Source organism: Cinclus cinclus, chromosome 5, assembly GCF_963662255.1.
Source record: "Cinclus cinclus chromosome 5, bCinCin1.1, whole genome shotgun sequence".
NCBI lineage: Eukaryota > Metazoa > Chordata > Aves > Passeriformes > Cinclidae > Cinclus > Cinclus cinclus.
The window spans coordinates 850,570-919,659 of NC_085050.1; the positions used below are offsets into that span (position 1 = coordinate 850,570).

Genomic DNA, 69,090 nt, shown 5'->3' on the forward strand with positions numbered 1-69,090 from the left:
TGGCACACCTAGGTATGTACAAACCTGTGCAGGGACATACCTGTGCTCACACTCACGTGCACACCACGCCCGTGGCGGGTCTGGGGCACAGACAGGCAGAGTCACACGGGGGATACGGGGCCAGGGGTGCCGTGGGAATGTGCGTGTTGCAGGTGTGACCGCACGGGTGTGACCGCACCGGGGTGACCGCACTGGGGTGACCATACGGGGGTGACCGCATGGGTGTGGCCGCACCGGGGCTGGGCGTTACCCTGGCCCCGCCCCCAACCCCGCCCCAACCCCGCCCCCTGCGCTCCCAGAGCCCCGCCCCCTCCACCCGCCTGTCGGGACTGGGGGCGGAGTCAAGAGTGTGGGCGGGGCTCGAGTGGTTCGTGGGGAGTGACAAAGAGTAAGGGGCGTGGCTAACGCGCGGCTAGGGCCGGTTGGGGCGGGGCTAAAGCGGGGCAGGGGCGGAGCCAGAGCGCGTTGTGGGCGTGTCCTTGCGGGTGGGGCCGGTCCGGCCGCTGTCGCTCGCGCTGCGGCAGCGGCGGCTCCGGAGCGGGGCCTGGCCCTGCCCAGCCCAGCCCAGCCCGGCCCGGCCCAGCCCAGCCCGGCCCGGCCCTGCTCTGCTCTGCTCTGCTCTGCTCTGCCCAGCCCAGCCCGGCCGCTTCTCCCCGGCCCTGACCTCCCGGCCCGGCCATGGCGCTGCTGCGGGCGGCCGCGCTGCCCACCGAGGGCTGTCCGGCCTGGCTGCCCACACACGTCCAGGTGACGGTGGTGCGGGCCCGGGGGCTGCGCTGCAAGGGCGGCGGCAAAGGCAAAGCGGGCGGCAGCGACGCGTACACCGTGATCCAGCTGGGCCGCGAGAAGTACAGCACCTCGGTGGCCGAGAAGAGCGGCGGCAGCCCCGAGTGGAGGGAGGATTGTGCCTTCGAGCTGCCCCCCGAGCCCGGGGCCTGCGCCGGGCTGGTGCTCACCGTGATGCACCGGGCTCTCGTGGGCATGGACCGGTTCCTGGGCCAGGCCCTGGTGCCGCTGGAGCCCGGCCGGCAGCGCGGCCGCGAGCCCGACGAGCGGTGAGTGCGGGGCACGGCCGGGGCTGCGGGGCACCGGGGACCCGGGTGGGGCTTCGGGGGGAACCGGGGTGGGCACACGGACCGCCCGTGTGTCCCGCGGTCGGTGTCCTGGGATCCTGGTGTGTCCCGGGCTGCTGTCACGGTATCCCTGGTTACCCCTGGAAGGGCAGCGGGGTCACTGTGTGCCCCGGGGTGGGCGCATGGAACTCCCCAGTGCCCTGGCACGGCTGTCACTGGGTCACTGAGTGTCACCGCAGGGTCCCTGGGTACCCAGGGTGGGCGCATGGAACTCCCCAGTGCCCTGGCACGGCTGTCACTGGGTCACTGTGTGTCACCGCAGGGTCCATGGGTACCCAGGGTGGGCACATGGAACTCCCCAGTGCCCTGGCACGGCTGTCACTGGGTCACTGTGTGTCACCGCAGGGTCCATGGGTACCCAGGGTGGGCACATGGAACTCCCCAGTGCCCTGGCACGGCTGTCACTGGGTCACTGTGTGTCACCGCAGGGTCCATGGGTACCCAGGGTGGGCACATGGAACTCCCCAGTGCCCTGGCATGGCTGTCACTGGGTCACTGAGTGTCCCTGCAGGGTCCCTGGGTACCCAGGAGGGGTGCTCGAGGAGGAAGGGCATCACGGCTTCCGTGGACGCCCTTAGGGACGTGCCACAGGGATTAGGGTGTGGCGTGTCCTGGGAAAAAAGCTCATCCACCATCCCTGGGCTGTGCCTGCAGCAGAAGGGTGGCACGGGGCCCGTGGTGCCCCGGGCGGGTGTCCCGAGGCTGGGCTGGCGTGTGTGACCCCCGAAGGACGTCATGGGACTCGGGGGATTGCAGGGCCTGGGGATGCTCCAGGAAAGAGATGCTGGAAGGGGTGGGACATCACGGGTGCACCAGGAAGGTGTCGTGGAACAGGGGCTGGCTCGGGAACCTCCATCCCCCTGGAAGGGAATCGTGCTGGACTGGACACCAGAGCATCCATCCATCCATCCCCCCCGGACAGGATGGCCCCGGGTCCCTGTCCATCCTGGCAGGGCTCTCCCTGGCTCTGGCTCTCCTGGGAAGCCGTGGCACAGCTGTGCTTTGTGGTTTATCCCCCTCGCAGCCCCTCTTGTCACCTGGCTTGTAACAGGGGGTCCCCAATTTGGGGGTGCAGACCCAACCCCGTGCTGCCTCCAGCACAAATCCCTGTGTGTGGGGGGAATTGCTGATTCTCGCCCTTCCCCAGAAGGGTTTAAAACAATCAGAATGTTTTCGAGCCTTTTGCCAAGCACAAAAATGCAGGAATGTGGCTGGAATTCCTGTAGGGAAGGAGTTTTGGGGGCTTTGTTCCCCGAAGACCTGGCTGGCCTGGTGGAGCAGCCCCCCCTGCTCCCTGGCCCCCCAAATCCCGGGAATTCTGTTGGCTTGCTGCCCGAAGCTGCAGGCTTGGAGAGGAGCCTCGCTCGCCCTCCTACCCAGGGCAACGCAGGGATTAGCAGGAAAAGGGGTTGGAAAAACTTTTCCCGTGGAGAAACTGCAGCTCCACAGCCCCGGAGGCTCCTGGCTGCCCTAAAATGGGAGCGTGGGCAGGGAGCAGAAATGAGTAACCCCGGAGATTCTGGCTGGGAGTTTCCCCCCAGGGTTTATTTTGCTTTTCTTAGCCAAATGCCGGGAGGCTGGGTGGTGTTGGAGGAGCTGGGTCGGGATTTTTGGGGCCTAATTGAAACCAGAACTGACTGCAAGGATTTGGGAGGGACATGGGGGGATGTGGAACAACTCCATGGTTTGGGGGATGAGCTGGGGCAGGGGTTTGGGCAGAGCCCTGCCCCTGGGGGAGAGGTTTTTGTGGAGCTGTGCAAAGCAAGGCTTGGTCCTTGGTCTGGGCATCTCCAAGGGCTCGTCAGGGGCTGTTAATCCCATGGGAGCAATGTCCAGCCTGGCTGGATCCTGTGACCCCACTCCTGCAGCCAGGGGGGATCCGGGCTGCGAGGCTGGAGATGCCCAGGGGTTTGCAGAAGGCTCCAGGGAGACCTTCCAGCACCTTCCAGTCCCTTGCAGGGCTCCAGGAGAGCTGGAGAGGGACTGGGGACAAGGCAGGGAGGGACAGGACACAGGGAATGGCTTCCACTCGGAAAGGGGACATTGGGCTGGGATCTTGGGAAGGAATTCCTGCCTGGGCTGCAATTCCCAGATTTGCTGTGGCTGTCCCTGGATCCCTGGCAGTGTCCAAGGCCAGGTTGGATCCACCTGGGGCAGTGGGAGGTGTCCCTGCCATGGATGGGGTGGGAATGGGATGAGCTTTAAGGTCCCTTCCGATCCGCCCCATTCCACGATTCTCTCATTTGCTGTCTGTTTCCCTCCCTTCCTGTAGCTTTGCTTGCATAAGGAGAATTCACTTCCCCTTGTGGCATTCAGGATCACAAGAGCTTTTCAAACTGTGTTTTCACCCATGGCCCCCGAGGATGGAAGTGAGCACGGAAAACACGACGGAAGCTCTCACCCTGTGCCCTGAGCGCCTCCGCTCGCTCCAGCCCTGAGCTGGCAGTGTCCCGAGGGTGGCTGCCAGCTCTGCAGCTTGGAGGGACCACACTGTTTTTTGGAGGAGAATCCCAGGGGCTGGAGCTTGTCCAGCCAGGTGGGAGGAGGATCATGGGGAACTCAGGGGCTTCTGGCTCTTTGGGAGCTTCCAACCGGCTCCAACGTCTGGTCCAGCCCTGCTGGAAACAACTTTGTTCAGGAGGAAACTTTGATTCCCAGATTAAAAAGAGCAAAACAAACAGAGGCTCCCACCCTCGGGGCCAGCCCTGCTGAGCCCACCCAGGCCTGGGCTGGGGAGATAACGGGGCTGTGGGGCTGAGCCTCTGGGATCCCATCCTCACCCAGGCACAGCCTGCTGCCAGCTGCAGTGGAGCCTGCTCCAGCAAAGGATCCATTGTCAGTGTGGTGACCTTGCTCTCATTTCACTGCTGATTTTTATTGCACAGAAACTTCACCGGTGATAATTATTATCCTTGTTTTCAGCTGGGTGGAAAATGTTCCATCAAACTTGGACTCTTCTCCGGGAAGGAGCCGCCGGGGAGGCCGGGGGTGTTTACGAGCTGCCTTGTGCAGTTTAGTCTGGGTCATTTCAGTTCTTTGCCAGGAGAAAATCAACTCCTGGAGTTGCACAAGAGCAGCCTGAGAGCTCTCATGGCCTTTTTGGGCATCCCAGGGTTTGTCCCATGCTCCAGGGATTGGGCTTGGCAGGCAAGGCAAGCTCTGAGCATCATTTCCCCCTTTGCACTTGAGCCTCTGTGTGTCCAAGGAACCCTGGGCAGGATCTCCTGGTCCTCACCTCCCTCCCTGACCTGATCCTGCAGTTCCCTGTCCTGTGCTCAGTCCCTGCAAAACCAGGATCCAGCCCAGAAAAGGAAGGATTTATGGGAACTCACAAGGCAGCTGTAGCTTCTGCTTCCCAACATCCAGGAAATGCCCTTGGAGTCCCCCGTGGGGGCTCATCCTGTGGGGTGGCAGTGAGCCAGGGACTGTCCCCTCCACACCCAGCCCATCTGCAGGCACCTGGGAGAGCTGGGAATGCTCCAGTGGAAGAGGACATCCAACAGACATCAGGCTGGGTTTGCATGGAATCAGAGAATCCTGGAGTGGTTTGGGTTGGAAGGGGCTGTGAAAGTCATCCAAGCTACTCCTGCCAATGTCCCAGGGACACTTCCCACTGTCCCAGGTGGATCCAACCTGGCCTTGGACACTGCCAGGGATCCAGGGACAGCCACAGCAAATCTGGGAATTGCAGCCCAGGCAGGAATTCCTTCCCAAGATCCCAGCCCAATGTCCCCTTTCCCAGTGGAAGCCATTCCCTGTGTCCTGTCCCTCCCTGCCTTGTCCCCAGTCCCTCTCCAGTGGATCTGGAGACCTTTCCCTTGGCCAAGGTGTCTCATCCCTTGGGAGAGCAGCATGGGAGGGGACACTCCGGGGGGGGATGGGACAGGAGGTGCCTGGAAACCCAAAATATCCTTGATTTTGCTGTGTGAATGTGAGGCTGGTGGTGGGAGGAAGCAGCAGAAGTCCAAGATTTCCTGGGCTGGCTGAAGCAAGGCCTTAGTTGCCATTCCCTGGTCCCCCCCTCTCTGAAATTCCATTTTTCTTCTGTCCCAAAGATCTCCCTGGGACATGGGAGAGGTTCAAGGTGCAAACACCGACCTGCCAGGGCTCAAACCCCAGAGCCTTGCAGCACGGGGTCTGGGTGCGAGGGACAGTGAGTGCAGCAGGAATCAGGATTCCTGGCTCTGCTTTTCCTGCAGTGACTTGCAGTTGCTGTCTGGCTGCTGCCTGGGCCGGGAGCGACAGGGGACTCGTCTGGGGGAGTTGTTCCCTCTGCAGAATTAGCTCAGCTCCAACTTCCCCAAAGCCCTTCCGTGCTCACTTCCCTCTTCTTGTTCCTCTTCCTGCCCAGCTGTGGAGGCACCTGCTGCTCTCTGGGCTTCTGTGGGGCTGCAGCATCCCCAGCCTGGCCGAGGGTGGGACTCTCCTCCCTCTCCATCAGCAAAGAACATTTCCTTTGGCTACCAAAATCCTTGAGGCTACCAGGGCTTCTCTGCTCCATGTCACGATGCAGCTCCTCTGGGGTAAGGCTCCAGAAAAGGGACAGAGAATTCCTTGGGTTTGGGGGGAGATGTCATGGAGCCAGAGAGAGGAGGAGGTTGTGAGCCCAGCACTGGCACGGGCAGGGAGGTTGGGACAAGGAGAGGGCTGATCCAGAGGCTTTCCAAAGGGGCCCATCCTGCCCAGTGATGGGTGCTGCCCATCTGCTCAGTGTGTTGGGACCTTGCAGGGGTCCCTCAGAGCCAAGGATGGTCCCAAATCCCTGCCAGGGATCCCTCGCTGAGCCCCACACCAGGCACTTGTCCCTTCCCCTCACCCGTCCTGTCCCCTCCCTGCTGTGGCAAACGCTTTTCCTTGTGTTCCCTGTGGAATGGACCCGCTCTCATCTCCTCTTCCAGCCCCTCTAGACCTCTGTCCACCCACACTGTGCTTGTGGTATCTTCCTCCCTCATTTAATTAAGATCAGGAGATCGTTAGCAGTGGAATGAGGCTGTGGCATCTCCCTGGGACCTGGTGCTCGTTTCCATTCCCAGCATGGCCTTGGCTCCTCGTGCCTGTCCCAGGGGAGATTCTCACACCCAGGCTCAGAGCTCACTCTGCTCCCCCTGGGGCCTGAGCCGAGGCCAAGTCCCTGCAGCTCTGTCCTTGTCATGTCTGTCCCCAGGCCGAGGAGAGGGAGAGACCTTGCAGTGAGGTGGGGAGGAAATTGCTGCTCTGGGATAGATTTGGGATGGGAGGTTTGGATCCAAGGGCAAAGAGCCCTTTTCCCTGTGGTCAGAGTGCCCAGCAAGGCTGGTGAGGGGCTGTGAGGTGGCCAGGAGCACCAGGGAGCTCCTTGGATGGACTGGGATGGTTTGGGGCTGAAAATGGAGCTCTGAGGTGGTGTTGTGTCTGAGGCAGGAAACGCCCTGGCGTGGAAATGCTGCAGGGGAGGAGGGGCTGGTACTGCCAAAAACTGGGTCAGGATGCTCTGCTGCAGGGGGCATGGAGGGCAGCCAGGAATGGGGTGACATCCATGGTGACACCAGGGCTGGGATGACACCCATGGTGACACCAGGGCTGGGGTGACATCCACAGTGACACCAGGGCTGGGATGACACCCATGGTGGCACCAGGGCTGGGGTGACATCCACGGTGACAGCAGGGTGGGATAACATCCACGGTGACACCAGGATGGGATAACATCCATGGTGACACGAGGGCTGGGGTGACATCCACGGTGACACCAGGGCTGGGATAACATCCATGGTGACACCAGGGCTGGGATAACACCCATGGTGACACCAGGATGGGATAATACCCACGGTGACACCAGGGCTGGGATGACACCCATGGTGACACCAGGGCTGGGATAACATCCATGGTGGCACCAGGGCTGGGGTGACATCCACAGTGACACCAGGATGGGATAACACCCATGGTGGCTTGCTGACCCCAGGTGAGCATTTGCCCCGAGCTGGGAGCCCAGGGTAGAGGGCCCAGGTGCTCCGCAGGTGGAATTTTGCTCCTGCCTGCCCAGTTAACCCCATTTTCACCAACCATTGCTGGTTTAAGGAGTTTCAGGCCCTTGCTCTGCTGTCCTGCAGGAAATCTCTGCTTTTCTTGCTTTTTAAGATATGTGAGTGGTCTGTTCCCAGCTTTGTAAATCTGGCACACTGGGTCTGGTCTGTCAGTGGCTCAGAGTGCAGGCCCCTCACCCTCCATCATCTTACAACCCAAAAAGCTGCAGACTCACTTCTTGCTGTTCCACATGCATTTTCCAGGGCCCTGATTGCCTCCAGCTGCAGAAAAACCTGCAGCAGCTCAGAAAACTCCTCAGTCCTGTTGGTGCAGAGCTCCAGACGTGGGGGGAGCTGGTGCTGGTGCCTGGGCTGGGTTCAGCTGAGCTCAGTCCCTGCTCCAGGTGATTCCCTGCAGGGCCCCAGTCATCCCTGGCAGGTTTTGGTGAGCAGGAGGGAGGGTGGGCTCTGCTCTCCCTCCTTTTGGGGATGCTCCTTGTGGTCCCTGGAGGAATCTGCTCCATGGCAGAGGATTCCAAGGAAAACCTGGTATCCTCTCCACTGCCAGGTGGAAATGGCCTCTGAGCTGCTCTCTCTGTCCCAGGGGCTGTCAGAACCTGTGCCTGGCTCAGACATGCCATGGAATTCTCCTGCTCCATCAGAAGCCTGGCTGGGACATAAGATTTGGCTTCCCAGACCAGGGCGGGGCTTTAGGAACTCGATTCCGGGGGCTCCTCCCCAGCTCTGCATTTCCAGGGGGTCTCTTCCCTGCCAAATCCACCGAGGATAAAGGGGTGGGACCTGCTGCTGGGCTCAGGATTCACCCCCTTTACTCTTTCCCCTTTTTTTTTCATTTTTGACTCACTCCTGAGCATGGGTTGATGTGATGGATGAGCAATCCACGTGTGACCTGTTCCCAGAGCTGGTGTAGCTGCTGTTTTAGGCTGTGTGGAGCCAGGGGGTTGCTGTCCCTTCCCTGGGGTCGCTGTCCCTTCCCTGAGGTCACTGTCCCTTTGGAACAGGTATTCCCAAGCCTCTGGGTGCTGTTTCTGTGTGCAAGCCCTGCCATGGTGCTTCTCCCAGCTGGAAGTGGAAAGGATTTCCAGCAAATGGAGTTTGTGCCGTGGGGGGGATGCCAGGAGTGGCTGCTCCAGGGGAGCCTGTGCAGTAGCTCCTGGTGCTTTGCAGTCTCGCAGAGTCAGCTCAGGGCTCCTGTTGGTTTAACTTTGGGTTCCTGTGCTCAGGGCAGGGGATCAGCAGCACTGCCGGTGCCACACGGGGACCTTGTCCCCTGTCTTGTGGTGTCTGGGCAGCTCAGGTCACTGGGTGAGCACTGGGGTGGTTTATTGGCAGCTGGGAGAACACGAGCCGTGGGCGCTGTGGAGCGTGAGCAGATAAATCCAGCTGAGGTGATCACGTCCTGACTCTTGCTGTAAATGTTTTATGGTGTTTTACAGCTCCTTAAATCTTCCCTCCTTCCCTTTTCCCACCTGACCATCCTGTGCTAGAGAAAAGCCTCAGATTTTCTTAGCCCAGAGTGATTTGAGATGAAGCTGCTGCCCATGCTCTCTTGCCAGCACCGTCCTGGTGGCTCAGAGCTCCTTTCCATCCCTGGTGTCTATCATGGTCCTAAAGCCTTCCCATTCTCATTCCCATTCCCTTCCCATTCCCATTCCCTTCCCATTCCCATTCCCATTCCCATTCCTCTGCTTGCCTCTGTGCCTTGCCCATGAAGCATCATCCCAGTGCCATTCCCACACCGTTCCCAGTGCCGTTCCCAGTGCTGTTCCCAGTGCCATTCCCAGTGCCATTCCCACACCATTCCCAGTGCTCCCAGTATGCCATCACCAGCAGGAAGGGGTGGCTCTGGGCCCAGCCCAGCCCCAGGAGGAGCAGCTCCCTGACTGGGGCACAGCCTGGGGACACGAGCAAGGCTGGGTTTTCCCTGCTTTTCAGGGTGTTCCTGCCACTGAGTCCCACTGGAGTGACAATATCTCTGTTCTTAGCCTGGGATGAGCCCTTCAGCCGGTGCCTTCCATGCTGGGGTTTTGTCAGCTGGGTTCCTCCTGGTTGTCCCAGTTGAGCACCAGCACCATGCCCAGGGCTTCCTGTCCTTCCACAGAGCTGCTGCTCTGCCTTGCTGACGTGCTGGCCCTGGCAGAGCTGGAGCCCGTCAGGAGAGCAGGGCTGGGCTGTGGAAGGAGCTGGGGGTTGGTGCTTGGAGCTTTGTTTGTGAGCACTTCTCGGAGGAACGTTTGGAGAGATGAACTTCCCACCTCAGCTGCTCCATCCGCGGGGGAATCGGCCTGTGTTTATTTTCCATCCGTGCTTTCAGCAGCTCGCAGGGATCACCTGGCAGGATCAGCCATCCAAAACCAACACTGGAACCAGCGCTGTGCAAAACCAGCACAGCACTGGCAGGGAAAGCTGGGGCAGGAACACGGAGCCAAACTAAAAAGCACAAAATTCCCCGGGGCTGGGTTGTTTTCCACCCTGTGCTTCCCCTCCCGGCTAGGTGAGCTTCCTCCTGGCCCAGCTGCCTCAGCTGCAGGCTCAGGGAAATGTTTCTGTGCTGGGCTCTCAGGGGGGGTTGTGCCAAGAAGAGCTGGCCTCTGTTTTCCCTGGACTGGCTTCTCCGTGCCCTGCCCTGCTCTGTCACTGTGGCAGCCCAAGGGAGCCTTGATTTAAGGCTTGGGGCTCTCGTGACCTTGTTGCAGGGATGAATCAGCAGAACATGCCCGGCTGGAGCAGTGTGGGAAGAGCCTCTGGCTCTGGGTTGGATGTGTCTGTGTCCGACTGCAGCTCCGAGCTCTGCGGGGCAGGACAATTCCTGGTTTGGAAATCCCTGGTTTGAGGTAACCCTCACCTGCCCTGGCAGAGCTTGGTGCTTTTGGGAGGCTTTGGGGGAAGCTCCTGAAGTGGAAGGTGAAGCTCCAGCCCTGCCTCCTTCCCTGGGGCATCCCTGAACCCCAGGAGTCACCAAGGGGACTTAATTCCCTGAGGAAACTCCCTTGGACTCCCTGCTGGGAAGGCACTGGGACCAGTCTGAGAGGGGAACTGGAGGCCCTGGTGCCCAGGTTGTGGTGACCAGGGCTGGTGGGGCACAGGAGATCCAGCTGAGCTGGAGCTTGGAGGGGAATCCTTTGGGGACCCCAGCCAGAGCCATCAGAGGGAAAAGGTAATTGGTCATCCCTGGAATAACCCATAATATCCTTGGAATAACCCATGATGTCCCTGGAATACCCTGTTGCTCTCCTGATCTGATCCTGGTGTCGGTTGGTGATCCCAAACCAGTGGATGAGTTTGGATCCCCCCAGGGATGATTTGGGATGCTGTCCCAGGGCGCTGCTGACAGGGGGAGGCTTTGGCTCTGTGCTTGGTTTTGTGCTGCAGGAGTTGCTTGCTCCAGAGGGGATGTGGAAGGGACGAGGTGATGGAAAACCTTGGGCCAGGTTGGCGTTGCCTTCCTGTTGGGGCTGGCTCAGTGTCCTGCTCATCCCAGGGATCCTTCCCCGTCCTGGGGGTGCTGGGCCACCAGTGCTCCCAAACCCAGAGGGTGAACAGGTAAACAGTGCCCAAGCATTTCCACCTGGAGCTCTGAGACCCACAGGAAAGCTTCATGGGGCAGGGGAGTCCCCGTGCTCCCCTGGACTGTCCAGGGGAGGACAAAGCACAGAGGAAAAGGGGAGGTGTTTGCCCTGAGCAATCCCATCCTCACCCTCTGTGGGGTCTCTTTCCCTCCATAACCACATTCCCACGGAGAGCTGTGTTTTTGGGAGGGGAGAGGGGTCTGGGAGAGCTGGGCTGTGCTCATTAACCACCCTGACCTAAATGAGTGTGCCCACCCCCGCCACACGTGGCTGCTCCCAATCCCTGTGCCAGCTGAGGAATGGGAGCTGCAGACACCTCGGGAGCCTCCCTGGAGCTCACAGGGCTCCAGCAGCTTCCCCTTTCCGGGGAGTTCTCTGTTTGAGGTTTCCTCTCTGCCCAGCTGGGGTGAGGCACTGCTTCCTTCCCCTTCAGTCACCCCCGGCTGCTCTCCAGAGCCTTCCCTGTGCATGGATAACAGATCCTGGGGTCCCTCACTTTGAGGATGCACACCCAGCAATGCTGGATCTGTGATGTCACGGGGAAGAATGCACATTTATTACAAAATGTGTATTTTGTTTGTATTCTCTATATTACACATTTGTTAGCAAAAGCTAACTTTCCCAGCCTGTGGCTTGTGCCTTCCATCTGGCTGGAGCTGCATCCCCTGGATGTGTCACCCTGGAGGTGTCCCTGAGCTCTCCATCCCCTGGAGGTGTCACCCTGGAGGTGTCCCTGAGCTCTCCATCCCCTGGGGGTGTCCCTGGGCTCTCCATCCCCTGGATGTCCCACTCTGGAGGTGTCCCTGAGCTCTCCATCCCCTGGATGTCCCACTCTGGAGGTGTCCCTGAGCTCTCCATCCCCTGGATGTCCCACTCTGGAAGTGTCCCTGAGCTCTCCATCCCCTGGATGTGTCACCCTGGAGGTGTCCCTGAGCTCTCCATCCCCTGGATGTCCCACTCTGGAGGTGTCCCTGGGCTCTCCATCCCCTGGATGTGTCACCCTGGAGGTGTCCCTGGGCTCTCCATCCCCTGGGGGTGTCCCTGGGCTCTCCATCCCCTGGAGGTGTCCCTGGGCTCTCCATTCCCTGGATGTCCCACTCTGGAAGTGTCCCTGAGCTCTCCATCCCCTGGAGGTGTCACCCTGGAGGTGTCCCTGAGCTCTCCATGTGCCAGCAGGATGTCACCTGGCAGGGCAGGAGGCAGGAGCTGGGGGAAAAGGAGCAGCTCCCCATGGAGCAGAGGATGCTGACCCAGGGGATCCCATCCTCTGGGAAGCACATTGCAGACATTCCAGCTGTAGGGAGCCAGGGAAGGAGCACAAGCCAGGGCACATCTCCTTAGCTGGGAGCAATCCTGCTCCTGATCCACCAGCTCTGCCTCTGGGACAGAGTTTAACTCCATTTTAATTTCAATTTTGTAACCAGCAAAGGCTGTGTGGGGCTGGGACCCCTCCAAACCTTGGTAGGATCCCTCAGAGGGGTGGCTGGAGCTGAGTGGCTTGTCCTGGGCGTCCTGTGCAGTGAGGAGCTGGATCCCAGCTGTGGCCTCCAAAACACCCCCAGGAAGCAGATCCTAGTGGATCCCTGGGGCTGGATGTGCTTGGCCCAGCTCCCTCCACCCCCCTGCGCTCCAGAGTCTGACTGGTGTAAACCACTTCTGCTCCTTCACACCTGGAAAAGGGATCCTGTGTTTGTTTGCCAGGTGTGTTGTCTATTCCCATTAAAAATGTCCTGTTCCTCTCCAAGGTGTCACCTTGGGTGGCCCCAATCCAGAAACCCCTTGAGGGCAGATCCTGGAACAAGTTTGGAAAGCTGAGGCCTGTGGGATGGGGTTCATGGTGAAAAGCCGCTGTGGGATTTTGTGTGTTGCTGTCTGGGGCTTGATCCCTGTCCAACCCCTCTCTCCTGCTGCATCCCAGGAGTTTGCACCTCTTGTTTCCACTGGGGCTGATTCATAAAAAACCCAGGCACAGAGCATGGAACAGCTGAATCCTCCCAAACTCTCATCCTGTGCCATAAACTGAGAGCTCAGCCTAAAAATAGCCCTGTTGCCTGTTGGAGGTGTAGCCCCGACTGGTGATGAGGTCTTGGGAACCAGAAATAGCTCCTGAATCCCAGCACAGCAGAGGCTTTGCCTTGAACAGCTGCTTTGTGGAGCAGCTCAGGCTCAGCACCCCAGTTCCCTTTGGTGCTCACAGGGAATGTGAGGTGCTGGGGGCATGTCCAGCCTGGTCCAGCTCCTCCTGGGGATCTCCTGCCTTTCCCTGTGTTCATCCATCCAGATTCTCCCTGGGTTTTTTTGGGGTTTTTTTTTTGGTTTTTTTTTTTTTTTCCCATGGGATGATGTAAGGTACAAAAAACTCCTTTCGAGAGTTCTTTCTTTTTCCTGTGCAATGATCCACCCCCCAGTCTCTCCTTCCCCAGATGCCAGGCTGCTGCAGCCCTTCCCTCTTGAGCTGCTTCCAGCTACTGCATTAAAGTGAACAAGGCACTGTGGGATGTTCCAGGCAGCCTTTTCCCCTCCAATCCTTTGGGAATTATCTTGATGCACCTGCTCTTGCTCCCTGCCAGTGGCTCAGCCTTTTCTGGGCTACACTGGTTGATGTGCCTTGCTCTAAAGGGTTAATGCTGCCTTTTTCCATGGAATTTTTTTTCCCGTGCCTGGATATTTTCAAGCTTGCAGCCTGGGTACTGAAAATTTTGCAGTGGGCAATGGATGGGGTGGGATGAGTGGTGGGAATAGGAGTGGATTCACTGGGATTTAATTCCATGTCTGTGCTCAGCAGAGTCCCAGGCACTGTCCCTCCTGCCCTTTGTGTGCTGGATTACCTGGGTGCTTCCAGCTGTGCACCTGGAATATTGATCAGGGAATGAGGGGGTTCTGTGCCCCCTTCACAGGATCCCAGGCTGCTTTGGCTTGGAAGGGACCTTAAAGCCCATCCAGTCCCATGGGCAGGAACACTTCCAGGGTGTGGGGTAACGTTCCCAGTTTTCCCAGCTCCTCCCTTCATCCAGGCTGTGATAACTTCCCTGGCAGAAATTCAGGAGCTCCTGGAGGACAAAATTCCAGTTTTTTCCTCACCCTGGCGATTCCAGCGTGGTCACACCCGCCTCCATCCCATCCCATCCCATTTTCCTTCCCTGTTTTATTTCTTCTCGGTGACTTCACTCTCCAAGTGGATGTAAGACACCACTGGGATTTTTATTTTCTGGGAAATTGTTAACGCATGTCAGAAGTGTCTTCGCCTCCCATTGGTCCCAGGAAGCACAACATGGAGATACAGGATCTGTCCTGAGCCTGCACATTTCCTTGTGCATCGTTAAGAGGAATTTTAATCAGAAATTCATTTAATACTTGTGTCTGGGCAGGATCAGGGCTGTGGCTGTGCTGGATTCCTGCTCATCCTGCTGCAGCTGCCCTGGGAAGTGGTGCCTGGGACTGGCAGAGAGATGGAGCATCCCGTGGGGAGAAGGGAGTGACTTTTGGGAAGGAGCAGTTCCCTCGTGGCCTGTGTTTGGTGCTGCCCCATTGGAATGTGGAAATGGAGAAGCAGAGGGTGGCTCTGGGCATGTCTTGTGCTGGTGTCCCCAGTCCCACGTTCCTCCCTGCTGGCAGCAATCCAGACCCCTCTCCCATCCCATTCCGGAGGCTGCTCCGTGCCCTGCCAGGCCATTCCCTGAGGAAGCACCACCTAAAGGGAGGCTGGGTTTTGTTTTTTTGTTTTTTGGTTTTTTTCTTCCTTGTGCAGCAAATGGTTTGGAGGCTTTTCCAATGTTTTCCATTTCCACAGGCAGCTCTGCATTATGGGTTTTGTGTGGGGTGGGACAGCAGGAAGCATTCCCAGTAATCCTCTGGAATCAATGAGAGCTTTGTGCTGGATATGGCCAATAGCTCCTTCTGGAGCTGTCAGCATGAACCCGCTGTGGGAATGTGGGAATTGCCCCCAAATCAGGAGCCTGGGAATGGTGGGGCTGTGTTGGGTGGGTTGGAGCTGCTGCTTCCCCCAGAGAGCTCCTGGGATGCATCATCCTTTGAAGCACTTGATCCAAGGACACTTCCAGGCAAACCTGAGCATCTTTATTGGAGTGAGACACAGCAGGTCTGGCAGAAAGTTGATTTAATGGATGCTGCTGAGTTCCTTTGCCATTCTGGGTCAGTCTCTGCTGAAAGGATCCCTGAGTCACTGGCTCTGGGATATTTAAATCACGAGCACAAAATGCCAGTGGCTTTGTCTCTTTCCAAACACAGCTCCCAGCTTCCCCTGGAAAATCACACTGGTGTCTGGCAGGGGTGAGCGAGGTGTTGTTTTCGAGGTTATTTGGTGGAGGGGCAGCATTTGGGGTAAGGACAGGGATGGAGATGGAGCTGCAGGTGCATCAGGGAGGGGTCAGGTCCCGTGTGCCACTCTGTGTGTGGTGTTTGTGTCTCTGACTTGGAGTTTAGGTGATACCTGGGACACTTGGGTTGGAATCCCAGCATCACTGAGCTTGGAGAAGCCCACCCAGATCACTGAATGCCCAATCCCCACCTTGTCCCTAGCCCAGGGCACTGAGTGTCACCTCCAGTCATTCCTAGGACACCTTCAGGGATGGGCACCCCAACCCTCCCTGGGGAATTCCAACATTTTCCAGCCCTTTCCCTGGAGAAACCCGTGCTGGACACTGCTGGTGCTTTCTCCCAACCAGCAGCATCTCCTCCAAAATTCTCCTGGAGATGACACAAGGCCCTTTCCTTTTCTGTCCCCTCTGGCTGCAGGTGGCACAAGCTGCACTCCAAGGCTGGGAAGAAGGAGAAGGAGCGTGGTGAGATCCTGGTGAGCATCCAGTTCACACGGAACAACCTCACTGCCAGCATGTTCGACCTGTCCATGAAGGACAAGCCGCGCTCACCCTTTGGGAAGCTGAAGGACAAGGTGACAGGCAAGAAGAAGTACGACCTGGAGTCAGCCTCTGCCATCATCCCCAGCAGCATGGGAGCCCTGGACATGGAGGATGACTTTGAGCTCGGGGGCAAAAAGTCCAAAGTCAAGGGCTTCTTCCTGAAGAACAAACTGCGCAAGTCGTCCCTGAGCCAGTCCAACACTTCCCTGGGCTCTGACAGCACCATCTCCTCTGCCAGCCTGAGCCTGGCAGCCAGTGCCCCCGAGGGGACCAAATCCCCCAGCAGACAGGGCAGTCTGTCCACCGAGCGCTCTGGTAAGAGGATCAGGGATAATCCCCCCTCAGTTTTCCCCCTTCCTTTCTTTGCAAGGGGTTCTTGAGACTTCCTTGTAGCTCTGTTAACTGATTGCGTGCCCAGGCACAGAAACGGGGAATTGTGGAATTGGTTAGGTTGGAAAATCCCCCCCAAGGGTCATGGAGTCCAACTGTTCCCCCAGCACTGCCACCACTGACCGCGTCCCCAAGTGCCACATCCACATGGCTCTGAAATCCCTCCGGGGCTGGGGACTCCACCCCTGCCCTGGGCAGCTGTGCCAGAGCTGGGCAGCCTTTTTAGTGGAGAAATTTTCCCTAAATGTCCCTTGAGGCCATTCCCTCTCCTCCTGTCCCTGTTCCTGGGAGCAGATCCCAAATCCTTCCCCAGCTGTCCCCTCCTCTCAGAGTTGTGCAGAGTCACAAGGTCCCCCCTGAGCCTCCTTTTCTCCAGGATGTCACCTCCTAGTGACAGCTGCACAACCCCCCGAGACCTTCTGTGTGACGGCACTGAACAGGACAGGACAGGAGGAACATCCCAGATTTTGCTTTATATGCCAGCACCACGAGCTCCCAGGATCTGAGGGTTCTTCAGGGCTGTTCCCTCTCGGCCCCTGTGAGCAGTCCCTGCCAGGAAGTCCCTGCCTGGGCTGGGCACCTCTTGCCCTGCCCTGGGTCACTGCTGTCCCTAATGAGCCTCCTCCAACTTGCAGGCAGCTCCGGTGATTAAAACAATCTGAGCTCTTGGCACTCCCAGGGCAGTGATTTACAAACAAAAAAGGCTCTTGTAGGAAATTAATTCTCCCTTGGAAACAAATCTGTAGTTGAGTGGTTCAGTTGGCTGCAGACAGCACATTTCCAGGTTGGGTGGGAGTCCCCAGGGAGGCCGGGTGGCTTCTGCTGGGTGGTGTTCCCGTGCTGGTTCCATCATCCTTGGGATCAGCCTTGCAGCTACTGGGAGCTTCCCTTCCCATGGCAGGGGCTTGGAACTGTGTGATCTTTAAGGTCACTTCCAGCCCAAACCATTCCAGGATTCTGTGAAGGAAGCAGCATCTCCAGCTGGGAGGGGTGAGCAGCTGTGCCAGTTGTTTTCCTTGTGTTCTTCATGACTTCTACCCCCCAAAATTGGCAGTAGCCACAAGGTCACAGAATCATGGGATTGTGAAGGTTGGTAAAGACTTTTAAGATGATCAAGTCCAGCCCTCGAGGCAGTGGGATGGAGATGCAGGCACTGGACCCTCCTGGCTTGTCACACCAAGCAGTGGCCTGGAGCTCATGGCCCCATCATCTCTCTGGTTCAGTGCGAATTCATGGAAGCTTTAAACCCTTTAAGGAGCCTCTGGGGAGTTCCTTGCATTCATTATCAACCTCAGATCCTCTCAGGTGCTCTCAGACAATGGGTTTGTCACCTTACAGAGCCTCCTCTGGGGTCCTCCCCTGCATGGCTGCACACCTGCCAGCTGTGCTCTGCATTTCCAGGAATTTGCAAAGCCCGGCAGGGAAAAGGCTGTGAAGAAGAAATCCGGGGAGATTTCCCAAGATCACTTTGGTGTTTCCAGGTGGAAGATAACGATGCTGTACCCATAGCCTCACCTGTTGTGTGTTTGCTTTCCCCAGTGAAAGACCTGCTGGCCTCCCCGAAGCTGAGCCACAAGAGAGCCTTCAGTGACGACGTGTCCCAGGTCAGCCCGGGGCTGGAGCCCAGAGCCACGCAGAGCCCCAAGGCCAAGCAGGACCCCGTGTCCCGCTCCTCGCTGTGCATCAACGGCAGCCACGTGTACGGGGAGGATCCAGCCCCGAGGGTCCCCCCCGGCTCCGTCCCCCTGCCCGTGCCCGCCGCTCCCCGCAGGCAGGACGAGGCTTTCGGCTTCACCCCCCTGCACCCCGACCCCCAGGAGGTGCCCTGGGGGTTGAGCAGCTTGGAGAGGGCTCAGCAAAGGGATGAGCCCAGGTTTATCCCATCCCCTCCCAGCCTGGCCCTGCAGGAAGAGCTCAAGGTGTCCACCAAAGCCGTGACCCTCAGCAACCACCTGGGCAGGGCCAGGATGGAGGAGAGCAATCGTCTGGAGGGCAAACCCAGCCAGGCTGCAGCTCCTCTGGGCTTCTCCACCGAGCCAGCCAAGGACAGAGCAGCTGAGGACAGCAGGAAGGAGGACAAGAAAGCCAAGGGAGGTTTCTTCCACCATGGGGGCACCCGGAGCGACGCGGGGGGAAAAGGCCAAGGGGACAGAGGGACCCCCGTGCACACCTCGGCTGCAGGGGATGAGAGGAGTAAGAGCAGCGGCTGGTTTGGGTCCAAGGAGCCCAAAGAGTCCCCTCAGAAACCCAGGTCAGTGCAAGGGGCTGTGGAGGTCCAGGCTGGTGATTCCTGCCCTAAATTCCCGTCTCCAGCAGCTCCTGGATGCTCCTGGGAGTGCTCAGGGAAGGTCAGAGCAGGGAAACTGTTTCCTTGCTCTCAAATGTCTCAAGGGAAGAGGATTTTGCTGGATCCTCTTGGTTTCTGCCAGAAACCACCTCTGCTGGATATGGGGTGTGTTTTCCTCTCAGGGAAGGGAGAAGAGAGGGATCCCCTCTGTGGAGAGGTTTCCCTCGGCGGACGTGAGGCTCGCTGTGGTCACACTGAGTGGTTCTGTGGCCTCCAAAGGAAGGATTATTATCCTTTAATGAGCTGAAAAAGCTACCCAGGCAGTCAGGCTGGGATGTGGGATATTGGGATGTGGGATCACATTCTTGTTGTGAACCCCACACCCCCCTACAGGTGTGTATAACCAAACCAGCACTTCGGTTACATGAGATATCACTGATATTCCCAAAGTCACTAATCCCAACCCTGCTCTTTGCTCTTCCCATCCCATCCAGCCTTCCCTTCTCCCAGTTACAAATCTCTAACTGTTCTTGCTTTGTGTGATGATTCATCCCTGCAAATCCTGGGGTTTTGTGGTGTTTGTGCTGTTCCCGTGAGGAATTTATCGCCCCTGGAGCTGAGCTGGCAGTCCAGAGGTCGAGGGTGTTGTGAGTGAGAGGCAGGAAATGGGGTTAAAATCAGCCACAGCAAACAACCAGCACTCAGAGATGCTTCACTCTGCAGGTGTGGTTTATTCAAGGGGTTTTCTAATCTGGGCTGACTTTAACCTAATTTATTCAGCAGAAGGATTTGAGTTCAGTCTGAGTCTTCTTTAACAAGGAGGGCACTCCTGGTTTATTCCACATAACCTGGCTCCCACGTGGGTTAAACTTGCAAAGGGATGAGCACATCCCTCAGCCTGGCTCCAGAACCAGCCCCAACATTCCTCCTTTCCTCGGGAAGGTGTCATGCTGCTAGTGAAGCTGTACAGGCAGAGCTGGGGACCCTGGGACAGGCAGGAGCTGCTCCCCTGGGTCAGGAATATCAGGAATATCCCACCCCACAGGCCCAGAGCTCCATCCCCAAAGTCCATCACTGGGAAGGACCAGGCAGGATGTGGGAGCTCTGTCCTGTTCCAGCAGCAGGAGACACAGATGTGAGCTCTGGGGCTGCTGTGGTGCATCCCTGTGGATGGCTGTGGCATTCCCTGTCCCTGGAGGTGTCCCAGGCCAGGTTGGATGGGGCTTGGAGCACCCTGGGATGCTGGAAGGTCCCTGTCCATGGCAGGGATGGAATGGGATGGGCTTTAAGGTCCCTTCCCACCCAAACCGTGCTGTGGCTCCAGGATTCCCAGGAGACTCAAACCCCTGGCAGTGCTTTGGTGTCACCTCCCAGGGCAAGATTTGTGGATAAGCCTGAAGGACTCTGGTCTCTGCACCCTGTCCTTGAGGAAGGACAGAGTATTCCCACTAAAGATCATTCTTTTAATTTTTATTTCTAATTTTGGGATAAGAAACCTGCTGACTGGGGCCTAGAATAAAAAATCAAGGCTTAAAAATCCTGCTGTATCCAGGCAGTGACTCCACAGGTGCCTGAGGCATCCAGGGAAGCAGGGATGGGATGGGATGATGGGATAATGGGATGGGATGGGATTTGGGGTTGAGATGGGACTGCCCTCAGCATCTCTCTCTGGGGCCTTTTCCTTGGGAAATGGGTGAGAGCCAGCAGGTTTTCCCCTCCTGGCAGCCCTGGGAAGGAGGCAGGGAGGGCCATGCCTGCCCAGACCCTCAGTGGACACTGATCTCGAGGCAGGGATGTCTGATCCCTCTGGAATTCAGTTCCTTGTCCATCCAGCCCAGTGGATAATCACCAGGAGTGCCGCTGAACACTGGGATTTCTGACAGCTCCCTGCCTTCCTGGACTCATTCCCAGCGTTGCTCCTTTCCCAGAGGGTTTCCACTCCATGGATTTTTAAAATCCACTTCAGTGCTCACAGTTTAATCTCGAGCTCAGCCAGAGCTGAGCTTTGTCTGCCTTGTGAGGAGAGACTTGGATGAGCTGTGTGGCAGTAGCTCTTCTGGCTGGGATTTTTCTCTCCCAAAAATAGGAATGGATTCAAAGCAGCACAGTCTGGAGGGAAGGAACTCACAGAACCCTATTTTGGGGTGTTTAGGAACATCTGAGTGGGCTTTGAGTGCAGTCTGCACCTGAGAATGGGAAATAATGATCTTAAACTGGAGCAGGGAGGATTGAGAGTAGGAACTGGGAGAAGTGGCTCCTGCAGGACGGGGAAGTGCTGGAGCTGCCTGGCTGGGAAGGGATTTCTCCCTCCCAGTGTCCAGGATTTGGCACTGGGATAGCTGAGAACCTTCGGGGAGCATTGCAAGAATCATTTGGTGACTGAGTGTGGTTTGCTGCTGAAAGGCCCTGTCCATCCTCACAGGGACAGGGATTGTCTCTGCCCTGCTTCTCCCAGTGCTTCAGTTTTCCTGGCTGTTCATTAGGACATCATTACTCACTTTAATTACACAGAACTGACTTCTCTGATTTTATTTTGCTTCCTCACACTGAACGACCTCGTGGACCGAGCTGGTGATTCAGGTCAAAGCTGTGGAAGAGCTTTTAGGGCTTGGTGGCTTCAAAGTGCCACAGGGCAGGGTCAGATGGGATCTTGGGAAGGAATTCCTGCCTGGGCTGGAATTCCCAGATTTTCTGTGGCTGCCCCTGGATCCCTGGCAGTGTCCAAGACCAGGCTGGATCCACCTGGGACAGTGGGAGGTGTCCCTGCCATGGCAGGGGTGGCACTGGGTGGGCTTTAAGGTCCCTTCCACCCAAACCATTCCAGATTCTCTGGTCTCTGGGGGTTCTCTGATGCCCATCTGTGGCTGTTCAGTACCAGTCACTTCTAGACCTGGATTAACCCTTGCTCTGGAGAGAAGCAGCCTCTGAATGGAGCAGTTTTAAGTCTTGACTTATTTGCAGAAAGCACTTTTCCCCTCCTGCTCTCCTGGCTCTGGAAACTTCAACTTTGTGGCTCCTGCCAGCAGCACCTTCTCACCTGTTTGCCCACCTTGGATAGGCCAAGTTTAACCCAGAGCTGAACGTGGTGAGAAAGCATCAAAATCAGTCACTCTGCTAGCCTAGAGACCTCAGCCTGTAATTAGTTAAAAGGTCTGTAATTAGAAGGGAGATTTGAGTTTGCCTGCAGCAAAGCCCAGCCTGGCACAGCTCATTTTACCCACTTGCTCTGCCAAACACACCCAGCCCAAAATAAGGAGCTGCTGCTTTTGGGCTGGGTTTAACTGGAGCTTGATGAAAAGTTCTGTTGTGTGCTGGGTGGGTTTTGCTGAGCCCTCAGTGTGGGAGCTGACTCTGCAAACCTGTCCCTGCTCTCACTGGGGAGAGAACTGGGCATTTCTGCCTTCAGCCCTTATTTACACCTTGTTTTCCCTCATGCTCCTCAGGGAAGCAGGTCCCCAAAGGCTCTGCTCGTCATCCCTGGCTTTGCTAATCCCTGGGAGCTGCAGGCTTTGATTCTGGAAGGGATGAGAGCAGTAGGAAGATGGTGTTTGCTGAATAGAAGCCTGGTTGGGGCTTGTTGTTTTGAAGGTCAGTGGTTAAGGGTTGTATGTAAGGAAGAAGCTCAGCAGGTTTATTTGAGGCAAAGCCTGGGGCTGAAACAATCCTTTAAATGTTTCCAGGGTTTCCTTCAATGTTATCAGAGCTCTGCAGCTCCTGCTTCCTGTGGAGAATCCTGATGATAAAATGGGGCTGCATCTCAGGCCTGGCAACAGGAGAAAAAGGAAATGGTGCTCTGTCCTATAAAAACAGGGGCATCAGTTCCATGTTCAGGTTCAAGCCCCTTCCCACAGTCCATAGCCTTGGGTCCAGCAGTGAGGCCAAATATTGACTCAGTTCCTCCCTGGTCCTCACGTGCTCCTAAAAAGTGCCTTTGCTAAATGCTGGGAATGAGAGGAAGGTTTGGAATGGTTGGAGCAGGGTCCTTGGCCAGGCTGGCAGAGGTGGGATGGAGCATGGATGTTGTGGCAGCCCCTCCAAAACTAGCAGGACTCCTAGAGCAGAGCCTGGGAAGCTGCAGAGCCTGAGGAAGAGGGAGATGAAGGCCACGGTGTGAAAGCAGGGATGCTGTGGATGAATCCATGGGAGCCTCCAGGCTCCCAGCTCTGGCCCAGGGATTGTATCCAGGTGAGTGCAGCACTGCACCTGCCTTGGAGCAGCCCCAGGGATGGAGTGGGAGCAGTGTGAGGAGCCTGCCAGGCTGGAAAATGGCTCTGATGGCTCATCTTGCCAGGATGGACACGGGGCAGGGTGAGGAGCTGCATCCAGAGCTGGCACCAGCTCAGCCCTGATGTGCTTTGGGACCTTCCAGGAAAAGCACAGCCCCACTCCCGCTCCTGAAAGTGGGAACTGGGGGTTGAGAGCAAATGAATGTAAAGGAAGATTTGTCCTTTTGAATGGGAATGATGGACAGGTGAAGCCCAAGGGAAGGGCAAAGTGGTTATTGCACAGATAATTATTATAGATAATTTATAGATTATTAGAGGTGATTTATTTTATAGGTGATTTATTATAGAGAAACTCAGTCCTACCACCTCTGGAATTCCTGTTTATAATATATTCCCTGACTCCTTCCCTCTGGTGCTCCCACCCTGTACAAAAATGTCCTGGGCTGCTGTTCCCATCTCTTCCCAACCCCTTCCTGCACAATTCCTGCTGTGCCAGCCCTGCTCATGCTGGTGGGAGGAAATTCCTGACCCCTGCCAGGTCTGAAGCTACTTCAGGATGCTCCAGCACCTCAATCCTGCTGGTTTTCCACCCCAGTTTCCCTGTCTGTGGGAAAATGGGGCCAAAAGCAGGTTGGGAATGGCAGCACAGGGCACATCCCTGGACCCAGCCCTCCTAGGAGGGATTTTGCACTTGGTCTTCAGCACAGCTCTTCCCCTGAGCACACCGGGGCTGGGTTCATCCCTGCCCTTGCCAGGCTGCTGCTTTTGCAGCGCATGTGCTGCTTTGTCCTGGTGGTGCAGAGTCCCCCACCCTCCTGCAGCCAGGCTGGCACTGCAGAGCTCTGCCCTCAGCCTGAAATCCAGCCTGGCATCCGGAGGGAGAAACCTCCCTGCATTAAACAAGCCGTTTCCAATAGACTTTTTCCATCAGGGGGTTGCTCAGCAATATTTTATTTCCTTTTTTTTTTATTATTATTATTTTTTTTTTATTGCTGCGAGGCTCAAAGACGTCTGTGAAGTGCTGCCAAACAAATAAATGAGGGCAGGAAGGTACCCGAGATTTATTTTGGCTGTCGGAGCCGTGTGCTGGGAATGGGAGGGGAAGGATGAGAGGGAGGAGGAGGAGGAGGAGGGTGAGTCAGCGTTTCAGTGCTGCAAAGAGCTGCTCCCATCAGGCTGCTGCAAGTGTAGGTTTCCCTCTAGAGGAATCCACCGTGCTCCACTCCTGCTTTCAGCGAGCACTTCCAGCATCCTCCCTCACTCAGGGTGGGTGGGTGGGAAAGGGGCATTTTTGGGGGCAGAGGAAGGCTCCTGCCAGTGCCAGGCTGGTGCCAAAGCAGGGATGTTCATCCCGAGGAACGGGGTTGAACGGTGATGCTGCAATTTGAAATCCCAGTGGAAAGTCACAGATTCTCAAACCTGGCCTCAGGTTGTGCCAGGGGAGGGGCAGGTTGGATATTGGGAACATTTTTTCCTGTAAGGGCTTGTCCAGCCCTGGCACAGCTGCCCAGGGCAGGGCTGGAGTTCCCATCCCTTTAAAAGCCATGGGGATGTGACACTTGGGGACGTGGGTTAGTGGTGGCCTTGGCAGTGCTGGGAATGGTTGGACTTGATGATCCTGGAGGGCTTTTCCAGCCTAACCATTCCATTATTCTTCTGCCTGGAATTTGCAGCCAAGAGCCCCCGAACAAACCCCAGTGGGTCCCAGCAGGAACGGGGTGGAGAAGCAGAAAGGAAATTTCCACAGAGGGGTTGAAGGAGGAAAATGAGAACCCAACAAAGATGGATTCAAGGTCTGCCTGCGTATATTTAACCAATATCAGCAGGTCCAGCACCCCATGAACCCCATCAGGACTTTGGAAGGGGTGCAGGGACAGGACACAGGGAATGGCTTCCCACTGCCAGAGGGCAGGGCTGGATGGGTTTTGGGCAGGAATTGTTCCCTGGCAGGGTGGGCAGGCCCTGGCACAGGGTGGAATTCCCAGAGCAGCTGTGGCTGCCCCTGGATCCCTGAGTGCCCAAGGCCAGGCTGGACATTGGGGTTGGAGCACCTGGGACAGTGGGAGGTGTCTCTGCCATGGCAGGGGTGGGATGGGATGATGCTTAAGGTCCCTTCCAACCCAAAACCATTCCATGATGACCTGGGGAATGAAGACAGGATCATCTCAGGGGTTTGAGGAGGCCTTGATGCTGTTCCTGCCCTTGTGCAGGTGGGGATTAGTGCAATTCCAGGTGTCTGGGCAAGGGGTTGCTCTGGCATCGGCCACCCCTGAGGAGGGAACTGGAGCAAAACATGGGGGCAGTGCCAGCAGGACAGGCAGAGGTGGGGTGGGGCTGTGTGCCCCTTGTAGCCACCCTGAGATCATGGTGGTTGGACCTTGTGCCCTTCCCTTGTCTCCTTCCCTTGTGCCCTTTCCAGCTGGGCACAAATATTTGCCATGGTTTTCCCTGTTAAAATCTATTTGTGGACATTCTGAACTCATCCAGCTGAGTGGTCCTGTCCTGAGCAGCTGTTCTCCTCTTGTGGGGAGCTTAAATTCGAGGGGATTAGGGAAAAAGATCCTACCCTCTGCTGATCTCCAGGCTGGGAATGCCAGGAGAGGTTTCCCTCCACGCAGGGAGTGGCTGCCAGTCTGGAGTGGTTTGTTCCTCAGTGTCCATCAGCTTCTCCCAAAACTCCTGGAGACTTTCTGTGCTCACCCAGAGCTCAAAACCCCTGGGGAGGAGCTGGGCTGCAGTTCTGGGGTGAGCTCCTGGCTGTTCCTCCCTGGGCCAAGCACAGGAGCACACGGAGCAGGTGGGGACCAGGCTGGGCATGGCCAGCACCTCTGCTTTGTGACAGCTGTGTGTGCCCCAAAGGCAGCTGCAGTGATGAAGGGGTCGAGGCTTTTCTTTGTCCCTGGGCTGCCAGCTCCCTGCAGTGGTGTCTGGGTGCTGGAGTGGAGATGGTTGCTCTCCAGGAGTGTTCTCTGCCCCCAGACTGGGATGGGGCACTTTGGTGGCATGGATGGCTTCAGTGGGCACCTTCCCAAGCAGGAGGATGCAGGAAGGGGCTGTGGAGCTGCCAGCAGTGGGGACGTCACTCCTGGACCGAGGTGCTGCCAGCCCAGCGCCCTCCCTGCTTTGGGACCGACCAGCTGCACCATCACCAGCGTCAGCTTTTGCCTCAAGATGGCATTTTGTGCTTTAAAATGTGGCTGAGGCCTTTGCTGGATGCACAATAACGTGGGAATAGTTGTCCAAGCAACTTTGTGATCTTGCAGTGCCACCTGCAATCCCTCCTGGCACCTGGGGGGGGAAAAATCCCAGGATGTAGCCCCAGGGCTGGACATACCCTGGGCACCTTGACAAAGCAATTTATTTATTCCTTCCCCTTCAGCATTGGTGTGCCCAGAGCTGGCTGATCCATGCCCATATTTCTCCCCAGCCAAGGGGGAACTCTCTGGAGCTCAGCAGAGCTGAGCTGGTGCAGGAGGCACCAATCCCATGGGATCTGTTACGGGACAGGGCCAGGTGCCCCTGTCCTGGGGATGGGATTGCTCCTTCCAAGGGTGAGATAATGGGCCCAGGAGGAGGGAACGTGGAGCACCAGATGGATGTGGGGTGTCCACACCACACCCCTGCTTTGTGACATGAAAACCTCTGAGCCTGGTGAGCCTGCTCGGGGTGGTGACTCCACATTGCTGGAGTTGTTCCCAAAGGCAGATCAGTGAAATCCCAAAGGAAGATCAATGAAATCCCAAAGAAAGGTCCCTCAGTTCTGCTTGAACAGGCACCAGGATGCTGTCAGCTTCACTTGGGGTGAGATTCTGAGTTCCAGATGTGCTGAATCCCTTCCACCTGGGGATCCCCCTGGGGTTTCAGGGATCTCGGGATCTCGAGCAGAAGTGATGTGACAAGGGCCATGTGGGAGGCAGGGCAGAGTCCAGAGTGAGGACAGGACCCTGTCCTCTCCTGGCCACGTGCTCCTTCCTGCTGGGCTCTTGTTCCTCGCCCTCCCTCAGCCCTGCCCCGAGCTCCGTGTGTGCTCCCACCCTGCTCATGCTGGCAAACCAGTGAGGAGGCACTGGGGTGAGCTGGGAAACATTCCTGTGTGTGCCTGGACCGGTTCAAGTAACCCATGATCCACCTGCCCTGGGTGCCGCCAGCACCGGGACGAGCTCACCGAGCACATCCTTGGGCTGCAGGAGGTGGGGAAGCTTCTCCGGCTCCTGGGCTTGCTGAGGCAGAGAGGGGAACGTGGAGGAGCGTCCTGGGAGCAGGGCTGCCCCTTCCTGTGTGTCGTGCATGCCCTTTCCACACCTTGACTCCATAATCATTGCTCTGCCTAACAAGAGCCAGGCATGGATTTGGTCATTGCTCTGCTTGGAGCGTTTGCGGTGTGTGTGTGGTGTGTGCTTCCAGCTCTGTCACAGCATTAACCAGGAGGACTGTTCTGTCTTCCCTCCACAGCCTGGAAGTGTCTCCTCAGGTAGAAACCAGCTCAGATGCTCCTTCTCATTCTGCTCCCTGCTCCCCTGCCCCGTGCCCTGCTGCCCTCCCCGCTGGCATGCCGAGCTCTAACCTCCCTCCCGCTCCTGGAGACAGACAGGCCGGATGCTTGTCCCCCGCCAACCCATTCCTCAACTCCCTGCAGAGCAATCCCTTCTTTGAGGAGCTCCTCGCTGACCAGGTACTAAATTCTCCTTCACCTACTCACTTTCTCTCTAGTTTCCCGCCTGGGCCGTGTGCTGCACCAGAGGTCGCTGGGAGCTTTTATTCCTCTGAGGATTGCAGTCCCTCTGCCTCCCCAAGGCAGGCAGACCCCGAGAGGGAACCTCCAGCCCAAAGCGTTGGTGTCCCCGTGCCAGAAACCAGTCCCCCAGCACCGGGAGAGCTCCCTCCTGCCAGCACCGACACCGAGCCCGCCGTCCCCCCGCTGCCCTCCGAGTGGGACGATACCTTCGATGCCTTTGCCACCAGCAGGCTCAAACCTGAGCAGAAGACGGGGAATTTCTTTGCCTCGGTGGCAGCGGAGGGCGTGGCTTTCATCGACGACCCCGACAGAGCCAGCCCGACCGAGAGCTCGGCTGAGCCACCCTGCCAGAAGGGCTCCAAAGCGTTTGAAAAGGCAGAGTCACCCATGGGCGCTGAAATCCCCGCAGCTCTCCGCTCTTGGACAAATTTCTCCAGTTTAGACGTGGGGGCCAACCTGGTGAGCACCACCCAGGAGGCCACAGTGATCGAGGATGTGCTGAGCCCCGTGTCCGCCGGGTCCGTGGCCAGGAGGAGGAAGAGCAGCACGCCCACGGTCTGGACAGCCGCCTTTGCCTCGGGCAAACCCGGGGACAAAGAGGCATCGGCAGAACTGAGCACTGAGAATAGCGCTAGGGAGGAAGGGGACAGTGGTGAGGAGGAGTCCTGCAGTGCAGGGACAAACGGCTGGATGACCATAGCCACAGAAACTGCTGCTGACCCCTCCGACAGCACCCAGGAGCGCACGGCTCCCGAGGGCGCCTTCGGCCCGCGCCCGCCCTTCCTGGCCGAGGGCACCTTTGAAGCCCAGAGCTCGTCCCGTGCCCCCACCCTTGTGTTACCCGGGAGCTCCTTCCCCCCCGAGGCCGTGCCCGGCAGCACGGTGGCGGCCGTGCCCCCGAGGGTGCTCGGGGACACGGTGACACGAAGGTTCCCCGAGCCGGGCACGGAGCCCGGGGGCGGCCAGGAGGGCACCTTCGACATCCGCAGCTCGGTGTTCCGGCTGCAGGCCAGCATGAGGCTCGAGGCCGGCGGTGGTGGCCTCCTGAAGCTCAGCTCTGACATCCGTGAGAGGCACGTGGTGCTGTCCCCATGGGCAGGGCCCCAGGGCCACCGGGAGCCGGTGCCCGGCCCGGCGGTGCCGCCCCCCAAACCCCCCAGGTGGTTTGCGGCCGCGGGTGCCGTGGGGGACAGCGAGGAGGGGGAGCCTGGGGGCACCCAGCAAGGCAAACAGGAGCCGTGGGAGGACTCGGAGAGCCCAGGAGCAGAGATGGAATTGCCAAGGAGCCGTGGGAGCGGCGAGCCATCCGTGGCGGCAGCTCCCAGCCTGCCCACAGCAGGAGCGGACGCTGCTGAAGCCAAGAGCCGGTTCCAGGGTGCCAGAGCTGCCACTGTGGACTCGGCAGCTGGCTTGGAGACAGGGACCAGCCAGCTGGGGACAGGGGACACCTCTGGGGGGGAACACCCATCCACACAGATGAACGAGACAGATGCGGCCGAGCAGTTTGAGACTTGCACATCCACGTTCTCTCTGGATGGACTGGAGCAGTCGGGGGCTGAGGAGAGCTGGAGCCAGCCCCGTTTGTCCCCTCAGATACAGGAGGCCACAGCCAGTGCCAAGTGGGAAACGACCTCCAAGCAGGAGCTGTTCCCCGAGGAGCTGAGTATTTCAGGACTAAAGCCACCTTCCAAGCTAGACCTGGGTGGGTCAGCCAGCTGGACGGCTCTGGAAGAGCAGGAGGCAGCTGGGCATGCACACCCACAGCCCCAAAGGTCAGAACGCGGGGACAGTCCATCCCAGCTGGAGCTGGCGTGTGAGGATGGTGAGGGGCGAGCAGGAGAGCAGCCAGATGTGCCCCGTGCCCCTCCCGAGGAGGCAGAGGAGCCCGAGGGGCACCGGGCAGAGAGCAGCATAGACTTCAAGAAAGCCGATTTCTGGAAGCCAGATAGAGCAGAGGAGAGGCACACAGCCCTGAGAAATCCCTTTACCCTGGCGCTGAGCCCCATTTCCCCGAGCAATCCCTTCATGGAGAAGCCCCCAGCCCCTCTCCCTATCCAAGCCGTGCTACCCGAAAAGCTTGAGCAGGGCGACTTCAGCTTCCACCACAGCCTGCAGGAGGAAGCCCCCGGGCACGGCTTGCAGCCCACTAACGCTTCCCCCCTGCATGTCAGCCAGCCCTTGGCATTCTCCACCCCTTTCCTCGTGGCTGCCACTAACCCTGAGCCGTGTGGTCCCCCCCGGGCCCCCGCGGGGGTCCCTGCCAGCTGCGCCGCCGCCCGGCCCTGCCCGTGCCCGCAGCCCCGGGACGCACAAGCTTCAGCGCTCCTGGTTCTGCCCAGGGAGACACGGCTGGCTGAGGAGCCCCCTGGCCAGCAGACAACCAGGTGAGCACCGTGGGGAAGGTGAAGGGTGTGTGTGTGTGTGTGTGTGTGTATGGGAGAGGTGAGCCCGGGTTCCCTCCAGCCAGCTGGGCTCACTCCATTAGGTGGAGGCTGTTCCACCTAATGCTGCAGCTCCTCTTCCCTCACCTTGCCCTGGTCCCAGAGAGCCCGGCCCGAGCTGCTGGGAGCCTCGGATCTCTGGGATGCTGAGGGGAATGGCCGCTGGTGTCCTGGTGTGTGTTCTCCTGCCAGGGCGAAGGGCTCGATGCACCCAGGACCTGGAAATTCAGGGCTGCACCCACATTTCACTCAGTGCTGATTTTGGCTCCATCACCTTTCCCCGTGCTTGCAGAATAAATGCCTTTCCCATGGCTGCCAGGAGAGCTTGTGGCTGTTGCTGCTCTCCTGAGCTCCCTCGTGGCATGTGCACAGCTGCTGCCCCTGCCCTAGCCATCCATTCAGCTTTGGCTGCTTTCCTTTCAAGTGCCCATTGGATACTGAAAACCTCCTTCTCTACATACCCCAAAAAAGAGTTTTTTCACCAGGGCAAAATGCCCTTCTCCCCTTCCCTCCTTCCAAGATGCCCACTGGGGATGAAGCAAGTGGGGTTTAGCCTTGAGGCTGTTGGGAATGGGAAGGGTGGAAAGAAGGGGCTGTTCCTCCTCCCAGCTCAATCTGGGTCTGTACAAATGCCATGAAGCAAAACTGCTGAGTTCAGGGCATGGAGTCTTCCTCTGTGTCCTTCAGTTCATCTCATTTTCCTGGTATTCCTTCCCCTGGTCTGTCTGGGCTCTCCCAGTGCTTTACCAAGCTCCAGCAGGGATTTATTGATCAGCCTCAGTGATGATGAGGCAAATGGAGCTTCCTGGGGGCACTGAAGTGGTAAAATCCCACCTGCTCCAAGAGCAAGACTGGCTGTGGCCCTGGGGAGAGGAGGGGAGGGAGGATGGGGCCAGCAGAACTCACTGGGCTCCAGTCCTTCCACAAGGGCATCCCTCCTTGGGGGATCAAAGGTGAGGTGCAAAGTGATCTCAGGAGCAAAGACCAGCATCTGGCTGGCTCTGTCAGATGATATTTTTTCTTCTTATTTTGGCCAGATCCAATCATTTTTAATTGGATTATTCATCCTCCAGCAGATAGCCTTCTTCAAAATTTGCAGAGAAACAGGAATTTTGTTATGTCTCATGGAAAGAGAAGTGTCCTGCGATCCCTAGGGATAGCTGAGGCAGTGAGGGAAGTGCAGGAATCTCTGTGTGGGTGGTACCTGCTCGTGGTCATCCCCAGCCTTGCCTGTGCATCCATCCAGGCCTGGCTGGCTCCTCGAATGGAGTGGGCTTGGATCCAGGAGCTGGATATCGTGGATATCAGTGCTGGCTTCTGTCGTGACACATGGCCAGGAGATCCTGGAACTTCCCTGCTCGGGTTCCTCCAGCACATTTTGGATATTTGCTGTGACTGAAGAACTTCTGAAGAGCTCCTGAGGCCTCTGGGGAAGGCTCTAGGGCTCTGAACTGCTTTATAGGGCTGGGGAGATGTGATAACTGTGCCAGGAGGAAGGCTGGAAGGGATCTTTTCCCAGTCCCCATGGTGATACTTCCCTTCCTAGGATCATCTCCTGTTGGAATGGCCAGAGGCACATAGATGAGGGAAAGATGATAGAAAAAAAGGTGGAAGGAGAAAGGAAAGACTTCAGACTTGGAATGGCCATAAAGCCCTGGCTGGGACCAAAGTGTCTGCAGGTGAAGGGGAGCAGGTACCTGGTGTGGGATGGTGAGAGTTTGGGCTGAGGTGGTTCAGTGCCTCCTCAGGAGAGCTGGGAACTGGGAGTGGGTTTGGGTTTTGGGCCCTTCCCAAGTGGCCAGAGGCTCTTTGGTCATCTTGTGTGGCTGCTGGGGCAAGGGAGCATCAGCTGCAGGTCCCAGGTGTGTGGAGGGTCCTTTGCTGCTCCTGGGGATAGGTCAGGATGGGGCCTGCACTGCTGGGAAGGTGTCACAAGCCTGGGACAGGAGGGACCCCAAGGACAGCCTGGGACCGTGCCTTGGGAGCCACACTGCCTGGAGGCAGCTGTGCAGCTCCTGCTCATCCCCTGGAATGCAGCTGTGCAGCTCCTGCCTATCCCCTGGAATGCAGCTGTGCAGCTCCTGCCCATCCACAGGAATGCAGCTGTGCAGCTCCTGCCCATCCCCTGGAATGCAGCTGTGCAGCTCCTGCCTATCCCCTGGAATGCAGCTGTGCAGCTCCTGCCCATCCCCTGGAATGCAGCTGTGCAGCTCCTGCCCATCCACAGGAATGCAGCATCTTGTGGCACTTGCAGGTGACAGGTCTGGGGATGTCACAGGTACCGAGGTGGTGGCACAGGCTGTGCCCCTCCCGTGTGAAGGGTGCATGCAATCTCTGTATTCTGAAAACGAGGTGTCAGGTGAAGCCACCTCACCTTGGTGATCCACCTGGAGCCCCTGGAGCTCGGAGCATGGCTCGGCACACCCAGGGCCAGGCCTGGCAGAGCTGATCCCGAGCCCAGCCATTCCCACTCCTCCATGGAGAGCTGGCCTTGGCTGCTGGGTGCTCCAGACACAGCAGCTGGGCCATGGGAGAAGGATTCCCTTGGGTTTGTGCTCTGCTGTCTTGTTCTCTGTGAGGAGCACTGTCATGAACATTTAAAGGCTTCTTCTGGGACTTGCTGAGGCAAACGCACTCGGTTTTTCCCTGTGCTCTGCAGTGACCTTGGGATGACTGAGGAAAGCTGGGACAGGACAAGGCTGGCTCAGAAAGGGGGCCAGGGCTGGGCCAGTGTCACCCTGAGATGTCACCTTGGCCTTAAGCTCCATCATAACTCAGATCCACTTGGGATCCAGCTCTGGATTAGGATCCTGTGAGCAGCTGATTCCACTCTCCAGTTGATGTTCATGGACCAGGAGAGGAAACTGGTCCTGCCTGTGAGGTGTGAAGCTCCCCTGCACCCCTGGAAGGACGTGGTGCCACCATCCCAGGACAAACCCAGCTCGAGAAATGTCTGCAGCTCTTGGAGGAGGCAGAGCCCTGCACACACCACCCTCAGCAGGAAGCAGCAGGATGATGATTTATTTTCAAAAGTACCTTTACCAGCCCTGCAGCACTGACTGTTCCCACTGGCCATGGGGCCAGCAGCTGCCTGTGACCACACCTGGGTGGGAATATGCCCCTGCTTTCAAACACATCCCGGCATTCCCACTTCAGGAAGGCTTCCCAGGGAAGTTCCCAGTCACGCTCTGGCCGTAGCTTCTGTGCTGGCTGTGGGGATGCACAAGGTGACAGTGACACCAGTGACAGGCCTGGCTGTGATGGGCAGCCCTGGTGGCTCCAGCTGTCCCCTCACCCCTGTCCTGCGGTGTCCTGGTGGTTGTAGCTCCTGATCAGGGTTTAGTCCCAGTGGGCAGTGCTGGAGCCTCATGTGCAGAACAGCAACTCCTCCAGCCCCTGGCACTGTCAGTGACTCCACCTCAGGCCTGTGGGATCCTCTCCATCCTTTCCAGCTGCTCAGGAATCTTGGGCTCTGTCCATGTGCTTGGACAGCTCTGCCAAGGGATCAGACAATCACAGAGGGTCCTGAGGTGGGGGAGATCCTCAGGATCATCCATCCAACCCCCTGCCCTGCAGAGACCCCCCAACAATCCCACCCTGGGCATCCCTGGAGCGTTGTCCAAAGGCTCCTGGAGCTCTGGCAGTCTCAGGGCCGTGCCCATTCCATGGGCAGCCTGGGCAGTGCCCAGCACCTTCTGGGTGAGGGAAGGACCTTTCCCTAAAATCCAGCCTGAGCCTGCCCTGGCCCAGCTCCAGCATTCCCTGATCCTCTCCTAGGGCTCCAGAGGGAAGAGATCAGAGCTGCCCCTGTGCTGCCCCTCAGGAGGAGCCGATCCTTTGGCTGGTTGGAGCAGGTTGGTGGCCACCAGTGGTGTCCCCTCCAAGCACATGGACAGCAGGAGGCATCACTGTTGGAGAGGATTTCCACATCCATGGTATGTCCTGATCCCATCACCATGGACGAGGCACGAGGACACAGCATGGCTGGGACACACAGGTGGTGAGGTTGTCACCTGTGAGAGGCTCTGCAGAGCTCCAGGTGGAGGTTTAGGTGTTTCCATCCCAGTGGATCAATGTTTGGGTGTTTCCATCCCAGTGGATGGAGGATTGGATGTTTCCATCCTAGTGGATGGAAGTTTGGATGTTTCCATCCCAGTGGATCAATGTTGGATGTTTCCATCCCAAGGATGGAAGTTTGGATGTTTCCATCCCAGGGGATCAATGTTGGATGTTTCCATCCCAAGGATGGTGACATCTGTGCCTGCTCCTTGCAGGGAGGGAGCATCAGGTCACTTCTCTTTCCATCATCCTGAGAAGGAACTGGACTTTGTTCAAGCCCAGAATGAACCTTTTGGGTGAAAGTTGAGGCAAAAACAAACGAAAATATAGTTCCCCCTTTCGGCCTCATGGAGGGGGACGAGTTCTGTGGTGGCTTTCAGGCAGGTGACATTCAGCTCTTGGGCTGGAGCATCAGTGGTGAGCCCAGACTCATCTGGGGGTCCCTGTGCAGCAGAGAGCTGCTCTGGGCAGTGGATGCAGCAGCCTCTGCTCACACTGGAGCTGTGTTTGAGCCCCTGGCAGCCAGGAGCTGTGCCCACAGCATTCCCAGTCAGGATGGGCACTGCAGGTGTGGGCACCAGTATCTCAGCCAAACACCTGTGCTGGGGCTCCTTATCTCCTGTGTGGGTGGAAGCAGCTCCCAGGGCTCTGCCTGCCCTGCTGGCTCTGCTGGGAGCAGGAGAGCTTTGGCCAGCACAGACGTGGGGGTTCAGTCTCGTGGCTGCTGCCATCCCTGTGCAGTGCCAGGAGGAGGGAGCAGCTGGGGGTGCTGATTGTCCCACCCTTGTTCCCCGCAGCCCCCACCCCGTGAAGCCCCTGAGTGCTGGGCAGGAGGGTTCCAGTGAGAGGAAGCAGCAGCAGCAGCCCAGGGCCAGCCTGAGCTCGGCCCTCAGCAATGGCCTGGAGAGGCTGAAGACAGTGACCACGAGCAGCGTCCAGCCCGTGGCCCCGGCCTCCCACCCGGACAAAAGCGATGCCAAGGTAAAGCAGGAGCCTGCCCCGAGGTGAGGCTGTGCTCCAGATGTGCTGGGGGCAGGGAGCTGCCTCTGGGGAGGCAGAGCAGGGTCCTGCCGTGGGTGTGTGTGGATCCAGATTCCTCCAGGATCTGCCTCCCTCCTGCCATGAGCCCGTGGGCTCTGCACCTCCTCCCCACGTGGTTCTTCCATCACCTCCTTGGGTTTGGGGCTGCTGTTGTGCAGTGAATCCCTGCTTGTAGAATCGTGGGATTGTTTGGGTTGGAAGGGACCCCAAGGCCCACCCAGTGCCACCCCTGCTATGGACAGGGACACTTCCCACTGTCCCAGGGTGCTCCAAGCCCCAAGGTCCAACCTGGTCTCCACGAGGTGTGGAAGATGCAGTAGCTGCCTGACTGATGCTCTGGAGGAGGGTTCCTAATCCTGGCAGGGGGAAGGTCCTTCCTGGAGCTTTGCTGAGCTGGATGTACTCCAAGCACTGCTGTGTTGGGGCCAGCACAGCACCTGTGACACCTCTGAAGACACAGAGGGTGTACTGAGGGTGGCTTCTCCATCCCTTTGTCCGTTCCCACTCTCTTTGCATCTCCCCAGTGTTCCATGGAAAGCGCTGCTGGGGCTCACCTGAGCGCAGGACAAGCACAGCCGTGCTGCTCTCAGAAGCCCTGGGGTCCCGCAGGGAGTTCAGCTGCTGCTTTATGGGCACACCAGGTCTCTGTGGGTCCCCTGTGCTGCTCCTGCCTCTCCACACGGAAAGGAGGAGCGCTCTGGCTGTGGCTGCATCCTGCAGACGTTACCAGGAGTAGAGGTTTTAATTCCAGTCCCCGTTTTCCCTCTTGGTTCCCCCCAGGAGCCTGCCCAGCCTGACCAGTCGGCCAAGTATTACCACCTGACCCACGACGAGCTGATCCAGCTGCTGCTGCAGAAGGAGGGCGAGCTGAGCAAGAAGGAGGAGCACATCCACGAGCTGGAGAACTACATCGACCAGCTGCTGGTGCGCATCATGGAGCAGTCCCCCACCCTGCTGCAGATCCCTCTGGGTGGGGGCCAGGCCCCCTGACCCTGCCCAGGGCAGCAGCACCAGCACAGCTGTGCCCAGTAACCACGCTGCCAGCACCCCTGCACCCCCTGCTCTCACCCGAGGCTCCAGTGGCTTCTGTTGCCAGAGCCAGCAGGAAGAGTTATCTGCTCCTTCCCAGCACAAGCTTAGCCCAGCTCAGCTCCAGGGAGCTCTAGGGTGATGGGCTGCCAGCACCCTATGGGGAGGAGCAGAGCCCTCCCCACGAGGCAGGTGCCACCCTGGGCTCCCGTGCTGTGACCAAGTGCCACCCCCGGGCATTCCTCCTGCCAGAGCTTTAAGTGACCCATGGACATCTGAGAGAGCTGGAAACCATCTCCCCGTGACTGACTTCATGCTACTGCTGCTCTGACCACACTCCTCCTCCTCTCTCCTGGCTGCTGGATGGTGTTGGACTGGTGGGTGACTTTGGGGGCACTCAGACCCAGTGAGGTTCCCCCAGACCAGAGCCTGTGGGACTCCTCTTCCTCTCCTGCCCCAGTTACCTCCAGTGAAGGGTGAAGAGCCAGCTCCAGCTGGTGCCACTCCCTGACCACAGGGGGATGCTGCACAAGGGACAGCACCAGAGTCTGATGGCCTGGGGGGTGTCACAGCCTGGCTGGGCCACCCTGGCCCTGTCACAGCACCAGTGCCATGGGGACACTGCCATAGCTGGGCTGGGAATATGGGAAAGGGAACACAGGATCGTGGCCCAGGAGATCCTCTGCATCCCCCTCACCCAGCACGGGGCTGAGGCGTGTGGAATCCACATGGAATTTCCACTCAGTATCCCCAGGAATGGCTGCTCATGGCTGCTCCGCCCTGCCTCTGCCTCGACTGTCCCAGCACAGCATGAAAACAGCTCCAGAGCCAGCCCTGGGGGGGTCTGACCCCTCTGCAGGGCCCCTGTGGACTCAGGCACCCCAAACACTCCTGGCCCAGCCCACAGTTCCCAAATCCTCGCAGGGCTCTCCCAGGCAGGGCAGTGCCCAGCCTGCTGTCCCTGGTCACATCCACACTCTGGGATCAGCTCTCCAGGGCTGGGGCCCAGCCTCAGTGGCTGTGGGGCAGCTCTGGCCACTGCTGACCCCAGAGTGAGCACCCAAAGGGCTCTGATTTACCTGGAACCATTGATTCAGAGGTACTGGGGAAGAGAGTAGGAAGGATGTTGTTCCCTCCCTCATCCTACCAGGATTTTGGCCGGAGAAAGTGCCCGTGCGGGCAGAGGGGCAGTTGGAGTGGGATTTCAACATGAAAGGCATCTTCTCCCTCTTCTCTATCTCCCAAAGTTACTGGGTTCTTTTGAAGCCTCCCTGCTCTTCTCTTTACTTGCTCCAGTACAGACCATGACTTTGAAGAATGGTGCCTTTTGCCGCAGGCCAGTAGCAGTTTCCTACCCCAAAAAGGCTCTGAAATCCAACTCCCAGTCCCACCCAACCTGCCTGGGGCAGGTTCCTCCTCTGTTTTCCTTCTCATCCAAGAAAAGGGAGTTAATTGTTACCCACAGGCAGCAGAACCTCCCCCGACCTGTGCAGGTGCCCTGGCTCCTCCCAGGAGTTCTGCACGGCAGCTCAGGAGGAGTGGAGGCAGAGATCAGGAGCTGACACAGCAGGGAAGGGCAGGCTGAGTACTCCAAGGTAAAATACAGCTGGAGACAGACAGTGTTGGATGAGGGGAAAAGGAGCTCTGGTCCTGTCCAACCCCTGCATGAGGAGGATTTGTTCCCTGGGAGAACACCAGCCATGAACCTCCTGGGAAATACCTGAAGGCTTGCACTGCTCCAGCTGCTCCTGCTGTGCTGCTGCTCCTCCTCCCTCTGTGTTTCTGGGATGGGCAGGGAGCAGCCAAGGGAAGGTGTTTCTGCCATTCCATGAAGTGCCAGGGACCTCTCTGCCTGTAGGATCAGATGCCGTGGCGTGGCAGCTCTGTGGGTGCCCACCCCTGTCCCTGTGAGCAGTCAGGGAGGAGCTGTGGGCGCTGGGAATGCAGCAGGGCAGGGAATGAGTGCTGGGAAAGAAGGGAGAGGAATTCCTCAGGAGGGCATTACCAGGGGAGGTGCAGAGCCAACATCTCCCGTGGGAGCCAGGGCCTCTCTCTGGCCCCCACTCCACACAAACATCCTGTTCTTGGCCCTGTGCCCTGCAGGGGTGGCTGTTGGTGCTCCCCACACAAGTGCCAATGTTTATATGGATCCCACGGCACCTCCTTCCCACCTCTCCCTCCTCTCCCGTCGTGTCTCACCGCCTCCCTCAGCCCCCTCTGCCTTAGTCAGCTCTGCCTTGTTTTGCTCCAAAAGCCTGAATGTTTTGCACTTGAATATCAAAAGTTACTCAGAGCTCAGCAGGTTGTACCAGGTGTGCAGCCCTGCCAGCAGTAGGTGCTTCCACATCTCCAGTTTCCAGCAATAGGTGCTTCCACAGCTCCTGTTTTTAGCAATACCTGTTCTATTCCCTCATCTCCTGTTTCCAGCAATACCTGTCTCCTTTTTCCTGCCTTTCCAGCAATAGGTGCTTCCACATTTCTTGCCTTTCCAGCAATACCTCTTCTGTCCCTTCATCTCCTGCCTTTCCAGCGATACTTGTCCTGTCCTTCCCTGCCTTTCCAGCAATAGGTGCCTCGACATCTCCTTCCTTTCCAGAAATTCCTGTTCTATCCCCTCACCTCCAGCCTTTCCAGCAGTAGCTGTTCCCATATCTCCCATTTCCAGCAATACCTGCTCCTTCCATCTCCAGCCTTTCCAAGAATACCTGTTCCCTCCAGCCTTTCCAGCAATTCCTGGTCCCTCTTCTCCTGCCTTTCCAGCAATACCTGTACCCTTATCTTCCTTTCCAGGAATATTTGTTCCCTCATCTCCTGCCTTTCCAATTCCTGTTCTATTCCCTCTTTTCCTGCTTTTCCAGCACTACCTATTCCCTCATCCCCAGCCTTTCCAGAAATACCTGTTCTATTCCATCTCCAGCCTTTCCAGCAATTCCTGTTCCCCCATCTCCTGCCTTTCCAGCAGTTCCTGCTCCTTCCATCTCCCGTTTGCAGCATTCCCTGCCCCTCCCGTCTCCAGGAGCCGAGGTGTGCACAGGTCCCTTGGTGCTGGAGCTGGGTGTGGCTGCAGAAGTCGAGCGGTGATGGATGTTCCGTGTCTGTCCCCGAGTGTTCAGCAGCCCAGAGTTCCCTCCTTGTGTTTGGGAAAGGTGTCTTACAGATGTTCTGTCTCTGTTCTCTGTTTCCCCACCCCGCTGTGCTGAATATGTGGGGTTTCTCCTCTCACCACACAGTTTTTGTTCTGTGCACGAGAGCAGCACAGCAGCCCTGCAGTGGAGTCTGTAGTGTTGGTGTTAAACCTCCACGTTCCCCAGGGAAGCAACTTGAGGACCCGAATTCCTCAGAGAGGGAGGGGATGAGGAGGAGAATGGGGGAAATGTTCTCAAGTTGCCCATCTGGGATTTATCTCCGTGTTTAGTGACTGAATCTCCTATGTAGTGATTTATTTGGGATCCCAGGGGCAGGAGCAGCGCTCCTGCTCCGTGTCCTGGCTGTGCTCTGAGCTCTGTCCCTCTCTGCTGAGCCCAGCACACCCCAAAGATTTTTCTGGGCCAGCAGCAGCTTCTCCCTGTTGTGTTTTCGACACAGCCATAACAATTCTCTGTGTTTTTGCCTTTCTCCTGGAGTTTGTTTTTCCACGCTCGAGCTGTTCCACGAGGCTGCAGCAGGGTTGCTGTGCTCTGCCTTTGCTGTCAGCCCACACTTGGGTTTTTGCTTCTCAAGAACTTTGGCCAATGATTTCTTTTCCCCTTGCCTGGTCCTCCTGGCCACGCGTGGGTCAGAAGAACCACCAGGGTTTATCCTCAAACTGGAACAAACCTGAAGGGATTCTCCAGTGTGACGTAGACTTAGCCTTGTCTGGGAAGGAACCACCGTGTTTGGGGTTAAAAACCTGGAAAAACATCCCCAGGTGGGAGAAGTGTCAGGATTTTTTGGAGTGGTTGGTTTCCCTGTTCTTCACGTCCACAGGAAGTGGGTTCTGTGTGTCTCATGTTTTAAGAGTTGCAACTAATGTTTATAAAGAGCTTGTTATTTACGTTTTAAGCACTTTAAAAAAAAAATAAAAGTTGTTCAAGCTGTTCCTAGACACTTCTGATTCATTGACAACAGCGTCTGTGCTGACGGCGCCTGGACACTGAGTGACATTTCTGTGTATTTGCTGCAGGAGGAGGAGGAGGAGGAGGAGGAGGAGGAGGAGGAGGAGGGTGTCCAACTCCTCCAGCAGCTTTTCCACCTGCCCTGACAGTCCCTGAGTGCTGTGCACTGGGAATTCTGCAGGAACCTCGAGTTCCTCCCCAAATGCTGCTCCTGGCTCTGGTGGGGGGCACATGAGGGGTTTGGGATTCTTTCAGGTTTTTTGTGCTGTGCCCTGAGCGTTCCCAGAGCGTGGCTGGGATTGGGGTGAGCTGGAGCTGGGCTGGGCCAGGGGGGTCAGGGTGGATATCAGGGAAATTCCTTCCTGGAAATTCCTTCCTGGAATTCCTTCCTGGCCCAGGTGCCCAGGGCAGGGCCGGGGTCCCCATCCCTGAGGGATTTCAAAGCCACGGATGTGGCACTTGGGGACATGGGGCAGTGCTGGGGATGGTTGGACTGGATGGGCTCAGGGGGGATTTTCCCACCCTGAACAATTCCATGATTCTCCTGGCACAACCAGGGTGGGGTTGGTGCTGCATTCCTGAGGATTTGGGGAAAATCGGCAGGGAAGGGAAAGGGAAAGGGAAAGGGAAAGGAAAGTTTAGGAAAGGAAAGGAAAGGAAAGGAAAGGAAAGGAAAGGAAAGGAAAGGAAAGGAAAGGAAAGGAAAGGAAAGGAAAGGAAAGGAAAGGAAAGGAAAGGAAAGGAAAGGAAAGGAAAGGAAAGGAAAGGAAAGGAAAGGAAAGGAAAGGAAAGGAAAGGAAAGGAAAGGAAAAAGGGAAAGAGAAAACCTGGCTCCGTCGGTGTTCCCGGGAACTCCGCTGTTCTTCCCTGCCCCAAGGGCACTGATCCCTCCCCATCCCTCCCACCTTTCACCACTCAGTCCCTTTTCCTTCCCAGCTCCCTCCCCATTCCAGCCTTTTCCTTCAAGGAAATCAACTCCCCTTAAGCCCCTGTAAATGAACTCTGCTGCTCCCACGGAGGAGCTTCCTTTGCTCTAATCCTGGTTTGTTTTTCCTGGCTGGAGCCCCCGTGGTGCTCAGCACCTGTCTGGGGGATCACATTAACCCTTCATGGCTCAGGAGGGAAATGTTGGGGGTGCTGTGGGCTCAGGGTGCTGAGCTGTGAGCCTGGGAAAGGGCATCCACCCCAGGAAAGGCAGCCTGGACCTTGGAATTTGGGAAAACAGAGATTTAAATCCTTTATTCCTGCTGAATCCATGTGCCTGACTCCATGTGGTCTGGAATTTGGGAGACCAGAGATTTAAATCCTTGATTCCTACTGAATCCCCATGCCTGACTCCATGTAGTCTGGAATTTTTGGAAAACAGGGATTTAAATCCTTTATTCCTCCACGCCTGACTCCATGTGGTCTGGAATTTTTGGAAAACAGAGATTGAAATCCCTGATTCCTGCTGCACCCCGTGCCTGGCTCCGTGGGTTATTCCAAAGCACAGAATATTTCCCGTCCCTGCAGGAGGGGCTGCCTGGGATTGCTGCTCCAAGCTGGAGTTTTGCTGCCCAAAGCAAGTTTTCTCCAAATCTGGCTTTCCAGATGGAAGCTGACAAGGAACGTTCCTGTGAGCGTGTCCCAGAGCCAGCCCAGCCCCAGAGCCAGCTGTCCCCTGTGAGGAGGGGCCTGGGACCCCAAAACTCCCCCCTGAGCTGGGGGGACCCTGCGTGGGCACCAGGTGCCCCCCAGAGCTGCTCTCACTGCCCTCCTGAGCTGGGCAGGGAGAGAAAATCCTGCAGAATCCCGTTTTGGGATAAGGGTAGGGAGGGATCAGTCACCAGAGAGACTGAGCTTATTAATAATATATCATTAATATCACATATTGTTAACAAACGCAAATGAATAAAGAAGAAATTAATTTTAATATAGTTAGTATAAAATATATTATATAATAATATATAATAGATGATATATAATACATAATTTATATTCTATTCTATTAATAATATAATATAAAATTCAGTATTATATAATAATAATATAATAAAATATTATATATAATATTATATTATTATAATACAGATATTATAGATAATATATTATTATAATATAATATAATATAATATAATATACTATAATATTAGATATTAATATACAAATGTAATAATATATAACAATACGTAACTATATATAATAAATAATTTATATAATAGAATATTTATATACATATTATGGTATATTCAATTATATATAATATATACTATATATACTATATATTATATATGTATAATATATAATATAATCTATATAATCTATAACATATAATAATAATAATAATAATAATAATAATAATAATAATAATAATAATAAATCGGTTTAATTTATTACCAATGAAATCAGAGCAGGGCAGTGTGAAATAAACCCAAATCTTAAATCACTGTGTCCTTCCCCCTCAGGCCTCGCTCTCCTCCCCGTGTGCCTCTCTGCCATGGGACACAAACCCTCCAGGAGCTGCTCCCGTTCCGGGCTCCTCGTGGAGTCACAAGTCCTGCCCGGACCTGCTCTGATGGGGCGTCCATGGGGTCACAGCTCCTTTGGGGGTGTCCATGGGGTCACAGCTCCTTTGGGGGTGTCCATGGGGTCACAGCTCCTTCGGGGGTGTCCATGGGGTCACAGATTCTTTGGGGGTGTCCATGGGGTCACAGCTCCTGCAGGGGTGTCCATGGGGTCACAGCTCCTTCGGGGGTGTCCATGGGGTCACAGATTCTTTGGGGGTGTCCATGGTATCACAGCTCCTTCAGGGGTGTCCATGGGGTCACAGATCCTTTAGGGACTTCCCTTGGGGTGAAACCTCTTTCGGGGGTGTCCCACGGCGTTCAGACTCCCTTAGGGGTTTCCCTTGGGGTTCAGTCTCCTTTAGGGGCTTCCTTTGGGGTAAAACCTCTTTCGGGGTGACCCATGGGGTTCAGTTTCCTTTAGGAGTTTCTCTTGGGGCTCAGTCTCCTTCAGGAGCATCTCATGGGCTCAAACCTCCTCCAGGGGCTTCCCTTGAGGTCACAGCCTCCAGGATGTCCCCACAGGAGCCATCCCTGGAGCTCCCCCCACCCAATCCCAGTTTCTGGATGAGCTCACACCATGGCTGGGAAGTTGTTCCCCCCCCAGACACCTCGGGAAAAAAATTAGAAAAAGCATCATTTTTGAGAGGGGAAACAACCCCCCCTCCTTCCCCAAACCAGGGAAACACAAGTTGTCAGTCAGGATGGATCTGGTGGGCTCGATATCAGCCAAAGAATTGATATTCTTTCTGGTATTTAACCAAAAAAGTGATAGTCTTATGTCACTCCAAATGTGGTTTGAGATAAACAGATTCTCTCCCCTCTGTTGTTACCAAACATTTCGTGTGTCAACACTGGGGACTGCAGCAATTATCTGGCTCAGGCTGCGGGGAGGGAGGGGGGATCCCTGTGAGACAGAGATTTGGGGCAGCATCCATATTCATGGCAGAGTCTGGGATGGAACCTTTGGGAAAGGGGAGTGCCCCCTCCGAAAGATTTTGGCACTGCTGGTTTTGTATTTATGGTTTTATTTTTCCTTCGAAGACAGCTGGGGAGGAGCAAACGAGCCTGAGTGAGAGCTGGGTTTGGGGTCAGGACTGAGTTCGGGATGTCCCTGCAGGGCTGTGGGGTCAGGGCAGCTTGGGGTCACTTCGAGCAGACCCCAGACTCCCAGGAATGGCAGGGCCATGGTTCCTCACCCCTGTCCCTGTCCCTGTCCCTGTCCCTGTCCCTGTCCCTGTCCCTGTCCCTGTCCCGGGGCTGCCACCCCGAGGCAGCAGCAACAGCTCGATTTTAGTGACAGCTCTGAGGAAGAACAAACAGAAAGTTTAAAATACCATTTCCCTGCTCTGTTCTATTCCACTTTTCACTCTTCAGAGGTCATCTTTTCCATCCCTTTCCCACCTGGAGCTGCAGGAGATTTGGGATTCACTGAACGGGATCGGAGCTAAATTAGCCCAAAGTCAGAAATTGCTTTTGCAGGTAGGAAGAAAACATTCACAGCTTTTCCTAGGTACCAAAAACAAGGGATATCTTTTTTTTCAGGCGTGTTTTGAATTCCTTCTCAGATGGAAATCCTGTTTCTGACCTGCTCTGTCACCCGCTGCCTTTGCTTCTCCTCCACCAGCCCTTCCCAGCTTCCCTCCCCGCTCCATCTCCCTCTGTTTGCTGTCCCTGTGCTCTTCCTCGGAGAATGGAGAATTGATCCTAATCCTCCAAACAATTTCGCCGGCATTTGAAGGTCCAGACACTTCTTATCCCACTAATCTGGGGAAGAGAATTCCGAGGACGGCTCCGGGTGCCCCCGGTGCCCCCAGCCCCGCACGACCTTGGCTTTATCCGCACGGATTGTTATCAGTGCCAGGTCCCGTTCTGGATTTGTGATCAGCTGCTCCAAAGGGCAGCGCTGACCGCGGGGCTGCCATCGGAGCGGGAATCTGCGATTCCACAAGGAAACAGAGCCATGGGGTTGGTGGGCTTGGGAAAGAACTCTGAGACCATCCCCAGCACTGCCCCGTGTCCCCAAGTGCCACATCCACAGGGACTGAAATCCCCCAGGGATGGGCACCCCAAACCTCCCTGGGCAATCCCAATCCCTGAGCACCCTTTCCATGGAGAAATTCCCAAATTTCCACCCTGAGCCACCCCTGAGGCCGTTCCCTCTGCTCCTGTCCCTGTTCCTGGGAGCAGATCCCAAATCCCAAATCCCAAATCCCCCCGGCTGTCCCCTCCTGTCAGGGAATTCCAGAGAGGGAAAAAATCCCTCAGGATCCTCCTTTTCTCCAGGCTGAGCCCCTTTCCCAGCTCCCTCAGGAATTCACCATCCCTTTCCCATTTCCCTCAGGAATTCTTCATCCCTTTCCCAGCTCCATTCCCTTCCCCGGGCACGCTCCAGCCCTACTTGTCATAGACGTTGTAGGGATGAAAATTTAATAACATTTGGGGTAGTTTCTCAGAAGTTTTCGGGCTTTCACCTTTCCGTGTTTTATTATTTGCTCACTGTATTTACCAATGAAGACAAAACTCTTTTTCCCATGTCCCGTTCACCAGGACCCCCTCACTCTGCATTCCGCCCTTTACCCGTTCACTCCCGCGGGTCTCCACGCCCCTGGCGGGACTACATTTCCCATGGTGCCCCGCGGGAAGCGCGCTCCCCATTGGCTGGCGGAGCCGGCGCGGCCCCGCCCCCGGCAGTGGCCGGCGGACTCCATATCCCGGCGTGCCCCGCGGCAGATGCGGTTGGCCGCAGCCAATCAGCGCGGGGCCGGCCGGGGGGCGGGGCCTAGCGGCGGGGGAGGCTGTTTAAAGTGGCGCTTGCGGGATGGCGGAGCCGGCGGACTATCCCCCGTTCCAGCTAGGGAAGCCTCGCTTCGAGCAGGTACGGCCGGCGGCGGGAGGCTGCGGGGGGATACTGGGAGCGGTGGCGGGAGCTACCCCCGCCTCGCGCGCGCCATCGCCCCCCCCCCCCCCATCCCGGGAACCGAGCCCCCCTGCTCCCCTCTCGGTTTAGCCCCGCCCCTCCCGCAGGACGCGCGGTGATTGGTCCGAATCCCGCGCGCCATTGGCCGGCCGATCTGTCACTCAGAGCCGCCGCCCCCTTCCCGCGGCGGGTCCCGCGGCGGGCGGGCAGTGGCGCGTCCCCGCGCGCCCCTGTGGCGCGGGGCGCAGCGCGGCGGGCTGGGGGCCGGAGGGTCAAGGGTTCGAACCCCGCGGGGCACCCCAGAACAGCGGGGAGGGACCCGGTGTTTCATGGCGCGGGTTCGTCCTTCCCCCGAGGGGGTGGTGAGGGGCAATGGGCTCTGTCCAAGGTGGCTGGGAGGGGAGGAGCAGCTCTGGGATGGAGCAGGGATGCTCCAGGTGGGGCGCTTTGCCAGTCTCACCAGGCAGTGTCCGCGTTTGGTGGCAATGGGATGAGGGGTGGGTTGTGACCCTCCAGATCCATGTACCCTCCAACCCTGACATCTGGGGATGGTGAGAGCAGCCTGTGGTCAAGTCACTCACCTGTCCCCAGGTGCAGGGCATGGCGCCTCCCTGCTTCCACCACCCACTGTGGGTGACCAGACCCCACCTGTGCTTGTGGAACCACAGAGGCTGATAAAAAGACTCACAAAATCTCCTTCATTTCCCCCTGAGCTGGCCAGGAGCTGCTCCTTCACTTGGGTGTGTGTGTGACCAACACTGGGACAGTCCCCAGGGAGGCCATTCCCACTATCCACAACAATCCTGAACTCCTCTTTAGCCCCATCTGACCCCATACCTGTGCTGGGCTTGACGCAGCCACGCTTTGGGATGAGCTGTGGATTTCCCACGGGAGCCATTCCATGGTGGATCTCCTTCCTCTTCCCACACCCCACATCCCTCTGGGGCTGGGAGCAACCTTGTAGGGAATGGGAATAGCAACCTTGTAGGGAATGGGAATAGCAACCTCGGGAATGGGAAGGGCTCTGAGTCCCCCCCAGGCCAACCCCATCAGTGCAGGAGATCACTCCCCTGGGATGCTCCAGCTGGGGACAGAGGGAGCTTTTTAATGAGGAGGAGGAGGAGATGCTTCTCCCTTGTAGACACCACAGACGATTGCAGGCAGGCTTGGCAGCGAGTCAGGCACGGGATCAGTGCGTTCTGTTCATTAGGGAGCGACTGGCACTCGTGGCAGCCTGCAGGAGACATTCCAAGGGCTGTGGCAGGATGCTCCAGGCTGCTGGGCCCGGAGTGAGGGGCACCCGCTGCTGGGAGTGCCCTTGGGAACGTATTCTTTGGGAATGTTTTGCCAGAGGATCGCTCTGAACATGGCAAATCATCCCCCTCCATCCCTGGTTCCCTTTTCCATGGACAGCCCAGCCCCTCCATCCCTGGTTCCCTTTTCCATGGACAGCCCAGTCCCTCCATCCCTGACTCCCTTTTCCATGGACAGCCCAGTCCCTCCATCCCTGGTTCCCTTTTCCATGGACAGCCCAGTCCCTCCATCCCTGACTCCCTTTTCCATGGACAGCCCAGTCCCTCCATCCCTGACTCCCTTTTCCATGGACAGCCCAGTCCCTCCATCCCTGGTTCCCTTTTCCATGGACAGCCCAGTCCCTCCATCCCTGGTTCCCTTTTCCATGGACAGCCCAGTCCCTCCATCCCTGGTTCCCTTTTCCATGGACAGCTCAGTCCCTCCATCCCTGGTTCCCTTTTCCATGGACAGCCCAGTCCCTCCATCCCTGGTTCCCTTTTCCATGGACAGCTCAGTCCCTCCATCCCTGGTTCCCTTTTCCATGGACAGCCCAGTCCCTCCATCCCTGGCTCAGATTTTTCTGTGCACAGCCCAGTCCCTCCATCCCTGGTTCCCTTTTCCATGGACAGCCCAGTCCCTCCATCCGTGGTTCCCTTTTCCATGGACAGCCCAGTCCCTCCATCCGTGGTTCCCTTTTCCATGGACAGCCCAGTCCCTCCATCCCTGGTTCCCTTTTCCATGGACAGCCCAGTCCCTCCATCCCTGGTTCCCTTTTCCATGGACAGCCCAGTCCCTCCATCCCTGGCTCAGACTTTTCCAGTTCTTTATTTCCCCCATATTGACCTTGGTGTTTCCTTCAAACCTTCAGTGCTGGAGAGGAACCCCAGCACATTCCCAAGGGATCAGCAATTCCCCAAACCTTCCCTGCCACGTGTTCTGTGCTTTCCCTACACCTGCCTGCATTTGCCTGTTCTTTCCAGAGCCTTTCCAGTTTGTTTTGTTTTTTTTTCCAGTTTCTGAGATCTCAGCTTTAGCTGGCAGAGATGCCTGGTGCTTTTGGGCAGGATGAGCCAGCTGGGGTGGTTGATATTCCAGCCGTGTCCCATGGGATGCCAGCACTCCTTTCTCCTGGCTGGGAGCAGCTCTGGGGCTGGGACAGACCCAGGGGGCTGGGACAGACCCAGGACAGCCTCGTCCCTTCAGGGAGAACCAGGACAAGTTCTGTGCTGCCAACAAAAGCCTCGGGAGCAGAGCCAGCCCCTGGGGATTCGGAATTCCCTTCCCACTCTGACCCAGAGCTCCGGGCAGGATTTGGGCCAGCAGGAGGGACAGCCCCAGCCCAGAGCCCCTCTGGGGTTCTGAAATCCCCCTTCCCTGCCTGCCTGTGCAGCTGCCCTGCTCTCCCTGTCTCCTCTCCAGGCCGTGTTCTGTCGAGTCACCTTTTTGCAGCTCCCTGCTGGAAAGGCTCAGTCTCTCCCGCTGGAAACGGGGCTATTTTTAGGTGAAAGAAGAAATGAGGACGTTGGGCTTGAGAATGTGTGATAAGGACTTAATTTTCTGACAACTAGGGCTAATTTGTTAGAAACATTTTTTTTTTCTCCTTATTTCTTTTTTTTTTCTTTATTTCCTTATTTTATTCCTTATTCCTTTTTCTTTGAGGATTTGCTGAGTGCTCCCTCTCCCAAAGCCTGCTGTGTGTTCCCAGTGCTCTGGGGTCAGTGCCTGGAGCTCAGACATTTATCCTGGGCAAAATCCAGTGGGAGGAGTCCCTGCCCATGGCAGGGGTGGGACTGGATTAGCTGTGAGGTCCCTTCCCACCCAAACCATTCCAGGGTTCCATGTTCACTTTGTTCCATGTTCCATGTTTCAGGGTTCCAAGATCACCTTGCAGTGAGATAAAGATGCAGGAGATGCCTCAGCTGCTGCTCAGTGTCAGGTTATTGCTCCCTTTAATAAATGGCATCAAACTCCTCTCTTCTAAAGGGATGTCACTGTGGAGAAGGGACTGGCTGAAAAGGGGGGAGAAGGATCCTGGAATCACAGCCACGTTTGGGTTGGAAAGGATTTAAATCCCACCCAGAGTCATCCCACCCGTGGGCAGGGACAGCTCCCACAGTCCCAGGTGGATCCAACCTGGCCTTGGACATTCCCAGGGATCCAGGGGCTGCCACAGCAAATCTGGGAATTGCAGCCCAGGCAGGAATTCCTTCCCAAGATCCCAGCCCAATGTCCCCTTTCCCAGTGGAAGCCATTCCCTGTGTCCTGTCCCTCCATGCCTTGTCCCCAGTCCCTCTCCAGCTCTCCTGGAGCCCTGCAAGGGACTCTGAGCATTCCCTGGAATTTTCTCCCTTCTCCAGGGGAACATTCCCAGCTCTCCCAGAGCAGAGGGGCTCCATCCCTGGAGCAGCCCCTCCTGCTGTTGCCTTGGCTTTCTCACATCTCCATCACCCAGCGCTGGATTTAAAGGCAATCTGTGGGTTTGTGTCTCTGTTAGGAGTTTCCCTGTGCCCTGTCCCGGCTGTGTCCAGCCTTGGCTCTGCCCATGGTGGTGGCTCTGAGCTGCTGGAGCTTCTCCCGTGGGAATCTCAGCTCTTCAACTTTGGGAAACCGAACTGGAGCCATCCAAGAGATTCCACAGTTTTAGCCCGAGCTGGCCAAGTGCACAAATGACATAAACCTTGTCACAGCCCCTCTGCTCAATGCCTTCAGTTGTCTTAATTTTTGTTTGCTTTAGCTTAAATCCCTCTTAATTAATGTAAAGCTGACATGAGCCTGGTTTTGAGCTCAACCCCACCTCAAGCCTGGCTTAATTAAATCCTGTTTAAAATCAGGCTGCAATTAAAATGATGAAGTTTTCCATGCCTTCCCTTCTGCCCAGCACGGGCTCCTTGGAATTCTGTTCCTCCCGAAGGTGATTAACACCTCGCTAATGACCTCTTAGCTTCTCTCAGATCCTTGGAGCCTACCAGGAGTTGTTTCCTTGTGGTTCTTGGGATCAGCTGGGATCCAGGACACTCCTGAGCTGCTGTGCCCTGGAAGGGAATTAATATTCCCAAGCACTTCATGTTGCTCACAGGCTGCTGAGAAGTGGTCCCAAAATAGCCCCGATTAATCACAGGAAATTGGTGAATATTCAGTTTGCTCCCAGTTTACTACAGCAGCTGTTCAGGAATTGGAGGGGGAAGGAGCCCAGGGATGGATATTTGGGAGGGAAGGTCAAACCCGTGGGCATCTCACAAGTTTTGTGCCTGGCATGGGGATGAGAGCAGGGCTGGAAATGAGCCTGGCACAGGGGAACCATCCCCAGGGAAAATCTCAGGGAAATTTGGGGTGGGTTGGCAGTGAGGGCACTGAGCTGGTCCCTGCATCCTCTCATCCCATTTCCATCTCCTGACAGATTTTGGTTTGCTGGATCATGGAATTCCAGACTGGATTGGGTTGGGAGGGACCCTAAATCACTCCTAGTGCCACCTCATCCATGTTCAGGGACACCTCCCACTGTCCCAGGTGGATCCAGCCTGGCCTTGGACATTGCCAAGGATCCAGGGGCAGCCACAGCAAATCTGGGAATTCCAGCCCAGCCCCTCCCCACCCTCCCTGGGGGAAGCATTTCCCCCAGATTTCTGAATTATTGGGAATTACTGGGGCTTTTTTTGTCGCTTTTTTTTTTTTCCTTTTGTTTTGTATGCAGCTCTGTGAAAACCAATCTCGAATTGAAAAAATTTGTTTGCCTTCTGGTCAGGAGAACAAACTGGGAAGCAGGGAATGTCCTGGATGAGGGGAAGCCAAGCAGGGAAGCAGCTTTGAACAACATCTGAAAGGGGAAAACAGCGAGTGCCATGGCTGGAGGGCAGGGAAATGGAGGAATAAAGGAATTTTGTTGTTCAGGAGCTGGACAGTCCTGGCAAAGGCACTGCAGGAGGAGGGAGGGTGGTGGGATGGAGCCCAAGGAGCCCCTGTGGCTCTGGGTTTAGGCCCGGCTCTGTCTGAGCCGGAGCCCAAGGAGCCCCTGTGGCTCTGGGTTTAAGCCCGGCTCTGTCTGAGCCGGAGCCCAAGGAACCCCTGTGGCTCTGGGTTTAGGCCCGGCTCTGTCTGAGCCGGAGCCCGAGGAGCCCCTGTGGCTCTGGGTTTAGGCCCGGCTCTGTCTGAGCCGGAGCCCAAGGAGCCCCTGTGGATCTGGGTTTAGGCCCGGCTCTGTCTGAGCCGGAGCCCGAGGAGCCCCTGTGGCTCTGGGTTTAGGCCCGGCTCTGTCTGAGCCGGAGCCCGAGGAGCCCCTGTGGCTCTGGGTTTAGGCCCGGCTCTGTCTGAGCCGGAGCCCGAGGAGCCCCTGTGGCTCTGGGTTTAAGCCAGGCTCTGTCTGAGCCAGAGCCCGAGGAGCCCCTGTGGCTCTGGGTTTAAGCCAGGCTCTGTCTGAGCCGGAGCCCGAGGAGCCCCTGTGGCTCTGGGTTTAAGCCTGGCTCTGTCTGAGCCGGAGCCCAAGGAGCCCCTGTGGATCTGGGTTTAAGCCCGGCTCTGTCTGAGCCGGAGCCCGAGGAGCCCCTGTGGCTCTGGGTTTAGGCCCGGCTCTGTCTGAGCCGGAGCCCGAGGAGCCCCTGTGGCTCTGGGTTTAAGCCTGGCTCTGTCTGAGCCGGAGCCCAAGGAGCCCCTGTGGATCTGGGTTTAAGCCCGGCTCTGTCTGAGCCGGAGCCCGAGGAGCCCCTGTGGCTCTGGGTTTAGGCCCGGCTCTGTCTGAGCCGGAGCCCGAGGAGCCCCTGTGGCTCTGGGTTTAAGCCAGGCTCTGTCTGAGCCAGAGCCCGAGGAGCCCCTGTGGCTCTGGGTTTAAGCCAGGCTCTGTCTGAGCCGGAGCCCGAGGAGCCCCTGTGGCTCTGGGTTTAAGCCAGGCTCTGTCTGAGCCGGAGCCCAAGGAGCCCCTGTGGCTCTGGGTTTAAGCCTGGCTCTGTCTGAGCCGGAGCCCGAGGAGCCCCTGTGGCTCTGGGTTTAAGCCAGGCTCTGTCTGAGCCAGAGCCCGAGGAGCCCCTGTGGCTCTGGGTTTAAGCCAGGCTCTGTCTGAGCCGGAGCCCGAGGAGCCCCTGTGGCTCTGGGTTTAAGCCAGGCTCTGTCTGAGCCGGAGCCCAAGGAGCCCCTGTGGCTCTGGGTTTAAGCCTGGCTCTGTCTGAGCCGGAGCCCAAGGAGCCCCTGTGGCTCTGGGTTTAAGCCTGGCTCTGTCTGAGCCGGAGCCCAAGGAGCCCCTGTGGCTCTGGGTTTAAGCCTGGCTCTGTCTGAGCCGGAGCCCAAGGAGCCCCTGTGGCTCTGGGTTTAAGCCAGGCTCTGTCTGAGCCGGAGCCCGAGGAGCCCCTGTGGCTCTGGGTTTAAGCCAGGCTCTGTCTGAGCCGGAGCCCAAGGAGCCCCTGTGGCTCTGGGTTTAAGCCTGGCTCTGTCTGAGCCGGAGCCCAAGGAGCCCCTGTGGCTCTGGGTTTAAGCCTGGCTCTGTCTGAGCCGGAGCCCAAGGAGCCCCTGTGGCTCTGGGTTTAAGCCGGGCTCTGTCTGAGCCGGAGCCCAAGGAGCCCCTGTGGCTCTGGGTTTAAGCCGGGCTCTGTCTGAGCCGGAGCCCAAGGAGCCCCTGTGGATCTGGGTTTAGGCCCGGCTCTGTCTGAGCCGGAGCCCAAGGAGCCCCTGTGGCTCTGGGTTTAAGCCGGGCTCTGTCTGAGCCGGAGCCCAAGGAGCCCCTGTGGATCTGGGTTTAGGCCCGGCTCTGTCTGAGCCGGAGCCCGAGGAGCCCCTGTGGTCTGGCTGTGGGAGGTGCAGCCCTGCCTGGTCCGGGTCTGACAGAACCAGGGCCCGCCTGCTCGGACTCCCTGTCCCCGACGGTTTTTGGGTTCTCTGACCTCAGCACGGACCAGTTCAGGCAGCACCACCCCAAAACAAACCCCAGAACAGATCCCATCCCCTCCTGCCCTGGCAGTGCCCAAGGCCGGGCTGGATCCACCTGGGACAGGGGTGGGAGTGGGAGGATTTGATGTCCATTCCATCCCAAACATTCCCTGATTTCAGGATCTGGGCACTCTCAGCTCCCCGGCTGAGAGCAGGGAGTGTGGGACTGGGATAACACCAGGGGTGAGCTGCTCAGACCTGTCCATCCTGGGACTGGGATTTCTGCTGGGAGCAGGGATCAGAATCCCAGGGATGGGATTTCTGCTGGGATCAGGGATCAGCATTCCTGGACTGGGGTTTCTGCTGGGATCAGCATCCCGGGACTGGGATTTCTGCTGGGATCAGAACCCCTGGGCTGGGATTTCTGCTGGTACCAGGGATCAGCATTCCTGCACTGGGCCTTGCTGAGCTCAGTTCCAGCCAAGCCCTCGCCCTGGGATATGGCCGCAGCTTCCTGAGAGCCTGGGCAGGTGGAAATGGGAATTGGTGATTCTGAACCACATTCGTGTGCTGCCCCTTTGAACCTGAGCTCTCCTTCCCTCTCCCTTGTCATTTAGTCCTTGGTCAAGTGGGTGCAAAACACTGATCTTCCGGTTTAGTCTGTATTTTATTCTGTGTTTTAATCTATGTTTTATTTTATATTTTAATCTGTATCTTTTTCTGTATTTTATTCTATATTTTACTCTGTATTTTATGCTGTATTTTAATCTATATTCTAATCTATATCTTATTCTATATTTTAATCTATATTTTACTCTATATTTTATTCTGTATTTTATTCTCTGTTTTATTCTGTATTTTATTCTGTATTTTATGCTGTATTTTAATCTATATCTTATTCTGCATCTTACTCTATATTTTATTTTATATTTTATTCTATATTTTACTCTATATCTTATTCTGTATTTTATTCTATATTCTGTATTTTATTCTACAGTATATTCTATAGTTTATTCTATATTTAATCTGTATTTTAATCGATATTTTATTCCATATTTTAATCTATATTTTATTCTGTATTTAATCTGTATTTTAATCTGTACTTTATTCTATATTTTATTCCATTTTGTGTTGCTTTTCCCAGTGTGTCACACTGATGAAGGCTCTGGGGAGCTCAAGGCCACTCAGATTTAGAGTCCCCCCCGTGCTGCTGTTGTTTGAGGCAGCAATCCCAGTCGTCCAGCAGGAATTCCAGCAGCTCAGGAGCAGTGGGATGAGCAGTGGGATTGCTGAGGGGCTGGCCCAGGATCTGCTCACATCCCCCTGCACCCCTGGCCAGCGGGTCTGGGGACGGGGCTGGCACCTGCAGGGATCCTGCAACCCAAAATAAAGGGGAGGCAGCAAAGTGCCGAGCTCAAAACGGCTCAGAAGTGCCAGAATTAGTGTTAATTAGATCCCTGCTAATTAAAAACCTCTGTGCTCTTTCCCTGGAGTTGTGTGGAGCTCTTTTGTTCCCTTGGGTTTGGTCATTTTTCTAAAGCAGCAGGAGGAAGAATAACAGAGTTCAGTGAGGAGAGGGGACAGGGAGGGGTCAGCAGGGTCCAGGGCTGGGAATTCTGCTGGGATCAGGGATCAGCATCCCAGGGATGGGATCAAGGATCAGCATCCCGGGACTGGGATCAGGGATCAGCATCCCAGGGATGGGATCAGGGATCTGCATCCCTGGACTGGGATTTATTTCTGCTGGGATCAGGGATCAGCATCCCGGGACTGGGATTTCTGCTGGGATCAGGGAGCAGCATCCCAGCAGGAGCAGGGAAGCAGCAGCAGCACGTTCTGGAAGCGCTGCCAGCAGTGACTAAACGCCCTTCCCGCTGCTCCATCCACACTCCAGGACTTTATTTATATCCCATCCCTGCAGAACAAGCCCAGCAGGAGCTCCACGTGAGGATGCAGAATTCCCAGTTTCCCAGAGCTCCGTGGGCTGCGTCCACTGGGCCCGAGGCAGCGCAGTTGCTGCCCGTGGCTCACGGAATCCAGCTGATGTTGGGGTGATGATGTTCAGCTGATGCTGGGGTGATGATGTTCAGCTGAAGTTGGGGTGATGATGTTCAGCTGATGTTGGGGTGATGATGTTCAGCTGAAGTTGGGGTGATGATGTTCAGCTGATGTTGGGGTGATGATGTTCAGCTGAAGTTGGGGTGATGATGTTCAGCTGAAGTTGGGGTGATGATGCTCAGCTGAAGTTGGGGTGATGATGTTCAGCTGAAGTTGGGGTGATGATGTTCAGCTGATGTTGGGGTGATGATGTTCAGCTGAAGTTGGGGTGATGATGTTCAGCTGAAGTTGGGGTGATGATGTTCAGCTGATGTTGGGGTGATGATGCTCAGCTGATGTTGGGGTGATGATGTTCAGCTGATGTTGGGGTGATGATGCTCAGCTGAAGTTGGGGTGATGATGTTCAGCTGATGTTGGGGTGATGATGTTCAGCTGAAGTTGGGGTGAAGATGCTCAGCTGAAGTTGGGGTGATGATGTTCAGCTGAAGTTGGGGTGATGATGTTCAGCTGAAGTTGGGGTGATGATGTTCAGCTGATGTTGGGGTGATGATGTTCAGCTGATGTTGGGGTGATGATGTTCAGCTGATGTTGGGGTGATGATGCTCAGCTGAAGTTGGGGTGATGATGTTCAGCTGATGTTGGGGTGATGATGCTCAGCTGAAGTTGGGGTGATGATGCTCAGCTGATGCTGGGGTGATGATGCTCAGCTCTCCAAGGGCTCCTAATCCCTCCGCATTTCCCAGTCTGGTGCTGGCAGCTGGTGCAAATCTCACTGATATTTGGATTTTCGCTGTTTAAATACTGACTCTCCTTTTTTCCTTTCCTCTGGAGCTGCCCATGACGTTCCCCTGCTGTTTTCCCCTTCTTTCAGGTTTTTCCTGGTTCTGGAGGGGTTTGGGTGCAGCCTGGTCTGGTTGGGCTCATTTTTGGTGGCACACTGGAAAAAATCCAGGCTGGGAGTGTTTGTGCAGGGATAATGACAAAACTGCTGGAGAGGCTTTTGCTGGGAGCAAAGGGAGGGATCCAGGGAATCCTGGAGTGCTTTGGCTTCCCTATCCCAAATTACCAGTGAAGAGCTCCTAGATTATTTATTTATTATTTTATTATTATTTATTTACAGTTGATAGTTCATTCTGCAAAGGAAATAAACCCTGAAAGGTAATTTCTCACTGAACTTTTTTTTTCTTTTTTTCTTTTTTGTTTGTTTTTTTTGTTGTTGTTTTTGTATTTTTTGTTTGGGTTTTTTTGTGGTTTATTTTGTTTGGTTTGGTTTTTTTTTTTTGTTTTCTTTTTTTTGTTTGGTTTCATTTTTTGTTGTTTTTGTATTTTTTGGGTTTTTTTCGGTTTTTGGATTTTTTTTGTTTTCTTATTTTTGTTGGTTTTTTTTGTTGTTTTGTTGTTTTTTTGGTTTTGTTTGATTTTTTTGTTTTCTTTTTCTTTTTTGTTTTGTTTTTGTTTTTCTGTTTTTTTTTTTTTTTTTTTTTTTGTTTGGTTTGGTTTGTTTTTCCTGTTTTTATATTTTTTTTTTTTTTTTTTTTTTTTTTTTTTTGTCTCCTCTTTTCCAGACTTCATTTTATGGCAGATTCAGGCACTTCCTGGACATCATCGACCCTCGCACTCTGTTTGTGACTGAGGTAATGTGTGCACACCTCTGTTTTGGGCAGGGCTGGTTTTTAGGCAGCTGGAGATGAAAAGCAACCTGTGCTGCGAGCAGCAGCAGGAATGAACCCGTGCTCCCAGTGGGTTTGTGTCTCACAGGGGAGGGATTGCCCCAAGGAGTGCTGCTAAATCTGGAACAGAAACCTGCCCGGCATCAGGCACCAGTGAATCCCAGCTCCCTCTGCCAGCTGGGGAGGCACTGAACTGGGGGTTTTTTGTTTTTGTTTTTTTTTTTTTGTTTGTTTTGTTTTTTTTTTGGCAAAATTGCCGCTGATTTTTGTTACCTCAGGAGGTTCGTGGCAAAGATGCAGGTGAGGGGATGAGAGAGCAAATTTCAGTTCCGTGGAGGAGTAGCTGGGTGAGTTGTGGTGCAGTTCTGCAGGGGTTCTGCTCCAGAAGATCTTTGCTGGGTTTTTTTTGGGGGGGGTTTTTTTGAGTGCCTCCTGAGTTGTTGCCCTGTTTGTAACAGGATTTAGGGATCCTGCCCCTTTATTTCCATTTTTTGTTGTCCAGCTTTAACTGCAGCTCCTGGCTGCAAAAAATGACTGAGGGTGATGGGGAAGCCTTGGGAAGGAAAAGTTCTGCTCCTGCTCTGGAGTTCTGCACTTTGGCCAGAAAAGTTGGGATTTTCAGTGAAGGGCAGCTGCTTTTTCCTTTTAATTTTTTCTTTTTTTCCCCAATTTCCACCCTGACCTCCCCCGGCCCATCCTGAGGCTGTTCCCTCTGCTCCTGTCCCTGTTCCTGGGAGCAGATCCCAAATCCCAAATCCCCCCGGCTGTCCCCTCCTGTCAGGGAGTTGTGCAGAGCCACAGGATCCCCCCTGAGCCTCCTTTTCTCCAGGCTGAGCCCCTTCCCAACTCCCTCAGGAATTCTCCAGCCCTTTCCCAGCTCCCTCAGGAATTCTCCAGCCCTTTCCCAGCTCCCTCAGGAATTCTCCTGCCCCTTTCCCATCTCCCTCAGGAATTCTCCAGCCCCTTTCCCAGCTCCCTCAGGAATTCTCCAGCCCTTTCCCAGCTCCCTCAGGAATTCTCCTGCCCCTTTCCCATCTCCCTCAGGAATTCTCCAGCCCCTTCCCATCTCCCTCAGGAATTCTCCATCCCTTTCCCAGCTCCCTCAGGAATTCTCCATCCCTTTCCCAGCTCCCTCAGGAATTCTCCTTCCCTTTCCCAGCACATTTTCAGGGTTGAATCTCTTCTGCCCCTGGAAGGAATTTTCCTGCTCATGGCTCTCCATGGATTTCAGAGGGATTTTGGATCCCTGGATGAGCTCAGTTCCTGCTCTGAACTCCATGAGGTGACCTCTGGGTCACTCACACACTTCTCCACCTTCCTGTGGTCACCTTTTCAAACCTTCCCAGGTTTTTGGGAGGTTGGAAATGCCGTGGGTTCAGAGGGATCAGCTGGTGTAACTTCATTTTTTCCAGACAGCTTTTGATGAGGTTCTTTCAAGAAGGTGAAACCCAGGGGACAAAAAAATAACAAATTCTGAGTGGCCTGGTTTTATCCTGGGTCAAAATGGAGCAGTTTTGGGTTCCAGAGTGAACCTCAACAAAGCAGGGAGGGCTGGTGTCCATCCCTGGGGCTGGGAAGGGCAGGGCTGAACTTCAGGAATGGCTTGGGAGCTTTCCAGGGAGGAAAATGCCCTCTGGGAGCTCCAATTCCATGGCAGGGATGCCTCAGGAGAATCTCTGGTGATGTCCCCATGGAGTTCCCTTTCCTTGGAGAAGCCTCTTGGCAAAATAATCACCTTTTTGGGGCACAAAATCTGCTTTTATTGCTCTGCGTGTTTGCAGTAATTGGGGTGTGGAGACGTAGAATTCCAGGTCGTTTTGTTTTCCTTTGGTAACTGAGGGGACAAATGAAAACCTGGGCAGGGTTTGCCGAGCCCCAGGCGTGTGCAGGGAGCTCCTTCCCCTGACAGATGGCTGCATCTCCCAGGCCCAGGGCTCCCAGGGAACAAACAAATCCCTGCTTGGCTTGGAGGAGCTTGTTGGCAAACGGGGGGAAAAAGGGTGTCTAATGGGAATGGAGGTGAATCCCATGGAAAATGCTGGGAAGGGTGGTAATGTTTGGTTTTTCTCCATCTTTTTTTTTTTTTTTTTTTTTTTTTTTTGCTGTGTGTTCCATCGTGGCATCCTGCTGGTGCTGTGTCCTGAGGAGGGACGCAGGGATCTGTCCACGTGGGGAGTTGAGTGCTGCTGGGGATAATCAGTGTCAGTGACACTCGTCCCTTCCCTTCCTCTTTTATTTTTTTCCATAAAGCAGATTCTCAGCACAATTAGAAACTTCCCTGTGCTTGAGAGGTTCTGGAGGAGGGAATCCTGGGGGGTGAGCACTGGGTTCTGTTGTGCCTGTATCTTTTGGGGGGACGGTGACCCCCATCCCACTCAGCACCAGCTCCTGCTGCCTTTTGGGGGCAGAGGGCCCCTGGCTTCATGTCAGTGCTGCAGCCACCTCTGGAGAGGAGCTTGGCTGGCTGATAATTCCTCTCATTACTGCCTCTCTAATGAAATCTTCTCCTGGCAGCTGCAAATTTGCCAACTTCTCCAAAGAGTGGGAAATGTCATTGCAGGGGTCACCCCGAGACGCCCCTCGGGGACTGCAGGGCCTGCCCTGGACCCGTGTGAGGGGAAAATGATTGCAATAATACTTTTAATTGCCCTGTAATTAAGGTCCATCGGGGGCAGCAGATATTTGGCTGAGGTGGGCTGATCCCATGTGGCATTAGCCTGGACACACTGTTAGCACTCTGTGGGAAGCTGATCCTGCAGGAAGAGCTGCTCATAATTACAAGTGGAATCAGGACTCAGGAGAGCTCTGTTATCTGCTTTTGCTTTATCTCATTGTTCGGAGCCTGGATCTGCAGAGCATCTTGCATTCCCATATTTGGGTTTAAGATGGAAGCAGGATTAGATGTATGTTATTTATACGAACGGTACCTTCTTACTCAGCAGATTGTCTGTCTGTGTTTATTCAGTGTCACATCTGCTGGCTCCACTCGAACAAAAAAGTTTCTGGCTCCTGTTGTCTGTCACTGTGGATCCAATACAATGGGGCCAGCTGGAGTCAAGTCTGCCGTGCGTGTGTCATCCCAGGGAGCAGGGAGACAAAACCCCACGTTGGGCTGTGCCTGGTGCCGGGGCACAGCTGGATCTGCACAGCTGGAGGCAGCTGGTGCTGCTGGTGGCCACGGGACCCTTGGGTTGGGGCATGTCCCCTCCCTGAGTCGTGGCTGGGATGAAGGTGGGACCCGTGGGGATCAGGGCACGCAGAGATCGTCCCCAGAATCCCATTCTGAGCCCAGAGCGAGATCCAGCCCGTCCCCTGGTCCGTCCTGGATGTCCTCCCAGAGCCCCTGTGCGGCCCTGGGTGGGTTCTGTGGCAGGAATGCTCCTGGCACGGGGATTTGCCTGCGCTCTGTGTGTCACATATGGGGCTCTGCAGGCTGCTCCCAGCCATGTGCAGGCTCCCGTGGCATCCAAGAGGAGACAAGGCACGGATCTGGCAGGAACAAACAGCCCTGCAGCCTGGGGGGACGAGGGCAGAGCTCAGGGCTGGGTGCGGGGGTCTGTGGTACCCAGGTGGGCTTGGGGCAGTGGCCACCAGCCCAGGGATGGATGGGGTTGATCTCCATCGCCTCTGGGATTGTTCTTTCTCCTCCTGAGCTCAGCCTGGAGAAAAGGAGGCTCAGGGGGGACCTTGTGGCTCTGCACAACTCCCTGACAGGAGGGGACAGCTGGGGGGGATTTGGGATCTGCTCCAGGGAACAGGGACAGGAACAGAGGGAACGGCCTCAGGGGAGGCTCGAGGTGGAATCAGCAGGAATTTCTCCATGGAAAGGGTGCTCAGGGATTAGGATTGCCCAGGGAGGTTTGGGGTGCCCATCCCTGGGGGATTTCAGATCCCTGTGGATGTGGCACTTGGGGACACGGGGACAGTGCTGGCCCTGGCAGTGCTGGGGATGTCTGGAATGGTCCCAGAGGGATTTTCCACCCTGAGCAATTTGGGATCGTGTGGTTGTGTCACTCACACTGATCAGGGGCTGGGGGTGGTGCAGCAGCTGCCAGGGTTTGTTCCATGCTCTCCCTCTCCACGAGGTCCCTGCAGGTGCTGTCCTGGCCCCTGGTGACTCCAGCCTGTGCCCAGGAGCCCTTGGCAGGGGCTGGGGGCTCTGGGTCCAAACCATGCCAGAGATCCCATGGGTGGAGGCTCATCCCAGCTCTGCCTCACCCACAGCCACACACCCAGGCTGAGCGACCAGCCCTGGCCATTCCCTGCTCCTTCCCGAGCTGGAATTCCATCCTGGGAATTTCCAGATGTCTCTGCCCTGCCCAGGTGTGCTGGGTGCTGTCCCCAGGTGCAGGGGCTGTGCTGGGTGCTGTCCCTGCCCTGCCCAGGTGTGCTGGGTGCTGTCCCCAGGTGCAGGGGCTGTGCTGGGTGCTGTCCCTGCCCTGCCCAGGTGTGCTGGGTGCTGTCCCCAGGTGCAGGGGCTGTGCTGGGTGCTGTCCCTGCCCTGCCCAGGTGTGCTGGGTGCTGTCCCCAGGTGCAGGGGCTGTGCTGGGTGCTGTCCCTGCCCTGCCCAGGTGTGCTGGGTGCTGTCCCCAGGTGCAGGGGCTGTGCTGGGTGCTGTCCCTGCCCTGCCCAGGTGTGCTGGGCGCTGTCCCCAGGTGCAGGGGCTCTGGCTGTGATGGTGCAGCCCCGGCTGGAGCTCGGTGGGTGCTGGCAGGGCTGAGCTCTGTGAGAACATCCCCGGGTGCAGATGGTCTGTCTGGCACCCTATTGTGAGAGCTGAGACCCCAGCAGCCACCACTAGAAGTGCTCGAGGTTTTTTCTGAGGGAAGGGGGTATGCGAGGAATGAGACACTCCGGGGGAAAAAAAAAAACAAAACCGTGGTTGTGTTTTTTTGGGTTTTGTTTTTTTTTTTTTTTTTTAATCGGGGATGCTGTAAAATCTCGAGTGACACTTCATCCCACAGACAGCAGCAGAGAAACCAAGCAACAATAAATATTGAAACAGTAGCACAACCTTGCAGACAGACCTTGCTGTTAAAAAGGAGTGAAGTGTAATCTCAGACATCAGCAGCTATCGAGTGGAGCTGCCTCGTGCTGAAAGCCAGCGAGTGGAGCTGCTTGGCATTTGGAGCTGTTGCATGTGGTAAAGTTTGCTCCTAATTTTTTTTTTTTTTGGAGGTTCTGCTTATAAGAACGTGCTTGACTGTTCCAGAAGGAATAGGAGGCAACCAAGGTTTTTTTTTTTTTTTTTTTTTTTTTTCCCTAAATTTGGAAGCTTGGGAGGGTGCTGGCTGAAAGTACCTGAGCAGCTCAGAGCAGTGCGAAGAGATCCCCTGAACTCAGCTGAACACTTTTATTCCCCTTCTGTGCCAAAGGATGCCCTGAACACAGCTGAACACTTTTATTCCCTTTCTGTGCCACCCTTTTGTCCCCCCCAGGTCCCACTGGCAGTGCTGGTGCAGGGCTCCTTTCTCTGCAAAAGTTCCCCACGGAGCTGACAGAGGGAATTTGTGGAGACTGGGATTTCAAAAGCGAGCCCGAGCTGATTTTTTTTTTGTTTGCTGTTTGTTACCGTTCTAAACAAGATGGGATCTGGCCAGGGTTGTTATAGTAACTGCTGAGATTTCCTCAAGAGAAGGGGGAAAAATAGCACTGGGCCCCATTCATGGCTTGCTGCAGCTCTCCATTCAGAGTGGAGGTGATGTCAGGGATTTCAGGGAATTCAGGGATTTCAGGGATGTCAGGGATTTCAGGGATGTCAGGGGTTTCAGGGATTTCAGGAATTTCAGGGATTTCAGGGGTTTCAGGGATGTCAGGGATTTCAGGGATGTCAGGTATTTCAGGTATTTCAGGGATTTCAGGGGTTTCAGGGATTTCAGGGGTGTCAGAGATGTCAGGGATTTCAATGATTTCAGGGATGTCAGGGATTTCAGGGAATTCAGGGATTTTAGGGATGTCAGGGATTTCAGGGATTTCAGGGATTGGCTGGAGCCAGCCTAAAGCTCTGAGGAGCAGCTCCAAGAGCTCCTGTTGTGGTCCTGTGGGATTGCTTCTCCTGGCAGGCTGGAAATGCCTGGAACACCCTAAAAACCCCATTGGTGTCTCTCATTCCCACTGATCAACCACAGCCTGGAGTGGTTTTCCCTGGATTTGGCCATTCCAGCTGCACCCCTGCAGGTTTGCAGGAATTCCCAGGAGTTTCCATGGGGCTGGATTTCGTTCCCTGTGTCCTTTCTCAAGGTCAGCTTTTCTCCTGTGGGAGACCCAAAATCCTTCTGGAGGAACAGGATCTCACCCAGGGATGTTTCTGCCACCCCAATTCCAAACTCTCCTTTTTCCTCCAGTGTCCAGAGGACTTGGCTTAATTAACGACTCATTTCTCTGTCCAGAATGTTGGATAGGTTTGGAAAAGGATGCCCAGTGCCTGTCCTTATCCATGGAAGCATCCAGAACACATTTATGCTCTTAAAGAATGCAACCTCTTCCAAAGAAATACTCACTCTACCACTTCCATGTTACTTTTTATTAAGCTGATCTTAATTTTTAAGGCAGATTCAGCAGGCGTGGATGGGGTTGGGTTTTTAAAATTTGTTTTGTTTTGGGTTTTTTTGAACCATCCACATTTTTTTAACCAATCGTGAAAGCTTTTATGCACTAAATAATTGCTGGATTTTGGATCAAGGCACGGTGATTTAGGTGGAATGGGGTTGCCTTTGGAGATTTCTGAACACCTCCCATCCGTGTCTGACACTCCAGCATCTGTGGAAGACGATGGCTCCCGGGTTTCTGAATTTCCCAATGCTCCAATAAATTGGGAATAGAAGAACAAAAGGAATTGCTAAAATATGCAGTTCTGGTTTTAAGTGCTGATTTTGGAGATGCTTCCCCAGCCTGGTCCCTTTTGGGGTGGGTGAAGGTGCCAGCAGGGGAAGGGGATCCTGAACCTGGTGGGAGAAATCCTGGGAATCCAGGAGCTGGATTTGGTGACCCTTGTGAGCCCTTCCAGCTCGGGATATTCTGTGACTTTAATCCCAAACACGATTGGAAAAGTGGGAGAGGGGTGGTGGGGCCATTCCAGGGCAGCATTCCCAGCCCTGGAGCAGGAACTGGGAAATTGGGAAGTTTGGCTCCTGTGGCAGGGGTGCGGTGACACAGCCCTGGGAGCTCTGTGTGCTCAGCCTGACCTGAGCCCGTGGCTTTTCCCAGGATATGGAGGTTTTTGCCTGGAATATGGAATTTTTTTGCCCGGATTATGGACTTTCCTGCTCAGATTATGGAGATTTTTCCACAGGATATGGAAGTTTATACCCAAAATACGGAGTTTTTTCACGGGAATGTGGAGGTTTTTACCCAGAATATGGAATTTTTTTGCCTGAAACAGGGAGGTTTCTGCTCAAGATAAGGAGGTTTTTTCCCAGAATATGGAGATTTCTGCCCAGATTATGGAATTGTTTGCCTGGATTATGGAGGTTTTTGCCCCAGATATGGCAGATTTTTGCCCATGATACAGAGTTTTTTGCCTGGAATTATGGAACTGTTTGCCCAGGATATGGAGGTTACTGCCCAGATTATGGAGGTTATTGCCTGGACTATGGAGATTTTTGCCCAAGATGTGGAGTTTTTTTTCCCAAAACAGGGAATTTTTTGGCTGAAGTAGGGAGTTTTCTGCCCTGAATATGGAGGTTTTTCCCAAGAATTTTGAGGTTTTCGCCCAGAATAGGGAGATTTTGTCCAGGATATGGAGTTTTTTCCCAGGATATGGAGATTTTTGCCCGGAATATGGAGTTTTTTGCCAGAATAGGGAGATTTTTTTGCCCTGGATATGGAGGTTTTTGTCCCGGATATGGATTTTTTTTTGCCAAAAATATTGAGTTTTTTGCCAGAATACTGAGGTTTTTTTTTGCCCAGGACATGGAACTTTTTGCCCAGAATATTAAGGTTTTTTGCTGCCAAACCTCGTTTTAGCTGAGCCTCTGCTCTGCTGGGCAGCTGCTGATCCCTGCCAGGAGAGGGAAAACACGGAATCCAGTGGGGCTGGGAATGAGGTGGCACGGACAGAGTGAGCCCAGCCACTGGAAAAGGGTCAGGGATCCAATGCCGAGCTCAGGAATGGCAGCTCCTGCTGCTCCCCTGCTCAGGGGCTCTGGAATGTCTGCAGGAAAACTGGCACTCACTGAGTGCTGCCCTCAGCTTGGGCTGCCGAGGAAAAACAAAGTGCAAGTTGATGTGGGAAGGGGAGGGAAGGAGTTTCCCTGGATCCATGGATCCATGGATAGGAGCTCCCAATGAACCTGGGATGGGCCTGGATCCATGGATCCATGGATGGGAGCTCCCAATGAACCTGGGATGGGCCTGGATCTATGGATCCATGGATGGGAGCTCCCAATGAACCTGGTATGGGCCTGGATCCGTGGATCCATGGATGGGAGCTCCCAATGAGCCTGGGATGGGCCTGGATCCATGGATCCATGGATGGGAGGTCCCAATGAGCCTGGGATGGGCCTGCATCCATGGATCCATGGATGAGAGGTCCCAATGAACCTGGTATGGGCCTGGATCCATGGATCCATGGATGGGAGCTCCCAGTGAGCCTGGGATGGGCCTGGATCCATGGATCCATGGATGGGAGCTCCCAGTGAGCCTGGGATGGGCCTGGATCCATGGATCCATGGATGGGAGCTTCCAGTGAGCCTGGGATGGGCCTGGATCCATGGATCCATGGATGGGAGCTCCTAATGAACCTGGGATGGACCTGGATCCGTGGATCCATGGATGGGAGCTCCCAATGAACCTGGGATGGACCTGGATCCGTGGATCCCTGGATGGGAGCTCCCGATGAACCTGGTATGGGCCTGGATCTATGGATCCATGGATGGGAGCTCCCAATGAACCTGGGATGGGCCTGGATCCATGGATCCATGGATGGGAGCTCCCAATGAACCTGGGATGGACCTGGATCCATGGATCCATGGATGGGAGCTCCTAATGAACCTGGGATGGACCTGGTTCCATGGATCCATGGATGGGAGCTCCTAATGAACCTGGGATGGGCCTGGATCTATGGATCCATGGATGGGAGCTCCCAATGAACCTGGTATGGGCCTGGATCTATGGATCCATGGATGGGAGCTCCCAATGAACCTGGGATGGACCTGGTTCCATGGATCCATGGATGGGAGCTCCCAGTGAACCTGGTATGGGCCTGGATCCATGGATCCATGGATCCATGGATGGGAGCTCCCAATGAACCTGGGATGGGCCTGGATCCATGGATCCATGGATGGGAGCTCCTAATGAACCTGGGATGGGCCTGCATCCATGGATCCATGGATGGGAGCTCCCAGTGAACCTGGGATGGGCCTGGATCCATGGATCCATGGATGGGAGCTTCCAGTGAGCCTGGGATGGGCCTGGATCCATGGATCCATGGATGGGAGCTCCCAATGAACCTGGGATGGACCTGGATCCATGGATCCATGGATGGGAGCTCCCAATGAACCTGGGATGGGCCTGGATCCATGGATCCATGGATGGGAGCTCCCAGTGAACCTGGGATGGGCCTGGATCCATGGATCCATGGATGGGAGCTCCTAATGAACCTGGGATGGGCCTGGATCCATGGATCCATGGATGGGAGCTCCCAATGAACCTGGGATGGACCTGGATCCATGGATCCATGGATGGGAGCTCCCAGTGAACCTGGGATGGGCCTGGATCCATGGATCCATGGATGGGAGCTCCTAATGAACCTGGGATGGGCCTGGATCCATGGATCCATGGATGGGAGCTCCCAATGAACCTGGGATGGGCCTGGATCCATGGATCCATGGATGGGAGCTCCCAATGAACCTGGGATGGGCCTGGATCCATGGATCCATGGATGGGAGCTCCCGATGAACCTGGGATGGGCCTGGATCTATGGATCCATGGATGGGAGCTCCCAATGAACCTGGGATGGACCTGGATCCATGGATCCATGGATGGGAGCTCCTAATGAACCTGGGATGGGCCTGGATCCATGGATCCATGGATGGGAGCTCCCAATGAACCTGGGATGGGCCTGGATCCATGGATCCATGGATGGGAGCTCCCAATGAACCTGGGATGGGCCTGGATCCATGGATCCATGGATGGGAGCTCCCGATGAACCTGGGATGTGCCTGGATCTATGGATCCATGGATGGGAGCTCCCAGTGAACCTGGTATGGGCCTGAATCCATGGATCCATGGATGGGAGATCCCAGTGAACCTGGGATGAGGCTGGATTAATTGGATCCATGGATGGGAGCTCTGAAGAATCTTTCTGACTATTTGTGTCCTGGTGGGATTTTATACTGCAATAAATCCACTTATTCAATGGAAATATATGTTATTTTAAGAAAAAATGTATATATTGATATTCATATGTATATTTTTATATGGCCTCTATATAATATAACATATATATAGTGCCTCATATATACTACATATGCACCAAATATAATAAATGTAATATTATATAACATAATATAATGTAATGCAATATAAATAATATCTAATACAATACAATATATAATAGATAATGTAATAAAATGTAGTATAATGTAATAGATTATATAATATGATATAATATGTAATATGTAATAGTTATTGTAATATAATGCAAAATATGTAATAGATTATATAGTGTAATGTACCATGTAATGTAATGTAAAATTATATAAATAATAGTTAATGGCATGCAATGTAAATAATAGTTATTCTAGTACAATGCAATATATATATAATAGTTAATATAATATGTAATCTGATATAATATGCAATATATTGAATAGTTATTCTAATATAATTATTATATCATATCATATCATATCATATTATATCATATCATATATTACATTATATCATATTACATTACATTACATTTAAGGAGCACCCTGGGATAGTGGGAGCTGTCCCTGCCCATCCAGGTGCTTGAATCCTGCTGATCCCTGAGCTCCTTTCCGTGCCAGCCCACCCCGGGATTCCGTGGTGTGATTTTTTTGGGACACACCGTGACTGTGCGTTTTTAATTGTTGTGCATTTTTAATTCCTCTCTGCTGTTTGTCCTGCAGAGCCGCCTGAAGGAAGCGGTGCAGCTTCTGGAGGATTACAAACACGGGACTCTGCCCCCAGGAGTCACCAACAAAGAGGTCAGACTTTGGGGAAATCTGTTAAGCTCTGTTAAACTTTGTTAAACTTTGTTAAATTTCTACTTTTTCCTCCAGTTCAGTGGGGAGGATGAGGCAGGGCTCGGCTGAAGGACATTTTTGGTGTTTCTGTGGTAAAATACAAACTTCTTGTGCAACTAAAAGCAGGGAAAAAAGTCATATATTTTTTTTTAGGCGGATGAAAGCTTTTTGTCAGTGCTGTGAGTTCTTGTGGCAGCCGCTGTGAGGCCTCAGCCCCTGCCCTGTTCCTGTCCCAATAATTCCCATTTTTGCCCAGATCTGAGCCTTGTTTGGGCTGGAGCAGAAGCAGGGGGGATGGTCCTGCCCTGGAATGGAGCGCCAGGGTGTGGAATTCCCATGGACATGGACATGGACATGTGGAATTCCCATGGATACCCCATGGAGCAGGGTTTGAGGGCTCCTGGGAAAATGAACTTCTGGGGACTCTGGGATGATGGCATGGGTTGGGCTGGGTGATCTTTCCAAGTCCAAATTTTCTGGTCCTTTTCAGTCCCATGTTTTTTCCCCATTTTTATTCCTCTGCACATGGAACTTCTGGAAGCAGAGATGAGGATTTCAGAGGGGTCAAACTTCTTTTTGGAGTATTTTACCTCCAAATCAGTGCAGTGAAACAAAAACCATCCATTTTTTGGTGGGTTTTACCTCCAGCTCTTCCCCATTCCTGTCCATGTGGAGCCTCCCAAGCGTGGCACCAGCCCAGGCTGTTTGATGGCTCTGTCTGTGCATGCAGCACTAAATGGATCAGTTCTGTGTGATCTAATGTCATGTAAAGGTGGAGTGATGTGCACCTCCCAAATAAACAGGGATGGAACTGCTGGGGAGCTTTCCCCCCACGCCCTCTAGGTCAAAAATCCTCTTTTTACTTTCGTTTCCCTCCTCACAAGTAATTTTTTCTCTTTGAGGGCGAATATAGGAGGTAAGTGAAGGATAAAATTAAAATATCTGCTCTTTTTTAGAAAGGGGCAGCTGGTGTGGTTGGTGCTGTGTTGAAGAGGAGGCTCAGCTTCCACAAAAAATAAATGGGAAATTGTCCTGAGGCATTGGCCTCCTGCTCTCCTGATGTCACTGTGCTCTTCCAGCCAGCATCTGATGGGAAGGGGAGAGGATCACAGAAGGGGAAAGGATTGGGAAGGAAGGACTGGGAAGGAAGGATTGGGAAGGAGGAAGGTTTGGGAAGCAGACAGGATTGGGAAGGAAGGATTGGGAAGGAAGGATTGGGAAGGAAGGATTGGGAAGCAGACAGGATTGGGAAGGAAGGATTGGGAAGGAAGGATTGGGAAGCAGACAGGATTGGGAAGGAAGGATTGGGAAGGAAGGATTGGGAAGGAAGGATTGGGAAGCAGACAGGATTGGGAAGGAAGGATTGGGAAGGAAGGATTGGGAAGGAAGGATTGGGAAGCAGACAGGATTGGGAAGGAAGGATTGGGAAGGAAGGATTGGGAAGGAAGGATTGGGAAGCAGACAGGATTGGGAAGCAGACAGGATTGGGAAGCAGACAGGATTGGGAAGGAAGTATTGGGAAGCAGACAGGATTAGGAAAGAAGGATTGGGAAGCAGACAGGATTGGGAAGCAGACAGGATTGGGAAGGAAGGATTGGGAAGCAGGAAGGATTGGGAAGCAGACAGGATTGGGAAGCAGACA

The 69,090-nt window shown here is 55.3% G+C and overlaps 2 protein-coding genes across 3 annotated transcripts in view; both read left to right on the forward strand.

The window, feature by feature from the left end:
• The first annotated feature begins 583 nt into the window (after positions 1 to 583).
• On the forward strand, positions 584 to 39,894 carry RAB11FIP5 (RAB11 family interacting protein 5). The gene is made up of 6 exons (XM_062493866.1): positions 584 to 1,055; positions 15,478 to 15,917; positions 17,532 to 18,243; positions 26,958 to 29,624; positions 34,538 to 34,721; positions 35,562 to 39,894. Exons 1-6 carry the CDS (start codon positions 679 to 681, stop codon positions 35,769 to 35,771), a joined length of 4,590 nt encoding a protein of 1,529 aa, XP_062349850.1. The 5' UTR covers positions 584 to 678; the 3' UTR covers positions 35,772 to 39,894.
• A 5,368-nt stretch (positions 39,895 to 45,262) lies between these two features.
• Positions 45,263 to 69,090, forward strand: part of SFXN5 (sideroflexin 5) — a 95,167-nt gene continuing 71,339 nt past the window's right edge. The window contains exons 1-3 of one of the 2 annotated variants that reach the window (XM_062493241.1): positions 45,263 to 45,325; positions 56,134 to 56,202; positions 67,332 to 67,409. In XM_062493241.1, the coding sequence (XP_062349225.1) occupies positions 45,269 to 45,325; positions 56,134 to 56,202; positions 67,332 to 67,409 (204 nt within the window). In that variant the 5' untranslated portion in view covers positions 45,263 to 45,268. Of the gene's footprint in view, positions 45,326 to 55,999; positions 56,203 to 67,331; positions 67,410 to 69,090 lie in introns of those variants that run through there. The other variant, XM_062493242.1, reaches the window with a different exon arrangement.

What these genes read in the sequence shown, in the direction of transcription:
- RAB11FIP5 (XM_062493866.1), top strand. Translation starts at nt 679, where the DNA reads ATGGCGCTGCTGCGGGCGGCCGCGCTGCCCACCGAGGGCTGTCCGGCC. An exon ending in GGCCGCGAGCCCGACGAGCG is followed by an intron (nt 1,056 to 15,477) that starts GTGAGTGCGGGG and finishes CTCTGGCTGCAG; the next exon opens with GTGGCACAAGCTGCACTCCA. An exon ending in GAGTCCCCTCAGAAACCCAG is followed by an intron (nt 18,244 to 26,957) that starts GTCAGTGCAAGG and finishes TTCCCTCCACAG; the next exon opens with CCTGGAAGTGTCTCCTCAGG.